The 70,049-nt window shown below is 50.6% G+C and overlaps 2 protein-coding genes and 1 pseudogene across 2 annotated transcripts in view; 2 read left to right on the top strand and 1 right to left on the bottom strand.

Annotated features, from left to right (window-relative positions):
- Positions 1-3,768, bottom strand: part of SLCO2B1 (solute carrier organic anion transporter family member 2B1) — a 34,965-nt gene extending 31,197 nt beyond the window's left edge. The window contains exons 1-3 of the mRNA XM_021704656.2: positions 3,673-3,768; positions 2,447-2,584; positions 907-1,069 (exon numbers count right to left, since the gene is read on the bottom strand). Of these exons, the coding sequence (XP_021560331.1) occupies positions 907-1,069; positions 2,447-2,584; positions 3,673-3,756 (385 nt within the window). The 5' untranslated portion in view covers positions 3,757-3,768. The remainder of the gene's footprint in view (positions 1-906; positions 1,070-2,446; positions 2,585-3,672) is intronic.
- A 27,536-nt stretch (positions 3,769-31,304) lies between these two features.
- Positions 31,305-33,234, top strand: LOC110579214 (annotated as a pseudogene).
- Positions 33,235-46,427: 13,193 nt separating this feature from the next.
- Positions 46,428-47,405, top strand: LOC110593414 (olfactory receptor 2AT4). The gene has a single exon (XM_021704686.2). It carries the CDS (start codon positions 46,428-46,430, stop codon positions 47,403-47,405), a length of 978 nt encoding a protein of 325 aa, XP_021560361.2.
- Positions 47,406-70,049: the final 22,644 nt, after the last annotated feature.

Raw genomic sequence — 70,049 nt, 5'->3', positions numbered from 1 at the left:
TGGATGGATGGATGATGGATAGATGGGTGGGGAGATGGATGGATGGAGGAGTAGAGAGATGGGTGATGGGCGGGTAGCTGGATGCGTGGATGGAATATTGAAGGAATGAAGCTCAGGCTTCTTGGGTTATTCTCCAAGGGACAGGCACCTACCTGAGTAGGCCCTCAACAAAATCTCACGGGGCTTCACTATTACTGTCTAAAATTCTTTCATTTTTGGGGGGCGCCTGGGTGGCTCAGTCGTTAAGCATCTGCCTTCGGCTTGGGTCGGGTCTCAGGGTCCTGGGATCGAACCCCGCATCAGGCTCCCCGCTCAGCGGGAGGCCTGCTTCTCCCTCTCCCTCTCCCCCCTGCTTGTGTTCCCTCTCTCGTTGTGTCTCTGTCAAATAAATAAATAAAATCTTTAGAAAAATAAAAAATAAAATAAAATGCTTTCATTTTTTAAGTTGTTCATGCACTCATTCATTCTTTCATTAATGTCGTGGCTTCTTGAGACGGTTAAACGCACTAATACACACAGAGTACTTAGAAGAGCGTCTGGTATACCAGAAGTGGTACGTGATACTATTATTATCCCACAAACATTTCCTGAGGACCTACTGTATGCCAGGCCCTAAAGTAGGCTGTGTTGTGAATTCGCCCCACCTTAAAAACCCAGTGACACACAAGCAGGCCCTCACCAAGGGGGGCCCAGAGGGTTACACCCCTCTGCCCCAGAACCACCCCACTCCCCCACTCCCCAGGACTGCCAGGAGGACCCGCCCAGGCTGGGACCGAGGGAGCGGGGAGGACCAGCAAGTGCCCTGGGGAGCTGGGCCCATCCTGACCCATGGGCCCGGGAATGGAGCCCGGCGCATGGGAAGGCGGCTCCCGGCGTGCGTCTCCAGCCCAGCCCTCCTTCTCTTACCGGAGCTAATACGGTCGTAGCGGTATGGCTCCGAGATGAAGTGTGGGAGACTCATGAGCAGGCCTGCCAGGGCCACAAGGACAGCCCCGTAGCCGATGAGTCGGGGCCGGTGTACCCGGCTGCCAAAGTAGCTCACAAACACAATCAGGGCTGTGTTCCCCACCTGCCAAGGGATGAGGGGACCCATTCAAGTGCAGCAGAGCCACCAGAGACCAGAACCACCCCTGTTTCTGTCACCAGTCTGCTGCTCCCCTCAGTCTAAAGGACTAGCTGACAGAATGAGAATCATCTGGGCCCCTCTTAATGCAGAATCTGGGTCCTCGTAGGAGGGGCCCCACGGCCCCCATTAGGGGAGAGAAATGAGGGCAGTGTGGACAAGGCTAGCAGTTCAATTTCATTCTGGGAAACAGGTTGGACCCCATGTTAGAACACGGAGGAGTCAAGGGAAGTGTTTTTAAGTTTCTGGGACATCATGATTGAGACAAACAAATAAAATCTAAAGCCAGAGGACTAAGGTTTGGAATTTTAAGCCTTAGAATAAAACACTGAGGATGTGGGCACTGGAGGGGACTAGAGAGTTCGCAGGGAAGGGGCAGGCTGCCCACCCCACTGCTTCTGGGCTGCTGTGCTCACCCCGAGCCCAGGCTCCTTGCTGCTGGAGGGGGGCAGTATTCACAAGAGGGCTGGTAGGGGGACCAACCCCGAGAAGGATAGCCACTCTCCATTTTATAGGTGGGACACTGGGGCCCAGAGGTGGGGAGTGACTTCCCCAAGGTTCCAGAGCTAGGTAATGACGTTTCCTTCCCACCTCTGAGATCTGGAGGTGGGCTCTGAGGACTATCTGGGGGTGCTGTGTCGTTGGCAGGCCAGGGGGAGAGAATTGCCTAGAAATCTGCTGTGGGGAGGGAAGAAAGAGTTCTCCAGACAGTGGCCTTCTCTGAGGTGGAAAACGTCTGGTGGGGGGGGCAGGTGCTGGGGCACAGCTGGACCCTGATCTCTAAATCCCCCCAAAGCAGCTTGTCCACTTCTCCCCACTTGGCTGTGGGCTCCGGACTTGGGGATGTCCGGGCAGCTCTTGAGAAAACATCCATGCCATGCTATCGCTCCCTCCCGCCCCCACCCACTGCGCCCAAAGTTCTGCCTTTGATCTCATTTAAGTCTATCTCACTACTATTGAAGTGACTTCCTCTGACTCCTCCCTGGGACAGGCAATAGGCACGTAAAGGAACCAAAGGGAAAGTGGGTGGGTATGGGAAATCTGACCAGCTCTACAACACCCCACACCCCAACCATTAGAGTGGCCCCAAGGGCAGGACTGCCCGTGCTGTCCTCTGTCCTCACAAGGGGGCAGAGGTCAGTTTCTCTACCAGGACACGAAGAAGGAGCTGGCTAAGGAGATTTGGGGAGGAAGCTGTGGCGGGGTGGCCTCTGGGCACCGGGCCGGGAAGGGTTTAGGTCAGGTTAGTGAGAGAGGGGGGTGAGGAGGTGGGGCTGAGAGGCTCCTCAACTCCCACCCCCGTGGCTGCGCCAGGGCCAGTACCTCGTTGAAGGCAGCCAGGAGCCCTGAGGTCTGACTGGAGAGGCCAAAGCGCTTCTCCACTGTGGAGATGGAGCTCTTGAGGTAGCCGGAGATCATGAGCTGTGCTAGCTGCAGCAGGCTGTGACACAGGACGAAGAACTGCCAGGGGGGCCCAGGCGGGGGTCGGCCGGCCGGGGCGGGGCAAGGAGATAGGTGGGGATTCAGTTAGAGAGGGTGGCGGTTGGGAGACAGAGACGGAGTTGGGGAAAGGGAGGAGCAAGGAATAGAGACGGGGAAACAGTCAGAAGAGACAGACACACAGGAGAGAGAGAGAGAGAGAGAGAGAGAGAGAAAGAGTCAAGAATAAGGGGAGGGGGAGAGAGAGAGAGAGTTACTGAAATAGCCCATGGTTTCTCACACAGGTCTAAAAACTACACAAACTGTCCTGGGTACATTCAGGGGATGTTGGTGCTACCTGAGACCCACATGACTGAGAGTAAGGTCTTTCTGGGGCCAAGAACGACGGGCGTCACTCTGACCCTCAAAGCTCTCCTGGGCTGGACTGCACCTTCCTCCCTGTTCCACCACCCTGCCCCTTTCTCCAGGAAGCTCTCCCAGATCCTTCTCCACCCCAGCCCACCCACTCCTCCCCTAGAGCTCCCTTGGGAGACTACTTGCACACACCGAATCCTCAAGCTGCCCACCCCAAACATCCGGGCCTCCCTCCTGATGAACTGGCAGAATTCCCAGGAGAAGAAAAACTAACTTCAAAGAAGGGTGTTTATGCCAGAGCTTAAAAATATTCACTCTGTTCTTCTGAGTCCTGGTTTCCTCTTGTATATAACAAGGACTGCGTCCCTACCCCTCAGGGCTACCGTGAGGACCAAACAGGCCCTGGCACCCAGGGGATGCCTGGATGTTTAGGGTTGCCCCTGGAGGAGCCAGAGCTCCCCAACATTCCTACAGATTTGGGATCCCTGGAGGCCTTTTCTTTCCCTCTAGGGAAATGGGAGGCAAGGAGCCTGATCCCCCACTGCCCACAGAGCAGCCTTTCTTTACTGGAAGGAGGGAACATGTGCCCCAAACCAAGCTAAATGGTTTAGTAGATTATCCCTTTGATTCTCACAGCCACCCATTCTACAGATGAGGAAACTGAAGCCCGGAGGAAGGCAGCAGCTTGCTTGGAGTTACACCGCCTTCTCGGCCAGGCTCAGATGGCCCCGTTCCCGGCAGGCCCTGAGTGATACCTTGATGCTATAGAACACGCTTCGCCTCAAGTCCTGAGGGTCTGGGCTGGCTTTGCCTCCACGTGTATCTTCTGCGTTCATCATGGCCTTGGTGTCCTTGCCTGGTATCTGGGGCTCCTCACCCACTGGCCCTGTGGGACAGACATCCAGGAGGTAAGAGTGGCAATGGAATCCCAGAGAATGGTCCTGCCCCAGGTCACCCAGGGTGTTCCAGAGGTTGGTGGCAATCTGAGCACCCCCAGCCTTCCTGAGGCCCAGTGATGGGAGGGCCCTTCCTAAGAGGGTACGTGGTCCATGCACCCACGCTAGCCGGATCCCAGCTGGGACCTCCTGTCTCACACCTTCATACCACTCCCAGTATAAACCTTCCTTCTAGGGAGAAGCTGCCGGCCACACTCCATACCCTTCAAGCATGGACTCCGACAGGAAGGACGTGCAGCCTTAGCCCCGCTCGGGCCTGTAGCTGCGAGACATCTGGTGCTCCTGGAGGCTGAGTCTGGCTGTGGGTCTGTCTGGCTCAGGGTAGGATCACAGATTTAGGGTCAGGTGCAGGGTCAAGGCTTGGCCCATAGTCAGGGCAAAAAGGTTTTTCCTGGGGGTAGTTCAGAACAGATACCAATGCCCCCACAGGGCATCACCCCGAGTGTAATCCTAGAGTTACCTAACCCCATCTCCAACTCATGCACCAAACCATGTTGCTGGTCGGTGCAGAGAGGGCCCTCAGAGGTCATCCCACTTAACCACCTCCTTCACCCTGGACAAACTGAATTCCCCAAGTGTGGCGATGACTCAGGAGGCAGAGCTGTGGTTAGAACCTGGATCCTTGGGCGCCTGGGTGGCTCGGTTGGTTGGGCGACTGCCTTCGGCTCGGGTCGTGATCCTGGAGTCCCGGGATCGAGTCCCGCATCGGGCTCCCTGCTCGGCAGGGAGTCTGCTTCTCCCTCTGACCCTCCTCCCTCTCATGCTCTCTGTATCTCATTCTCTCTGTCTCAGATAAATAAATGAAGTCTTTAAAAAGAAAAAAAAAAAAAAAAAAAAGAACCTGGATCCTTGGCCCCATAAGGCATGTCTGGGTTGCTCCATGGTAACCATGGTAACCATGCCTGTATCCCACTCACTGCAGTGAGAGCAAAGCTGAACCCCATTCAGGGGCATCTCCTAGGGTCTCCTGACATTTCATTTCAGTGAGGAGCTCGGAAGTCCGGCTTCGGGAGACTCCACCCTTCCACTCAAATGGAAACCAAACCCCTTGGCCTTCCTCCCCTCCTGGGGCCCCGCTTCCCGTGGAAGCCTCCTCCATTGTTTCATATGTTTCTTAACCTGATAGGAGTTTCCCCTCATTCAACAAGCTCCTTCTGGAGCCTGGAAACGGATGCAAGGACACCCTTGACCCAGGCAGGGACATGGGGACTCTCCACCTCCAGACCCCGAAGGCAAACTCAGGGAGGGCCCACAGAGGCGAAGGGTCTGCGCTCCTCACACAAGGTACCTGGGAGCCTGAGGAATTTTTTTCAACTGAGGTATAATTCATATGCCATAAACCCCACCCTTTTAAAGCACACAATTAAGTAGGTTTGGGTATATGAAAAAGGACACACATCATCGCCACTCATTCCAGAACATTTTCACCATCCCAGTAAGGAACCCCATACAGGTTAGCAGTGCTCCCCCTCCCCAGCTCCTGGCAACCACAAATCTATTTTCTGGCTCTCCGGGTTTGCCTGTTCTGGATATTTCATACAAATTCATATAAACGAAACAGTACAATATGTAATTTTTTGCCTCGCTGCTTTCACAGAGAATAATGTTATCCCGGGCATCAGTACGTCATTCCTTTTCATGGCTGGAGAATATCCCGTTGTATGGACATACATCACATTTTGTTTAGGTTTCAGGTACTGTGAACATTCATATGTTGTACACATTTTCGTGTCGACATATGTTCTCAGTTCTCTTGGGTATGTAGCCAGGAGTGGAATTCCTGGGTCACGTGGCAACTCTGTTCAACTTTTTAAGAAACTGCCAAACTGTTTCCCAAAGTGGCTGCGCCATTTTATCCTCCTGCCACCAGGGTATGATGCTTCTAATCTCTCCACATCCTTGTAATACTTACTATTGTGTCTTTTTGATCATGGCCACCCTGGTGGGTATGGAGTGGTATCGCGTGCGGTTTTGACTAACATTTCCCTAATGAGTAACGATGTCGAGCATCTTTTCGTGTACCTATTGGCCATTTGAGTATTTTCTTTGGAGAGGTGTCTATTCAAATAGCTTAGAAAGAAATGGAAGTGTGTGTGGCTAGGGAGGAGTGCCTTTGGGGGGCATAAGGATTCAGGGGAAACAAGGAGATATTGAAACCAAAGTGACACCTGTCAGGTGTCAGGGAGGAGATAAGGGGTTGGCCTAGCGAAGGGACAGGCTCTGCGGAGGTCACTTAGAAGGAGACATGGAGGTGAGGGGGTTCCCGAGTGGACTCCCGCAGAGGAGACTGATGGGACCGTTTCCATGCACTGGTTTTGCTCACCAGCATAGACTGGTCACTTCCTATAGGACAGAAGCTGGGTTACATGCTCTAATGCAGCTAAGCCTTCACACGCATGCTCTCCATGCTCCCAAAGCCTCCCCATAGCTCTGGGCCTTGGTGCTTTCATTATCTCTATGCATCTGATGAGCACACTGAAGCTCTGAGGTAACTAGCTCTGCTGGTTAACGTTGGTGCAGGGACTCAAGCCCAAGTGTTAACCTCAACATCACTCCAAGCTCCTTGCGCAGGTTTGATGAGGGGAAGAAGCACAGTGCTCTTCTCTGGCACGGCCCTGACTGGCAGTGAACACCCACCAAGGGGACAGGCCAAGCAGGTGATGAGGTTGGAGCTGAGTCTGGGAGGGCAGAAGTCACTGACCAGAAGGCCCGGCTCTGAAAGAAGTCCAGGATATGGAGAAGGGAGGGGGACAGAAGATCAGTGGACCAACTTAGAGAATCTTCTACCTTCCCATGGGCTAGTCCTTAGCCTGAGCCTCTGGATGAAGGAGGGAAGCCATGGCCTCTGGGAGTACTCAGTGCATTGGGTGGTCAGTTGGTCACTGAATGGGGCTGGTCAGGCAGGTAACCAGGCCTCTTCAAACTCTTCCTGTGGGCTAAGGCCTCTGAGTAGGCTGGCAACAAATAGTCTGACTCTCTAGGTAAGGACAAAGCTCCCTTAGGAAGGAGGGTCCTGAGTCCAGGAAAGTACATCCTCTTCATGTGGTATCTCCGAGGGCCTTCCCATCCTGTGAAGATTTTGTCAGGGGTCACCCCTGATAGGAGAGGGGGCCACTGTGGGGGTGAACCTGGGCTGGGCCTGGGTGGCCTGTAGGAATGAGGGGAGAGATAGGGAACTTGGCCCCAGGAAAAAAATCCCAATTTGTTTCTCTCCCAGGTGGGCAACCAGGTTTTGGGGCTCCAGGTAGGCCAGGTGGTTCCCAGGGCTGAAGCCCACATCCCCAGAGCAGGCAGGCAAGGGGTCGGGGTGTGCCTATCAGTTGGTGACATGGCTGGCTCTTCACACAGGCCCACTCATGTCCATCAGCTGGTTAGTCATTGGTCTGGCTGTCTCTCAGGAGACTTGTCTGTTCAGGCAAGCTGAGCTAGCTAGCTAGTCAGTCATCCTGAACGTCTTTCAGCCAGAAACCTTCAGTTCACTCAGAGACTACAGACATCTGTAGGGCAGAGACTCTGCCTGTAGAGACCCCCTCCATGGGCAGATATCAGCATGCTTCACACCAGCTGAATCCACGGTGATGAGGACCAAGGTTTCAGAGAGCAGCCCGCCAGGGAAGCCTAGATTTCTCTGCCTGTTCTTTGCTGGAAAGGCTCAAAGTCCTACCTCCTCCAGCCACCTCCCAGCTGCAAACAGAAAATCCCAGGGGCAGGAGCGGGGCTGAGCGTGTGTTTCGAAGTCCTCAGACCTGGGTCTGAACCCCAGCTCTGTCACCGGTAGCCGAGCGAGCCTGGACATGCCCTTTCACCTTTCTGAGCTGTTGCCTCACCCTCCAGACGAGGAGACAGCATCTACCTCAAGGAGATGAGGCGTCCAGCCCCTGCCCAGGCCTGAGACACAGTAGGCCCCACTGAGGATGTCCCTCCCCTCTCCTGATAACCTTCAAGCGCCTCCCAGGCCACAGGGCCCAACGGAACCCACTCCCTTCCACATGCAGCTGGCCCCTCCAAGTTAGCGCTTCCTTCTGACAGCACCATCCTTCCCTCCCTAGATTATCTCTCCCTCTCATCCAAGCCCCAGCTTAGCACAAGGAGGACCTGGGACCCCTTCCCTCCATGCACACTCACTAGCTTCAGAGGCATTGCCCAGGTTTGGGTCCCCAGCGGCTGCAATCCTGCTGTGTGGCCTGAGACCAGTGGTCCCTTTGCTGCAAAGCAGGGACTGTAATCCCCACATCCCAGGACACAAAGAGCCCACTGAGAACCAGATCCTTCCACCCCACATTCAGCCTTGACACTAAAAGCCTGAAACCACACCTTACGGTCTATATGAACTTGGCCTTAAAATTCCACTGTCTTCATTTGCATTTTTTCTTCTTAAGCTTCCCAGACCGACCAGTTCAAACAAATGGTTTCATTGTTCATTACAGGAACTTTCTGAAAGACCCCTCGACTCTTCAAGGGAAACCAACCAGAGTGTGTGCCTCCGACTCTTTGACTCTCTCCCCCACAAAATCCTCACCTTGTTATTTCCACCAACAAACTGTTGTATCATGATTCTTACCCAATCCCAGTCAGGCCTCCCCCCCCCCCTCCCTCCCCACACCGAAGGACCAACCTTAAAACAAACTTTCAATTCTGAGCAAATATTGACCTTACCTCCCGCTCTGAATCACTGCCAAAGCTCTGAGAAGTTGTCTTATCCCTCCTCACAGTAAACAACAGCATTTGTCTCACCAACAGGTTCTATCGGGACCGTGTGGGGAACCAGAACAAACACGTGTAGCAGGTGTGCAGTAAATGTAGTTTTACCACCCGTCAGGCAGCCAGTCTTTCTGTCAGCTGTCTGTCCTGCCACAAACTCCACGCTGGCTTCCATACTTGCTTTGCCACATTGCCACATCTGGAACTTGAGAATCCAGAGAAAGTTCAACCCCAGAGGGCTGAGAAGGTGGGAGGCTGGGGGACCCAGCTCTCTGGCTCACCCTAATCCTCTACAGGAAGGGTCTTGGAGGAGCTTGTCCTAGGGGCTTGTCTGAGGGGCTACCACAGACCAAGCAACACTGTATGCTGGGCTGGGCTGGGCTGAGCTCACTCACCAATCCTCCTAGCACCCCTTAGAGATAGCTGCTGTGATTCCATGATGCAGAGGAGGAAACTGAGGCACAGAGAGGGGAAGCAACTTACCCAGGGTCCTGAGGCTGGTAAATGGCAAAGCCTGGACCGGAACCCAGATCTGCCTGACTCCTGGGCCCCCAATAGCAACCACAAGAAGGTTGGCTGCAAAGATGGCCTTAGAACAAATGAAACATAATCCCCATGCAGCCATTTCTTATTCCAACCTGGCTTCCCTTCTGTGCTTTGTCTAAGGTAGTTTTATGGGGAGAGTCTGCCATTCTACCAGCTGATTCTTTATAGAGTGTCAGTCATTCACTGGTAATGGCCTCAGAGAGTGCTGTCAGGGCAAGGCTGGAGAGAGAGAAACGAGGGTCAAGAAGGACATGTGGGGCCCTGAGTCCCATACTCCAGGGGACCTGAGTATGGTGGGAATTCAGGACTCATAACTAAGGCCCAGATTTGAACCTTCAGGAGGGACCTGCTGGGAAATGCCAAGAGAGCCTGTGAGGGTTCTCACATCCTGGGGACCAAGGAAGGGCAAGGCAATGGCACATTTTCTCCAGAACATTCCAGCCTGTCTCCAGCAGAGAGCAAAATCAAAGATCACTTAGACCCCGTATGGCCTTGGGCCAGCAACTAGATGTCTCTAAGCCTCTGTGCGATAGGAATACTAAGCCTTGCCTCTCAAGCCTGTGTGAGGGTCCCACAGTATTATGTCCTTTGTCAACAGGAGGCTATCCTGCAAGTAGCAGTTTCGTCAGCCTTTGCTCCAAACTCACCAGGCAATCTATTTCCAGGTCTGGCCACCAGGGCCCAGAAAAAACGGTTTTCCTTCCTGTGGGAGCCTCAGCCCCGGCACCACTCACTCACATCCCCCTTATCCCTGAAGCAACACAGACCCCTCTGGACGCCTCTCTCTGTCATTTCTTGTCCTCTCCCCACCCCCACCCCATCCCACCAGCGGCATTCCAAGGTCCTTTTTTTTCCTAACATCTTCCCTGTACAAGAGAACGGAAGGCTTCTCCCCACACCCTTTGCCAAGACCATCAAAAGAACTAGCAGAGATAGAGGTTGTAACAGAGGCCCCGGCCCAAGGCCCCGTGTGCACTTGAATGGGCTGTGCGCCACACACGGAATGGTGCCCTCTGGAGTTGGGCAGCGCATGGCAGTCCTGCCTGGCGGCACATCTGGCTTCTAGATGTTTTGGGGGGCTTGCACAATGCTTGCTTTCTGAGTGTTTTTAAGTTAGTGGCCAGCATTTAAAAACAGGAAATTTCACATAAAACTCCAGATGTTTTGCGTTTTCCTGGAAGATTAGCAGATCTGGCGATCCTGGGCCCACATTCTGGCAGCTGGCAATACTCAGCTGGCCCAAGATGCAATTTGCCCCGTTGGAGTCTCTTTGTGGGGATAGGGGGGTGCCTGCCTGGTGTGTTTTCAGGGACCCTCTTCATCTGCCTGTGACTCCACAGCAACACTGGGCTGGGGAGTCCCCTGGACAGGAAGCCAGGGCTGGGTTGAGCCTTTGAGGGGCGAATAAACAGGGCCAGAGAGGACCATGACTTGCTCCGCGTCTCCACACGGGAAGAACTGGTCTCTGCTGGTTCTAGAGGTAACAATGAAGATTCATTCCACACACCCTGACAGCTCTCCGAGGCAGGCTGCTGGAGACTCAGAGGCCAGCAGCCCCAGTCCTTGCCCTCAGGGAGCTCCCAGTGTCTGGGGGGGGGGGGGTAGGTGGGGAAGCAGACATCTAATACAGAATCCCAGTGACATGAGCTCACTGAGGTAACAAGGAGTTTCAAGACTACAAAAACACAGCAGAGGCCCTAGCCTAGATTGCAAGGTTCTGGAAGGCTTCTTAAAGGAAGAAACATCAGAGAAAAGGGCAGAAATATCAAAGTACAAAGAATGCTCAGGGAACAAATGGTCTGGCAAGGGGGGAGCCAAGGTGGGGGTACGGTGGGGGGCTGGGCCTGCAGCGGTTGGAGGAGCCGGGCTATGATGAGCCCGAATGCCAGGTTGAAGGGCTGGGCTTTGTTCTGAGCCCAGGGATGAGGTCTGATTTGGCTACCTGGGAAGACCTCCGTGCCTGTGAGGGGAGAGTGGAAGAGTCAGGCGATGGGCAGGGACGAGGGAGAAGGCAGGAGTGGGGTCCAGAGCGGCGAGTGACCATGGGGCCTGGGCTAGGTAGTGGCTAGGAGAGTAATGAGCTGAGGTACCACAGTGGGGAGGTAGGATGGGCAGGACTTGGTGGAAGATCAGCTGTGGGGAGTGCAGGAGGCCGAGGAGTCCTGGGGGCAGGGGTGGAGCAGGGAGGCGCAGCTCTGCATCTGGGCCTGCCATCATTGAGGGCCGGAATTGAAAAGCGGTGGTGAGTTCAGCCTTGGCCATGGTGAGTTTGGGGTGGTGGGGCAGGGGGGTGGTGCACCAAGGGAGAGATGTTTAGGAGGCTGTGGGCTCTAGGAGAGCCCATGAGAGGATACGGGCTGGAGTCAGATCTCTGGCTGTCTGGAGACAAGAGCGGAAAGAAGGTAACAGAAGCCACAAGTGGGCAACCTGCCCCACGAGAGTGAGACGCCTCCGCCATATGCTGCATCTGAAGAACAGAGCAAAAAGAAGAACCTACCCTGGAACTGTGTTCAGATGCCACGTGGGGGGAGGGGACAGTGTTACAAAGGCGCCAAGATGTTTTTGGAAAACCTACCAGCTTCCAGCACTGACACACCCATAGCCCTGAGCCTGAGAAGGGAAATTTTCCCAGCAGCAGATATTGGGCAATCCGTCCCTCATAACAATGACAGATACTTCTCCGGAGGTATTGGAGTAGAAGGAAGCCAGCGAGGCCAACTCCTTCCTTGAGCCCTTCTTACCTCCTAGATTGCTCTGTGTGCCCTCAGTTTGCTAGTCCCTCCTACCTAGCGCCTGCGGCCCATGCCTGCTGTCTCGTCTTCCGTAAAACCCCCTCCTGGGCAGGTTCCCTCAGACCTTCCTCTGGGCTGCAGTGCTGATCAGTCTCCTGCACTATTCAAGTCCCCCTGATGAAGCAGTGAGCTCCCCAGGGCAGCACCTGCCCCATCCTATGTCCTGATGCACCATGTCCCTGCTGAAACCCTCTAGGTCAGAAGACTTTGGATTCAAATATTTGCTTTGCCACATCGGAGCTGTGTGACCTTGGGCAGCTTAGTTGGCCAATGTCAGTTTCAGTTTCCTTCTCTGGAAGCGAGAGAAGAGTGCTGGTTTCATGGAGCGTTTGTAGGATTGCAGGAAAATGCCATGCCGGGTACACTGTTGTCCTCAACAATAGTTGGCCCCTCCTCCCTTCCCACCCCAACTATACCATGTGAGAACAGACATCTCAGCCTCAAAAGGTCAACCGCTTTTTTGGGAACCGCTCCTGTCTCATACCCTAGCGAACAGTATTCTCTGGCCCCTTAGATGCTTGCCATTCCCCAAATTCATCCTATTCTTTTCACCCCTCTGCCTTTGCACATGCTGTACCCTCAGCCTGGAGTGTCCTTTCTCCCCAGCAAACCACTTCTCATCTTTCAAGGCCTGGCCCAGCTTAAAAACATGATTGTTAAACCAAGCTAAGCTTAGGGAGGGAGAAGACAGGGGCTGGAGCATGGGAATGTGGGAGGAGGGGCTCAGGTTGGGGTGGGGGTGGGCTGGGGGCCCTGAGTGCTCCAGTTCCCAGTGTGGCCCTAGTGAGCTTCTGGAGGGGGCTATCGAGCTTCTGGAGGGGGAAGAGTCGGAGGCACGAAGGGCTTGGCTGTCATCATTGGGAAATTCCTCCCTGCAGGGCTTGGGGTGGTCTGCTGGGATGACAATAGCATACTTGAGGTCCAGCTCTTGCCGGCCTCCCAGCTGTTGCTTCTTGAGGAAGATCTTGCAGGGTGGGGGAGGAGGCCAAGCACTTTCTGGTGGTTTCCAAGCTGGGTCAGGCACCCTGTGCTGGGACTTTCTGTTCCCAGTTCCAGCCCCGGCTATCCCATCTAGAAAGATGACCTTAAAAACAATGAGGGCCTGGGGGGAGGGTGAGCCCTGAGCACATAGGGAATTCAGGTCAGTCTCCTTCAGCCTAAAACATGGAGCCTGAGGCTCAGAGAGAGGTGGCCATTTTGGCTTTGGCCACGCTGCCCACCCCCTCCCCCGACCATGAGTCCCAGCTCATCTCTCCGTGTGCTTATATTTACCCCGCAAGGGCCCTATTATACCCAGCCTCACTCCATATCCTGAGTCTCCAGTCCTCAACTAGAGTAGGCTTTCAAAACAGGTTGGAGGGAAGGAAGGAATGTCATGGGGGGGAGACAGGGAGTGGAGGGAGGACAGCTTAGACACTGAGACTTTCCCAGATCCTCGCGTCTGCCAAGCCTGTGCTGAAATCTGGGGCCCCAAGAATGGCTCAAATCTGACCCCACCTCCAGGAAGCTCCCAGTCTGGGGAGGGAGGCACTGTTCTCCATCATTTCAAACATTAGCACTTAGGGCTCTGGGCTGCAGCCCATGAGGGATGGCAGGGACCAAGTTTACTTCTTTCTTTTTCCCGGCATCCAGGGCGCAGCTGAAGTTGGGGCTGGTACCCTGGAGACAGCCAAGTCCCCTTATCACCGATGGGGGGATCTGACCCTTCCCCTGCAGAGAGGCCTTTGCTGCACTTCTCGTTCCAGAGACAGAAGATTGAGCTTCTCAGTACAGGAAGAGACCAAATGACCACCTCAGCCAACCCCCTCCATCTGTCACACAGAGAAAGTGAGTCCCAGAAAGGGACAAAAGCAGAGGGGGCTTTGAATACCTAGCCCCTGACTGTAGGGTTTAGGCAAGCCTGCCGTCTGGTTCACAGCTGCCTGAGATCAGGCCCAGTAGGCAAGGCCTAGCCTGGGAGGAAATAACCACCCCCAACCCCACCCACCCCAGTCACTCACACCCAGAGAATAGTTTGCTTTGTCTGGAACCAGTGGAGAAGCGCCCAAGTGGGTGGAGTCTCACTAGTGTGGGGTCTGTGGAAGAGAGGAGGGAGCCCTGAGGGTAATGGCAGAGAGAGGAAAGAGCTTTGGCATCAGGACAACCTGCCCCCACTCTGCTGGCCCCCACTCTGCTGCTCCCTTGCTGGGTGACCTTGGGTGAGTCACTTGCCCTCTTGGAGCATCTGTTTCCTCAACTATTAAAAAGGGTGAGAGTACATCACTGCATTCTCATAAAGCCAGTGACGCAGAGCTCAAATTTTAACCTGGGACTGCTAGTTCTTTCCTTTGCCCTACCTCTCTGCCCTGAATCGATGCACTTTGAACCCAGGACGGCTGGAGAGCAACAGAAACAATACGAAGAACAAGAAAAGATGAACCTTGAAGAAGAGAAGTCAAGCAGCATACGTGAGATAGGTTACTTCTAGCTGGGGAATCCGTCTGGAAGTCTTCCTGGAGGAGTGATGTTTGGAGGAGTTGGCAAATGGCAAATTTCACCAGAATCGGTGAAGAAAGGTGGGCAGATACCTTCCTGGTAGAGGTAAAAGCTGTGAGCAAAGGGGCAGAGGTCGGAAAGAGGCTTTTGGGAAATCACAAAAGGAATGGCCTTGGGAGATCATTTTCTCCGACTCCTCCCCCACAGACAGGGAAAGCTCTGCCTGTTGCCGAAGGGCACATGGTGAGTTGGTGGTAGGGCTGGGCTGAGAGCCAGATCTGACCCTGATTCCTCTCTCTGGTGTCTGCCCCTGGCTAGGACAGCTGACCCCTCTCCCTCACGCAAGCTGGCCCCTGCTCTTTTCCCAGGCTCCAGTCTCTATACCCTGCCCCACCTGCATTCCCACATCCCTCAGATGTCCTCAGACCAGAAGGAGCTCAGGGTGGGGCCCAGGAAGCAAAGCCAGAGGCGACTCCTGGTGGACCAGTGGGCAGACGGGGGATCAGCCTCCTGCTGTATGTGCGGGAGGTCGGGGCGGCTAGAGAATAGTCTAGAGCTGAGCCCTGCAGGGGTCAGAATAACAGTGGGGTGAGGGGGACAAGCACAATACAGCCAAAGTCTCTAGTTTCTTCCCAAACCTATAGGGTCACAACCCTCCCATCCTGCAGCGAGCCAAAGCTGATCGGGAATTTGGTCTGTCAGTGGCCCATCTCCAAACCAACCCAGGGCCTCATTGTCATCTCTCCAGCAAGGCCCCCAGAGGAAGCATCCACCCCACCCTTCCTGCCATGCCAGGGTCCCCAAGCCGCGTCAGGCTGCCCACGAAGCCCTCGGCGCTGCCTGCACGAGCCAGGGAGAAGGTTCAGTCCTGCCTGAATGGGCGTGAGGCTAACACAGCCAGCAGGGGACAGACAGCTGGAAGGAGGCCAGAGGTGATCACCGCAGGGCACCCTGTCTGAAGACCCTTTGTTTCTTCCACCTCCCTCCCCTGCCCAAGAAATGCTCAGCGGGGTGCTCTGTTCCCAGAACCTCCGCCCTCTCCACGTGGCGCCTGTCACGCTGCAGGCTGGGCTCTGCAAGCCTCTCTCTGAATCCCTTTCTCTTCTGTGCTGAGCTTTCGGATTCTTCGTGGCAGGTCTGCCTGTCTCTCTCCTGTCTGCCTCTGTCTGCTTCTCTTCATTTCTCCCTGTCTCTTCTGCAGCCTTCTCTCCGGGGCGGACCTCCTTCCCTGTCCCTGCACAGTCCTGCAGACACCTGTTGGCCTTTGTCTTCTCCTCTGTCCCGGCCTTTGTCTGACTGCCTATCTCTGGACTTGCTCTGTCTCTGACTCCACTTTTGTCCGTATATTTGTTTGCTTTGTCTGTCTTTATTTCTGCCTGCTTCAGACAGGGAACAGGGCTCGGCAAGGGGCTCGAGTGGCCCGACTTTCCATTGTCCTCTCAGCGTCTCTGTCTCGTCAGGGAAGGTAGGCTGGGTTCCCCGCCTCCAGCTGAGTAAACAGCATCCCTTCTTGCCCCTTCCGTCATTCACTCATTCATTCAAACACTTTCTCTAGGTCTGGCCTTATGGCTGGCTTGCGTGGGGAACTGCGAGTCCCAGCCCAGCCCACCCAGTCTACACCCATTTTGGCTCCACAGCCTCCTCACCCTCCACACTGGGAATGTGGCCCCCAGACTCCATCCCAGTGCCCCCTTCCTTAGTTTCATCCAAGACTTACCTATTCTGGGTCCCATGATTCATCGGGTGCAGTGGATTCCAGCCCCTATTTCAATGTCAAGAGGCAGGCAGGAGAGGGAGTGAGACCTTATCAGGGGCCCCTGGAGGCAGCAGCCACAAGCCACCGAAGGGAGGCACTAATGTGGGGACTCCAGGCACTGGGGCCAATGCCGCTCAGGCCACACTGGATCACAGCCACCTCTTCTGAGATGGGTTAGGAATTCCTGTAAAACTTGACTCCACTCTCCAAGAGCCTGCCTCGTCCAGTTACTTGTTCCTTCTGGCTGTCTCTCTCTCTGAATTCCTCTGATCTTTGGCTGGGACAGCCCAGGGCCAGAGTGGTTCAAGAGGCTGGGTTTCTTTTGATCCGGCCCCGCTGCTGGGAGGAGGCTGCTGTGTCACCTCCCCTCAGCCTGTTCCTTCACATCCTCTTGCCTCAGCATTCCCCTGGATATTTTCTCTTCCTCCATTAGCAGTAGAGAGGTGGTGGGCAGAGGGACTGTTGATGGTCCCCAAGCCCTGGTCTCATTCAGTCTGGATTCTCCAGTCTCCTCTTGCACTCCCATTCTCAATCTGTCCCCCACCAAGCTCTTGTCCCCCATCACATCTTGTCACCCTCCATGAGCCCCATAGAGAGCCCCTGTTTCCCCAGGGTCCCCCTTCCCAGAATCCCTGGCCCCTCAAGATCTCAACCCTTCTCACTAAACCCCCAACTCCTCTCTGAGCTCGGAGGATCCAGAGCAAGGAGTAAGTCCGTTCACCAGGATTCACAATGGCCAGCCTCCTTAAGGGACTCATGGCAACAGCTCATGAAGTGGAGCTCCATCTTGGTGGAGAGGGTCGGGGAGGAGAAGGGCAAATCTGCAATTTCAAGAGTTTTCTGGACTGAAGGCTGAGGATGGAGGCCTTGGAGCCAGACAGACCTGGGTCTCATTTCAGCCAGCTACATGGTCTCAGACAAGTTTCTGCATCTCTGAGTATCATTTCCCTCATCCTTAAAGAAGGGACAGCTGGCCCCTCACTTGAAGGGCTGCTGTGTAAGTTCAGCGAGCAAGAAAAAAGCCAAGCCTGAAGGCCTGGAGCTCAGAGAAGGAAGCCACAGAGGCAGGTCTCAGAACAGGCCAGCAGAGGACACATACCGGTTTGCCTTTTCCAGCTTGCTCAGCACTCGCACGTGAGGCCCTACTGGGTCTATCAACCCTGTAGGCCAGGTGCTTATTCCCCCATTTTACGGATGAGACATTGAGTCTCAGTAACTGCCCAGAGATCACCCAGCTAGTAGGTGGTGGGGCCATGTCTTGAATCTTTGGTGCTAGAACCAGGCTTTTTCCTCCACCCAGGCTGCATTTTCTGAGGAAGACCTCTGGGTTTCCCCAAATCCAAGATACAGAAGTGAACTTGACCCAGTTCCAGGAATAGGGTCTTTGCATGAAATGGGGATGTGGATTTGGAATCCAACTTTCAGGGTGCAGTGATAAGGGAAATATCCATGGACCCCACTTGGCTCCCAGGGGCTATATGAGGGAGCTGGTGGGAAGCGGGGAGTCTTTGAAATAATCAATGTGCAGCCTGGCACATAGTGGCCCTCCATAGATACTTGTTGCCTAACCGTCTTTGAGAAACCAGAAATGTGATGCATGACCACCATACTAGGAAAGGTCAATAGTTGGCTCAGATTGATATAAAGACCAGGCCCTGCTCCTGCTTGAGAAAACCAAATTGGTTCTGTTTCTCTAAATCCTTCAGACTGAAGTCAGTAGTGCGAGTCTTCGCAGAGACTGGCAGAGGTGCCAACTTCAGACTCCAAATTGCAGGTGCATGGTTAAGAGTGAGAAGGTCCCTTTAGGCTTTCTGGAAACTCAGTTGCTTCCATCTTGGCTTCAGAGGCTGAAAAATTCTATACGTGGATTGCTCTGGGTACCTGTCAGGGCCCAGCTTGGCTGGCTAAGTTCAGCTCATCAGTCTTTGAGTGAAACAATGCACAACGCTCCCCAAGGTGTGGAACATACAATAACCTCAGACATGAGTGATCTTCATTTATCTCCTCGGCCTCCCCAGGCTGACGTAGCCTGGTCGGAAAATATTCCTGAACTCAGCTATGTAATTGGAACAAGGGTCAGCTACCCAGCAGCTTCTGGGAATTAGGCTAACAGGCCTTCGGGGGCTCTTGGGCTAATCCCTCAGTGACGTCCCATCATGGGTAGCCTCAGCTTGTTCAACCAACCTGCTTTGCACCCCTGCTTTACCACTTGCCAACACGGTGTTTGCCGAACCCCGTGCATTTTACAGAGCCCCAGGGTGTGTGTAGATTGCAACACCATCTGAGGATTCCCATAGTTTGCAAAACTTGATGCCTTTTTTAGAGTCCCACGCTGTTGGCAAAGCCCAGCATGGCTCGCAGAACTTCTGAGGCCCCATGATGCGTGCGGTCTTGCATCTCATGCCGAGCCTTATGCTGTTCATAAAACCTTGGGCTGTTTGCAGAACCCAGGTCCTTCCCTTCTTTAAGTCAATCCATGTAGGGGGTTGGCAAACCCAGAAAAATAAGACACTCCTCATTTTATAGAACTATCTGAATTTGGGTGTAATGGAATAGTGCTGAACTCCGGACTGGAGACCTCAGTTCTGGTCCCAGCTCTGTCAGTAACTAGCTATGGCATTTGCAGCAAGTCCTCTCTCCTCTCTGGGTCTCAGTCTTCTCATCTGTTAAATGGAGACCGTCACCTCCCACCTCCCACCTTCGGGACTGTCATGAGTGTCACTGTGAGAAGGCCCAGAAGATGGGGAGGCCGGGGTAGCAAGGGGAAGAGTAGCCAGAGGCTCCTTCCTGAAAAAGGCTCCAAAATGCCATCTCAGCACCTCTGCTCCCACTTCCCTTCAGCGTGGCAGCCAGGGAGCGGATGTCTATAAATGAGCCCTCAGCTGGGCAGACAAGTGAGGACCTCAGTCAGAGTTCCAGCTCTCCCCACCCCCAGACGCTGCCTGGGGTCGGAACCCAAGCTACACAGCCATGCTCCCATGCATGGCTCATTTAATCTGCTCGAGGAGGGCTGTGTCATACTTATTTCACCCATGAGGACCCTGACACTCAGAGAGTCCTTGTATCTTGCCCAGAGCTACAAGTCAAACAGACAGCAGGGGCCGGGATCTGAGCCAAGGACAGCAAAGATGGACGCATGGTACCCAGAAGGTCAGAGCAGGAAGGAAACTGGAGCACATTTCATTCAATCCTTCCCTTGTTCCGACTGGGAGACTGAGGCCTGGAGAGACCACAGGTCTCTCTCCTTAGGCTTCAGTTTCTCTCTCTGGTGGATGAGAAACAGACCCCGGCCTGCCAAGGGTTCAGGATTTTATCCCTCTTTGTTGGCACAGCTCTTGGATCAAGACACAGAAAATTTCCGAATCATGGGAGGAGAAGCACAGGTCTGCAGGCAGGTGGGTGCGTGGCCTGGCCACTCAGCCCGGGCCACCTTGGCTCAGCACAGCCATTGGCTCCTCCAGCCCACCCAGCCTCGCACAGCATGCTCTCTCTACAGCTTATACTCCCCCGGAGCTTCCTCCTTGGGAAGCCCTTTTGCCCCAACAGCAGCCTTCCCCTGGGTCCAACGGCATCCACCTCCCACCAGGTTCTCCCTCCAGGCTGGAGAGAATATGTACTATGCTAGAAACTCTGCATCCCTCCCTGAAAGTGGCAGGCCCAGGCCCCAGAAAGAGCATGAGCTTGGGCATCAGACAGGTCAATCCAGATGGAGTAAGATTTTTGAGACTCCATCTCCTCATCTGTAAAATCAAGATAACAGGACCCCTTGAGGCAAAGTCGCAATAAGCCTCAACCATCTCGCCCTATCTTCAATTTGGTATGTGCATAGGAGGTTGAAATCTCTTGGGCGAGATTACAACCTCTCCTTGATTGTAATCTCTCCCAAGGCCTAGCTGGGTGACCTGAGGCTAGTCACTTGCCCTCTCTGATCTTCAGTGCCCTTGTCTGTGAAATACCTTCTCAGGGCTGTCATAAGGCTCAGAGGAGCTAATGGATGGATTAGCGCTTGCTAAGTTCTAAGAGCTGAGCATTAATAATGAGCCATTATTTGGTAATAGGGTGACTCTTGTAATTCTGCAAGCAGAGGATGAGGAGGAAGTAAATCATGGCAGGTCTGACCTGACAGACAACCCCGCGGGAATAAATCACCAAGAAGGCCCCCTGAGGTGGGAGGGAGCTCAAGGGCAAAGTTAGGGCTCTGCAGGCTGGCTGGGGGGCCCTTGTTAGCAGCTGTCATTCTATGGGCACTGCAGGGCTATACGGTCTCACGGGGTCCAGACTGGATGCTGGCTGGCCCGTGGCTCCCAGCCCTGGCTCTGCCACCACCAGATCCTATTTCCTGCCTGGTCCTCAGTTTCCTTAGAAAATGGTGGGGGGAGGGGCGGATAAAAAGAAGGGTCTCATTCTGCCTCACCCCAGTCTTTGGGGAAGAACCATGTGAGCTAATGGATGTACCACTGCTTTGGTAAAGTGTCAGGTGTGGGACATGAGGGATTATGGTTATTAATAATTTGGCTCCTGGGAGAGAGGACGTGGGGGAGGGATGCAGTAAAGGCTGGGAGAGGAGACCGAGGGGAGCCAGCCCCAGTCCCTGACTGCAGGGAGTTTGAAGCAAGGGCTCCAACGCCCAGAAGACTTTGCAACACTGCCCCCTGGGGGCCAGAGAGCAGGTCTGTGCCCCAGGCTTTTCCTCTGAGGCTCCTCCAATCAGGGAAAGGGGACAGAGGCCCACCGTCCCAGGAGGCTGAAGTGGACAGGCCGGGGCGGGGAGCCCAGCGAAAGCAGTCACAGCCTGCCCCTGCCTCTCCCTTCCCTTCCACATCTGCCTATTCGCTCCACAAGTCCTTCAAGCCCGCCCCGTTCTTCTCATCCTGCCGGCCCCACCTTGGTCCAGACCACCAGAGGCTCTTGCCTGGGCCCTGCTCCAGCCTCTCCCCCACCACCAGCGCATCTTCCTTCCAGCCTGAGGGAACTTGCCAACCCTTACATTTGACCATACCCCTCCCTGCTTAAAACTCAGCCCCGTCCTGCTCTCCCCAGCACCCTCGGGAGCAAGTGCCCCCGTCTCTCAGATCAGTATCTCCTCTTTGCAAATGAGACAAAATAGGCGGATGGTCAAGGACAAGGCTTTGGGGCAGGACCACTGGGCATGGCTCCTGGCTTCTCCACTTGGTAGATGGGTAACTCCTCTGCTTGTTTGGAAGTTTTTTTGCATTGTGGTAAAATAGCATAAAATTTACACTTTTAACCATCCAGGGACATTAAGTGCATTCACAGATTTGTGCAGCCAGCCCCACCATCCGTCTCCGCAACTGTTTCGTCTTCCCAAAGGGAAATCCCATATCCGTGTGTTACTTAATTCTTGATGCCTCTGTGTTCTCATCTGCAGGATGGGGCTCATAAGCGGCAGTCTTCGCAGAGTGCCTGGTGGGTGGGTAATCGGTGCTCAATCAGCATTACCAGTATTGTATTCTCTTGAGGCACCTGCTCCAGAGGGCGCATGCGCAGCACGGCACCGGTGATGTACAGAAACCCGAGGGCCCGTTACTCCCTGGGCTTCATTTCTGGGACTTGGACAGAGTTTATGACAGCTGCCGGGGAAGCATGCTGCATGCTTCATCTAGGAAGATGAGTCACTTCCTCCCTGATGGGCTTGCGAGCCTGCAGATGGGGAAGGCAGGAAGCCGAGCGCACAGGCAGCTGATCTCAGCCGGCCGGCCCTCCGCAGATGCTCCGGTGGGGATTGCTGGGGCAAAGAGCATTCTGTCTGGCGTTTGGGCCCAGTCTGGGCCAGGGCAGGACACACAACTGGCCTCTGCTCTAACTCAGTGCCGTTTATGTGGAGCATTGTCAGTTTGCATTTTGTTTGGTTCTCTCCTTCTCCCATTCCAGCCGAACACACCTACTCTCCCCACTCCGCACACACTCTTCCTAGCTTCGCTCGCTCCAACAGTTCTGGCACTCATGCCTAAACCACTCTCACTGTCAAAGTGGCGCTGTCCTTTTTAAAGGCCTGCCCTTTTCTTGTCCTCTGGGTGAAACACGGATGCGTCTTCCTGGGGGAAGGGAGAGACCAGGCCTGAGATATCCCAAAAGGAGCAGACCTGGTCTCTGGCAAGGGCAGGGATGGATCTTTCTAGCAAATCCCAGCCCAGGGCCACAGAATCCCATTTCCTAAGGTCCTTAGGTTGCAGACTCCTGTCTCTTGAGTTGAAAACATCCAACCATCTTCCAGAAATAGCCACAAGGAAAGGCAGTTTAGCGTAAGCAAACCAAACCAGTTTTTGGAGTCACTTAGGCCTGAGCTCTGCCAACAACCAGCTATGTGGCATTGGACAGTCACTTCATTCTTCTTTTATTTTTTAAAGATTTATTTATTTATTTTAGAAAGAGAGAGAGTGAGCAGGGGAGGAGGGGCAGAGGGAGAGGGAGAGAGTGTCCCAAGCAGACTCCGCTCTAAGCACAGAGCCCGACACAGGGCTCAATCTCATGACGCCGAGATCACGACCTGAGCTGAAACCAAGAGTCAGTAGCTTAACTGACTACACCACCCAGGCACCCCACCCACCTCATTCTTCCAAGCCTCAGTTTTGTCAACTATAAAACGGATACAATAAATATGACTGGCATTCATGAATCACATGCCTATCACTGTTCTAAGTACTTTCCTTGCACGGACTCAGTCAATGTTCCCAACTACCCATTAGAGCCCCCAGTTTACAAATGAGGAAGCTGAGGCACAGAGATGTGAAGAGACTTGCCCAAGGTTACACAGCTGTTAAGAGGCAGAACCAGGATTTAACCTAGACAGTCTGGCTCCAGAACTTGTGCTCAAATCATGGCACTTAACTATCTCAGAGGGCTAGTTTGAGGACTCAGTCATCTGTCCACCAGTCCCTAAACCATGGGCTTGAATAGAGTTGAGTACGGAGCTAAGCACTTTTGACAGGGGTCCAGGCCTGTTCTACTGATCACCGTCTGAATGACCTTGGGTGTGTCACTTTCCTCCTCAAATCTCAGGTTTCCCTCCCACAACAGAAAGAGCTGGAGCCCCAGCAGGTGATTCCTAGATTCTGCTCCAGCCCAGGTACCCTCCTGATGTCCACCTGTTCCTGGGGGTCCCCCAGGCACCTCAGGCTCGGCAAGAGCAATTGTTGGCCTGGAGACCTGCCCCTCCTAGTTCCCTCCAAGGCCTCTACTGAACCCCAGTCTCACTGGAGGCAGGTCCATCCCTGACCCCCATCCCTCCCCACAGCCCATGGCAGCTCTCTGTCCTTCACATTCCTGTCTTCTCCTCCCTGTCCCCCTTAGCTCAGAGTCCATTCCTCATTCTTCCAGACTCTTGCAGTCCCCTTTTTCTTCTGTGACTCCAGTTGCCCTGTTCTAATTCATCTCCCCCATTCTCCCAGAGTCATCTTTCCAAACCCCAATCTCATGGCACCCAGCCCTGCTCCTCAGAGCAAAGCTTATTTTTTAGCTAAAAATTGATGTTTGTCATCACATACCTATGACCTACCTTACTGGTCTCCCCACCTACCCTGGTCCTCCGCCCAGAGCATACCACACATACTCATGTCTTGGTACCCATACACACGCAGTGTCCCCCTGGTCAAATGCCCTTCCTCCCTTTGTCACAGAATTAGCACTCACCCTGCAAGGACCACTGCCAATTGCCCCCTCCCCCAAGTGTTTCCTGACTCAGGAAGAAAATGGACGAGGTCTGGATCATATCCTGGTTCTCTATGTGACCCTGGTCAGTGAGCATTGAACAGGCTGGCCATACCCTCAGGGAACTTTTCATCAGCCAGTTCCTCTGCCTCCAGCCTTCCAGGGTGAAAAACCTCAGAGGAGAAGACATCCAGGGGACAGCGATAGAAAACTTCACAGCCTTCACATTTTGCAAAATACTCTCACCTAGAGTATCTCACTAAACCCTCACTGTGCTGCTGCTCTTACCCCCACTCACTCGGGGGAGACAGAAGCAGAGAGAAGGGAAGGCCTTGGCTCAAGTGGAGCTGGTAGGTGGAGGAGCTAGGATTTTAACCCCCGCCCCGCCCCGGGCATTAGGCCCCCAAAGCTGATGCATCACTGCCTCCTGGTGGCGGGAAAGATGGTGACAGTGATGAGAGGGCTGGAGACCCCAACCCTGGGTCCTGATTCTGGACTCTCCTCCTAGGAGCTCCAGCTCCATGGCCTCCTGCCCACAGCTGGCAAGGCAGCCTAGGTTCTCCCTGAATGTATTTATACCTCCTCTTTCCTCCTTGGCACTTTCCTTTTCCAGCCTCTCGAGTCTTCCGGAGCTTCACGCCGTGAGAGTGAGGAGCGGTAGGGGCGAGACAGGGAGACAGAGTGTCACCGACTTTCCAGGGCAGAGAGGCGTGGCCACTGGCCTCTGCGTGGGTGGGAACTTCAGAGGGGCCAGGTTGTTTTCTCTTCTGAGCTCAAAAAAGTTCCTGAGATGCACGGGCTCCACCTGGAGACACATCTATACCTCCCCACTTTCTAAGGAGGGAGAGGCCTGGCCTGTGAATGTTACAGGCATCCCAGTGGCCCCAGGAGAGAGGGACAGGGCTTGGGCAATCTGGGTGGAAAATGCTTATGACACCAGCTTGCACCCTTCACCTCTTCTCAACCTGCACTGCACGAGCAAAGAGCTTGCACTCAAGAGCTCCTCACTCAATGGACAAACCCCCATTGTACAGAAGAGGGAACTCAGTCTCAGGAAGCTAAATGCCAGGCTTGAGTCCAACCGGTCTGGTGCCAAGATCTGAGCCCGCCCCGCTATACAGGCTCCAGGTCCCATTGGGTGGAGAGAATAAACTCCCTACAACCTCCACATCTTCACTGAATTCACCCACCATTCTGGTCTGAAATGAGACTTTACCCTTCCCCCCGCCCCGCATCACTAAATCTGCAAACCTGCTTTTACACCCCTCCTTTTTTTACCCCTTCCCCCACCTGACTCACCACGACGTCTAGACTCTGCGCTCAGAAGCTCCTCTTCTCCTCTGTCGACCATCCTTCCTCTCATCCCTCTCTACTGGCTTATTTCCACCAACAAATGCTGGGAAATCTGCTCAAATTATCTCCAGTTTAAAAATACAACAAAATCCTCCCTGACCCCTCATGGCCCTCCAATCACACATTTCTCTTCACAGCCAAGCATCTTGAAAATGCTGTCTACCCCTCTCTCCACTTACTCAGCCCCCAACCTCCCACACCCACTGTTCCTCAGGACCTGTTCAGCCCAGCGTCACCAGTGGCCTCTTCCTCGCTGGGCCCCCGGACACTCCCTGCTTCTCAACCTCTGGTCCCGTCGGCAGCTTTACTGCGGCTGGCTGCACGTGCCATTTGGAGCTAGCTCCTCTGTGATGTCGTCATGGCTGCATTCTCTCTGGGCGTTTCTCATTTTGTTCTCAGCATCTTTTGCAGACCCTTCTTGTTCTGCCCCCATCTCATGCTGGTTTCCTCCAAGGTTCTGTCCTTCTCGCTCCACACTCTCTCCCTAGCTCCGTAAAAACAAAGGCTCCCCCCTCAACCTCAAGTCTTTGCAACTCAGCTCTCTCTTTCCTGGGCTCCAGACTTAAACCCTCAAATATCTGCTGGACATCCCCACTTGGATGTCCCACTGGCTCCTCAGATGCAATACGTCCTAAACGGAACTCCTCATCTTCCTCCGAAAACTTGTCTTCCCACCTGCACTGCCCACCACCCACCACCATCTGCCTTGTCACCCAAGCCAGGATGCTTGGACTCTTTCATATGCAGTTATCACATTTTGGCCAGTTTGCCCCTTGCAGATTTCTCTGATCCTGGGTAGTAAAAGGCATGGGCCTTCGAGATGGCTAGAATTCTAACAGTGACTCCCTGTGGGCCCAGAGGAGGGGCCAAAGCAGGCTTCTTGACTTAACCTTTCGGAGCTTCATCGTCTATACAGCAAGGGTAATGAAAACCACCACTCAGATGAGCTGAGATGAAGCAGATGACCACCTGGGCACATCATTAGCACAAGTAAGCGCTCAGGAAAGACAGCGGCTTCCGTCATCGGGAATACTGTTACTTCTCCCTATTCCTCTTCTCGCTACCCAGCTCCCCGCTGGTCTCCCTGCCTCTAGCCTCTCCCACGAGAATCTGCTCGCCACGTGGCAGTGGGGGTGATCTTTTTGGAACAGGCAGCTGACTGTTAGTCCCCTGCCTGAAGGCTCGTCCTGGCTCTCCCATGTCTTGTGCTGAGTTCTTATTCTGCGGTCTGGAATTCGAGCTCCTTCTCTCTCTGGCCCCTGCCGACCTCTGTAGCTTCCCTTTTTGAGACTCCCAGTCTCTCCCTCTGTTCTGCATCCCAAATACTCTGCCCCTTGAACACACCTCCTGCTTTTTCAGCCCTTCCTGACTTTGTCCCTGCCTTATTGGCCTGGAGGGCTCTCCTCATCTGCTTATAATTCATAACCAACCCAAACGATGTCTTCCATGATGCAAGCCTGCTTTGTTCCCTCTTCTGAGCCGTTCAACTCTATAGTAGTACACATCACACTGGATAGAATTGCCGGTCAGTGTTGTCATTGGCTATCCCTACTAGACTATGTCGATTCACTGTGATTGGGCAGCCGGCACACAGCCAGCTTCATTCAATAGGGAATGAAGAGTGAGCCTCAGTTCTAATTTTAAAAATAAGCAGCATAGGCAGCCAGGCCTGGTTAATCCAGAGGAGAGCAAGAGTGCTGGGGGCTAGAGGAAGATGAAATCACAGAGGGCTTCCTGGAGGAGGTTGGCCTGAGTTATAATGTGTCTAACATAAAGACCAAGAGTGAGCAAAAGAGGGCAGGCGAGTGTGAGAGAGTGAAGATCTGGGAAACGGAGCGGCTCTCTGCTCTGTCACTCTTTTTCCTCTAGCTTCAAAACACTCAAAGCCCCGCCCCCATCCCCTGGCCAATAGCACAGGGTGGACTTCACATTTACATAGAGAATTTTCACAGACTTTTCCTTCTGTGTGTCCTTGGCTCAGAGGCTAACCTGAGAAAATGTGAGACCTCAGATCCGCCCTGGCCCTTGGCTTGCCATGTGATGCGGCAATTCCTTCCACTTCTGAGCCCGAGTTTCCTCATCTGTCACAAGGGGCTCCTAGTTGTTGCTCAATAGCTGGGAAAACATCTACAGACCACAGAGTTCTGAGCCCCAGTGAGGACTGTTACTCTTGTTGTTCCATATCAGCAAAGCCCAGTGGTAGTTGTTAATCGGCCACTTGGGAGTCCCCGGAAAAACATTACTCAGGGCCTCAGCAGAATGGGATCTCGAGGGAGAGAGCCCCAGATGGCTAGTGACGGGCAGGGCCTGGAGGTTTAATGGGACCAGGCTCAGCCCCAACCTGGTTCTCCCCATTGAGGCAGCGCTGGCCTGGGGAGCAGAGGGAGCAGCTGAAGTGGTCTGGGCTGCAGGTGAGCTGGGCCACCTGCAGAGGTCTTGGGTACAAAGGCAATTCTCAGAGCTGGTCAGAGCCCAAGGAAGGACAAGGTTCTGGGAGGTCAGGCTTTAGGGGGGCAAGAAGGTAGAGACTCTCACCCCGCTTGAGAAGGGCTCTAAGAGAAGGGAGATGGGCTAAAATCTTTCTGCCCCAATTTATAGCATCCTGGGCAGGCTGGTTCTGCTGCTGATTAGCTGTGTGGTTTTTAGCCAGGTCATAGCCCCTCTCTGGGCCTCTCCCTTGCTATCAGCAACAATAAGGGAGCAGGACCAGGAGGTCTCCATAAAGTCGAGTGTTGTCTAGTGTTGTCTGATCCTGCAGAAATGCTGGAGAGGATTCTCTGAGGTTGTGGGGACAGCCACGCTCCAGTGTCTGTGGAATCACCAAGAAGCAAGATGGGTCCCACTGAGACACTGGTTGTCTAAGAGAGGAGTCAAAGCCAATCTCCAGCCCCAAGGAACCCACAGGCCAACGAGGGAAACATGGATGACAACTCCCAGAATGATCTGGGCCTCCAGACGGGGAAGCTTCTGTGCCTCTCCCAAGGTGACCCCTTAGGGGGTCTGGGCAAGGAGCCAGGAATGTGGCTGCTAGCGCAGTTCTGCCACCAACCCCTGTGTGACCTTGAGCAAGTCACCCCCTTCTTTGGGCTTTTTAAATTTGAAAGATGGGGAGAGATGGGGATCAGACTACCCAGCTGGCGTTTCAGGAGGCTTCTGGCTCTGATGTTCTGTGATTGCCCAGCAAATCCCGCACGCGCCATTCCCACGGGCCCAGTCTGGGGAGGGCACAGCCGCTCAGACTTGCAGCGACTCGCAGGGAACATGGTTTGGATTCCTTTCAGTGCTAAAAGAAAAGAGAAAACCCTGCCAACCAGTCCATTAGGGGAAAAAGTTGGGTTTCACTCAGGTGAACCGTTTTGGTCATAAACTCATTTATTAAAAAATGTTTGTTGAGGCTTTCTGAGGAGCTGGTTTTACCAGGCGCAGGGCACATAACATTTCTGCTCAGGACGTGGGGCCTGGCTACCGTGACCTTCTCCTCACAGCTGGGCCCAGTCCATCTCTTCCTTAAGGCATTTCTTGAAATGAGCATTTTTCTAGCCATGTAGAGCCTCCGTTTGGTAACCAGCCCATCTGAAACTGTTGGAAAACACCCTCAGAAGAAAATAGAAATTTATAGCTGTCTCTGACATCAACCTAAGAAAGGGAGAGAGGAAAATAAAACCTTTGGCCTATTTTTCCCTAGGTGGAAAGCAGAGCTTCCCAGTTCTCCAGGTGTCCCGGCTTGGTGGACGGAGGCCAAGGCCAGAGCCCGGAGGCCTGCTTTCCAGGACCAAGCCTGGCAGCAGGCTCCTGTTGCCCTAGGCCTGCTCCCCAGCCCCAGCCCCAGCCCTGCCGATTCTTCATTTGTGAAGAAAGGACCGGGGACTGGCCCATCTGCAGGGCCCTTTCCGCTCTTACACATTCTGTGACATGAGAAGGGTTTTGTTAAGAGAGAGAGAAGTTGGAGGTGGTCTTGGAAAACCAAGCGGTACTGCTCACGCCGTGATTGGGACAGAGAGGCAGTGATCTGAATGTCAGCATACCCTGGCCCCCAATCACCGAGTCAAGGTAAGGGGCGAGCCAACACCTCTCGCAGCTCAGTTCCGGGGGTTGCAGAGACTGCCTTCGGGTCTCGGGGTGGCGTGGGGGGTGGCCACGGTTGAGTGGTGACCTTCTTCAACCACCTCTGGGGAGAGAGTGACTGCCTGTGGAGCGATCCGCCAGCTCTCCTGACACTAGTTCTGAGTCTTCCCAGTTCTCTGCAGTGCCCTCTGAACTGAGGCCAAGAAAGGAAGGCTCCAGGGTGCTGGGCGTAAAATGGCTAATGAGTAACAACTGCCAAGCTGCAGCAGCTAGGAAGGGGGAAGACATATGGAAGGTCCCTGGAGGCTGGGTTGGTTTGTTTTTATTTTTGGTTTTTTCCCAATAGGGAGAATTCATTTTCAACTTGGATTCCATTCAGGCAGTGACTCCTTCCCCCAAAGTCACATACAGTACCTTTACCCTTCTGGGGTAACCAACATTTGGGTTTGCTGAGGACAGAGCGATTTCCTGGGGCATGGAACTTTCAGGACTAAAACCAGGCAGCTCTGGGAAAATCAGTTCTGGTTGCTCCCTGGATATGACAAAGAGCCAGGAGGCAAAGACAGGTCACAGGCACCCAAGTTAGACAGAGACAGACGGAGGGCCCCACTAGTGGCTCCAGAGACAGGGAAGCCATTCTTGGGTTAAGGAGACGGCGGTCGGTAGTGTTCCTTGGAGGCAGATGCTCTCCCTATCAATACCACAATAAGATGGCCCAGAAAGGGAATCCCTCAAGGGAATGGAAATATAAGAGACAAGGGATGCTGATTCAAGAGACACAACATCCCAGCCCAGATGGAGTGAGACAAGAATGAGTGGGATGGAGAAGAGGAATCGAATCCAGAGCTGTACAGAAATGGTTCTCTCGAAGTCTCCAAAGAAGTGTTCCCACCAGTCCTATAGAACTCATGAGCTGGAAGCCTCTATCAGAAGCCACTGACAGCCTTAGGCTCGGAGATAGGAAGGTAGAATCAAGGGAACTTCACTGCAAAGTATGTAGTTTCCACTGCAGGCTTTAGCTTCGTCATCCTCAACCAGTGATCTTGTTATCTTTCCAAGGTCTCAGACGAAAGAACTCCATCCAGGAACTGCCGTGTAGAGATCCCCGGACTGGATGGGCTTATGCCAAATGACTGTACTCAAGATTCTAGTGCTAACAGTGGGCAAAGTCTGGTGAGGGTCCCATCAACATTTCTATACCCAGAATGTTCCTTCATCCATGGTGACAAGAACTAGGCTACCCCATGAGACCCCCTTAAAAGAGCTACTGAACTAACAAAGAAGCGGCTTCATTTTTAATTGACATTTGAATTGAAATGGATGCTTTTCAAGACTTTTCCTCTCAGATGGAATAAGTTTGCCCACTAAATTCCACAATCTGATTGATGTGGTTCATTTATGTTACCTTTTTTTTTTTTAAAGATATTTATTTATTTGACAGAGAGAGAGAGCACAAGCAGGGGGAGTGACAGGCAGAGGGAGAGGGAGAAGCAGACTCCTGAGGAGCAGGGAGCCCGACGCAGGGCTCAATCCCAGGACCACAGGATCATGACATGAGGCAAAAGCAGACGCTTAACCAACTGAGCCACCCGGGTGCCCCTGTTGCTTTTTTTTTTTTTTTTTTTTTTAGAACCAATGGATTTAGGGTTAGAAGACTGCATAAAGATTTTGTAATCTAGCACCTACCCTAATATTAAAACTTCTCTGTAGCATTTCAACCAAAAAGGCCCCAGCCTTGCATACCTCTAGTTATATGGAATTTACTAATTTTCAAGTCAATTTTGTGCCTTATGGGATAGTTCTAATTATAAGACTTATTCCATATGTGGGGTTTGGACAGCCCTTCATGGGTTTGTGTCCTTCTCTCTTCCCCAACAGGCAGGACCATCTCTTCCAAGCATTGCTCATTAGACATCTCACCATCCTGGGTTTCTTAATTGTGCAATGAAATTCTAGACACGAAGAAACTGCTGGGATTGAGATCCACAGTTGAAAAGAAAAAGATGAATATTTTAGTTAATGTTTCCCTGACTGTTCTGGTTTCCAGAACAGTGGACATCCAGCCCTGACCCATGATGGAAGCCATCTGTAATGGATCAGAGGACTACTCACCTGTCTTCTAACTGGGGGGCATTCCATCTCTGCATGAATCCTTCTTCCCTGTCTGCTTGGTTTCCCCCTCCCTTTTTTTTTTTTAAAGATTTTATTTATTTATTCATGAGAGACAGAGAGAGAGAGGCAGAGGGAGAAGCAGGCTCCCCGCAGAGCAGGGAGCCCGATGCGGGACTTGATCCCAGGACCCTGGGATCACGACCTGAGCCGAAGGCAGACGCTTAACCGACTGAGCCACCCAGGCGTCCCTTGGTTTTCCTCTTAATCTACCTGCTCATCCTGCTGGGAAATGCCCTGATCCTGGTGGCTGTGGTGGCAGATCCCAGCCTCCACAAACCCATGTACTTCTTCCTGATCAATCTCTCGGCCCTGGACATCCTCTTCACCTGACCACCGTCCCCAAGATGCTGTCCCTCCTCTTGCTTGGGGACCGCTTCCTCAGCTTCCCCGCCTGCTTCCTGCAGATGCACCTCTTCCACAGCTTCTCCTGCTCAGAAGCCTTCATCCTGGTGGCCATGGCCCATGACCGCTAGGTGGCTATCTGCCGCCCCCTGCGCTACCCTGTCCGCATGACCCCACACACCAGTGCCACCCTGGCAGCCTGTGCCTGGCTCACTGCCCTCCCCCTGCCCATCCCCGCAGTGGTGCAGACTTCCCACTTGGCCTTTGACAACACTGCTCACAGCTCTCACTGCTTCTGTGACCACTTGGCTGTGGTCCAGGCCTCCTGCTCTGACACCACGCCCCAGACCCTCATGGGCTTCTGCATCGCCATGGTGGTATCCTTCCTGCCCCTTCTCCTGGTGCTTCTCTCCTATGCCCACATCCTGGCTTCAGTGCTTCGCATCAGCTCCCGAGAAGGACGCTCGAAAGCCTTCTCCACCTGCGGCTCCCACCTCCTGGTGGTTGGCACCTACTACTCATCCATTGCCATAGCCTATGTGGCCTATAGGGCTGACCTGCCCCTCGACTTTCACATCATGGACAATGTGGTGTATGCTGTCCTCGCCCCTGTCCTCAACCCTCTCATCTACATGCTGAGGTACAAGGATGTCAAAACAGCCATCACCAGTAAGGTATGTCCCTGGGACCCAGGGCATTCTGAGGACCCCTGATCCTTAGATGTTGCTAATTCTGCTTCCAGGATACCAGTGTGCTAAAAACAGAGAATGCCATCAAACAAGTTTCTTGAAGGGAAGAATGACCTAGAGTAGGGCCCAAAATATACCATTGAGTCTTCCATTTCCATTAATGATAGACTTGGTTATAAAATCAACCCTTCTGTGGAAAGGAAAATGTCAGCTAAAATAGAAAGATTATCTGAGTCAAAGTGTCAAAATTATTGCCTTCTTAGCTCAGTGGGCAGTGTGTCAGTCTCATAAAAGTATCAAACAGAATTTTTAACATAAGGCTAAAATAGTAATAAAGATGAGAACACAGAAAGATTAGTTATTAAGACATGAATAGACATATAGATCAATGGAACAGGAGAGCCCAGAATCAGACCCTTAAATATATGAACAGTTGATATATGAAGGAAATGACATTGCAGATCAGTGTAAAGATGGAAATATAATAAATGGTATTAGTACTATCAGGTATCCATATGTCAACAAATGAAATTTGTCTCTTATCTTAAGCAAACACAAAAAGCAATCTCATTAAATACCTAAATATGAAAGGCAAAACTATAAAACTATATAGGAGACTACAGTCCTCATCTTGGGATGGGGAGATATTTCTGAAGCAAGATTTTTTAAAAGCTCTATGCCTAGAAAAAACAAAAGATAAACTTGACTGCTTTAAAATGTAGAATTTCTGTTCATCAAAAGACACCAGGAAGAGAGTGGAATGCTAAGCTACAGAACAGAAAATTATTTGCAAGGCATATAACCAACTAAAGGACTCAGGATTCATCCAGAATATATAGAGAATTACTTTGGATCAATTTTTTATTTTTATTTTTCTAATTTTTTAAAAAAGATTTTATTTATTTATTCAACAGATAGATAGCGAGAGAGGGAACACAAGCAGGGGGAATGGGAGAGGGAGAAGCAGGCTTCCCACTGAGCAGGGAGCCCGATGCAGGGCTCGATCCCAGGACCCTGGGATCATGACCTGAGCCGAAGGCAGATGCTTAACCGACTGAGCCACTCAGGCGCCCCAGGTCAATTTTTTAAAATAGTCAAGTCATTAGAAAAATTAGCAAAATACTTCACAAGCAAATGTTCAATAAATCTAAGAAAACATGCTCAACCTAGTAGTCACAGGAGAGGTGCAAGTTACAACAATGAGTACTTACCACTAGAAACACATCAGACTGGCTAAAATGTCAAAGTCTACCAATACCCAAGTTGGCGAGCATGCAGGTTGATGGAGCACTCTTATACTGACAGTGAGAGTGTTTATTGGCACGACCACTTTGGAAAACACTTTATCACTATCTTATAATGTTGAATATACAGATACTGTATTATCTGGCATAGCTGCATTTCTCTTAACTTGTAAAATGTTCATAAGATGTAGCACTGTATGCCAATAAAATATGAAGGAATTACATAGACACACAACATGAGTAATCTCATATGAATAGATGAAAGAATCTAGTGTTGAGTGGAAGAATCTAGTGGTGAGCAAAAGAATCATGACTCAAAAGGATATATATAATATGATTCCAGTTATATAAAGTTTAAAGACAGGCAGAGCTAAACTACATTTTTGATCACTGCATACAGATGTCATACACTGTGAAGAAAAGAGAAGGCATATTTATTATTAAAATGGAAAATCAGGGTTATTTCTGTAAGAGAGGGAGAGGGTTGTGAGTCAGAGAGGGGCACCAAGGGCTTTATGAGGAGTTGTCAGTTTCATTCTCCCCTGAATGGTGGTGACACGGTATTCACTTTACAATTAAACTGTATATATAGACTTTATACATTTTGGCTCCATGTGAATACTCTATTTTATAATAAACTCTTAGAAGGCATCATTCCATCGGGCAGAGGCTGCAATGGTAGTTCTCAATGTTCGGTCCAAGTCTTTCCATGGGTGGGATGTCTTGTGGTGGTTTTCATCTTCAGAATAAGCATCGAGCTGCTGAATATAATTTTCTCTGTTTTTCCATTCACTTAAGAAGACTTTAATTAGCCTTTGGGAAGTGCTAGACCATGTGGTAGAAGCTAGAGACACAGAAGGAGAGATTGGGACAGTCGCTGCCCTCAATTTGCTTACAGTCTAGTGAGGAAGACGGACTCGGGCAGGAACAACACAGTGTGGTAGGTGCCACATCAGAGGGAAGCACAGGGGATGGGGGGAGCATAGAGGATGGTATTTAATCCAAGACAAAAATGTCTCCCATAAATATTTTTTTTTATTTTTTAAGATTTTATTTATTTATTTGAGAGAGAGAGAATGAGAGACAGAGAGCATGAGAGGGGGGAGGGTCAGAGGGAGAAGCAGACTCCCTGCCAAGCAGGGAGCCTGATGCGGGACTCGATCCCGGGACTCCAGGATCATGACCTGAGCCGAAGGCAGTCACTTAACCAACTGAGCCACCCAAGCACCCCTCCCATAAATATTTTTAACCTATGGTACCTGCTACTGCTTGTTTGGGAGTCCTCATGGAGTTAATGGCATGGCGGATGTGAACTGATTGAACAGAAGCCCCAAGCTGCTCCCATCAGAGAAAGAGAGGTTTCATTCTAGAGCTGACCAGAATGTGGGATGGCATCCCTGTCACTACCTGTCATGGGGTGTGATTTTTAGCTTGGACAAGAAGTGGAGTTCATGCTCAAGCAAACCCAAAAGACTGCCACTCATTCTTCAGGAATCCTGCATGTCAAAAAAGGGTCTGGTGTGGGCAGAACTACAACGCCCCCCAAAAAGGCAGGAAGGAAAACCACTCTCAGAAAAGTGAATGGCGCAGGCCGTGACATTCTCGTGGCATATGTTAAAGGAAAGAAAATCTTTCTTAGCAAATTGTAATAAAGATGCAGCATGCGATGGGACTTTAAGCAAGGGCATTAGCAAAGAGTGAGAATTTCAGCAAATAGCAACGAGCGTCTTTTAAAGTCACAATGATAACAATTTTAAGTCAAAATTATGAAACAAAGCATTTTTAGTGAATTCTCATCTCCATTTCTGCTCCCTCCACCTATTGCATGCCCTTTACAAAAACTGTTTTTGGGGCGCCTGGGTGGCTCAGTCGGTTAAGCGGCTGCCTTCGGCTCAGGTCATGATCCTGGAGTCCTGGGATCGAGCCCCACGTCCGGCTCCCTGCTCAGTGGGGAGCCTGCTTCTCCCTCTCCCTCTGCCTACCGCTCTGCCTACTTGTGCTCTCTCTCTCTCTGTCAAATAAATAAATAAAAATCTTTAAAAAAAAAAAAAACTGTTTTTATTCATTTTTTTGGTTTTTCTTTCCATGTTTAATATAAGCAAGTCCATATACTTACACACATATGTATAACATATAAATATGGCTAACATATGTATAACATATAAATATGGCTATAGTATCTCTTTCTTAGAGAAATGGTAGCATACTATAAGACTGTTCTGCTCCTTGATTTTGAAAATTCAATCAGCAGTTGATAGAGATTAAGTTTTTGTTCGAGCAAAAAAAAAAAAAGTGGTGGCGGGAGAGGGAGGGGGCCATCGCTGGAGTGACCAGCTTTACATAGGAGCACAAAGAGTTCATCCATGGGAATAGGTGGGAAGACAGAATGAATGCAGGCACGGATGCCCACAGGTGGGTGGGTGCGGGATGGGACTCTGTGCACTCCTCTCCTGATTGGCTGGAGTGACAACAGGAAGAGATATTGGTGGATTGAGGAGGGGAAAAGTCATCTGGAAGAGGAGATGAGGCAACAAACCAGGGCCATATATGGGATGACTGCCGGCCAGAATTAAGGTCTGTGGAGCGCTCGTAAGTTAAGCTCAGATAAGGTACACCTACATCAGGAAAATACTTTCTTAAAATCCATCTCACTTCTCCCTAAAGGTGCAGGGCTCATCTTGAGTCAGGGTATGTGGGACTGATGACCCAGTGTTACTGATTCTTCCCAGTGGAGATTTCTTTTTTTAACCAAGCATTAGGATAATTGCATAAGCCAACTGGTTTTCAGGCAGCAATGATCTGATTTTTTTTAAAAAAATCTGATCATTTATCTGTCCTCACAAGTGGCTACCTATGCTTCTTGTCTGCTAAATGACATAAGGTCATTTATATATCAAGAACATATATCATGAGCCTACTATGTGGTATATTTTATATCTCAATGTTATCGGGAGAGGAAGGAAGAAAAAACACTAAAAAAAATGAATTCTAAAATGTCAAAAGCTACTTTAAAACCCTTCTAAACTCAGTTACAATGTTGAGCTCTAAAGCTGGCTCCACTTATCACTTACACATAGTGAAATACTTATGTAGTCATGAGATTATGATTCCATTACAAGAACGATATTTATGGTAATACCATTTCCTCTGCATTAATTTCTTATATTCTTTTTTTTTAAAAAAGATTTTATTGACAGAGAGAGAGAGAATGAGCACAAACAGGGGAGCAGTGGAGGGAGAGGAAGAAGCAGGCTCCCCGCTGAGCAGAGAGCCAGATGCAGGGCTCAATCCCAGGACTCTGAGATCATGCAGACGCTTAACCGACTGGGCCACCCAGGCACCCCAATCTTATATTCTTGATGCTAAGTAAGATGCTTATAGTATGCTAAATTCTTATTTTGTGCTTTCTGTTTATATTTCCAACAGCATGGTTCACTTTAATTTCTTTTATCCTCCTCTTATGTATTCTCCAAATATATTCCCAGAATCATCCACACAACCTTGTCTAGTTCCACTTTTGAAGCCACCATTATTACTAAACTAGATATTTTGGTTCCAAGCCATATGTATTTTAAATAACCTGCCCATTTTTCTATTCTACACATCTTTAAAATAATAAAAACTCTATCACTGAACGCTGCTTCCTCAAATATGTGGAAATTAAATAGCACACCTCTAAAAAATCAATGGGTCAAAAAAGAAAGCACAAGAAAAATCAGAAAAGATCTTGTAGAAACATACCCAAAATCACAGGATGCAGCTAAAACAAGTGCTTCGAGGGAATGTAGAACTGTAAATGCTTATATGAAAAAAAGAAGAAAAATCTCAAATTAATCATCTAATGTTATTAGATTATTTATTAATTTATGTATTAATAATCTCATTTTTACTTTAAGAAATTATACTTTTGTAATTTTTCTTTAAAAGCAAACTTGAGGCGCCTGGGTGGCTCAGCCGTTAAGCGTCTGCCTTTGGCTCAGGTCATGATCCCAGGGTCCTGGGATGGAGCCCCTCATTGGGCTCCCTGCTCTGCGGGAAGCCTGCTTCTCCCTCTCCCACTCCCCCTGCTTGTGTTCCCTCTCTCGCTGTGTCTCTCTCTGTCAAATAAATAAAATCTTTAAAAAAAAATAAAATAAAAGCAAACTCAACTCAAAGCAAGCAGTAGGCATGAAATAACAATAAAGATTAGAATGGAAATAAAAAGAGAATGGGAAAAATAGACAAAATGAAAACTGGGTCTTCGAATACATCAACAAGACTGACGAACATTTAGGTAGATTGACTAAGAAAAAATGAGAAAATACCCCCAATTACTAAAATCAAAAGTGAAAGAGGGAACATTACGACTGAACTGCAGAGACATAAATGCAAAATGTCAAAGGAAGAGACCACCACACCACACCTGAAAACAGAAGGCTGAACTTACCACCAGCTTAAGCATTGGGAATGCTCCAGTGTATGGTTCTGAGCGACCCGGGGAGCTGATCTCACACAGGGCTGCGGACAATGTGGAGGGGAGGGGTTGGTGGACCTTCAGCGGTGCTGCTGTTGAGGGAATGGTTTGCCTTTAGTGGTGGCCGTGTGGTTACTGGGGCGAGGGTGTTGCTGCGTGGCTGACTTTTAGACTGGTCGGCTTTCAGGAACGTATTAGTGAGAAGCTGTCATTGAATAATTAAACAGGTTTAAAACAAGTTCTGAGGATTATTTGTTACTCCCATGGCTATCGAACTGCCAGTCATTTCCTAGAAGCCTGAGAACATTTTTATTCTCAGAGGTAATGAAGTAAATCATACTTTATCCCCTAATGTTATACTAGGAAGTCTTTAAGTGTTGGCTTTTTACAAAGAAATCTCAGCCAACAGTTTAGCTCTCCTATTTTGGCTCACTTTTGGAGGTAAAACAAAATGAAATTAGAAATTTGAAAGGAACCTAAGTCATGGTTTCTGCTTGTTTTCTCCGACCTACTGTAGTTCAAATGACTGTTGCGCTCTATGTGAGCTCTTCCCACCAATAACCCAGTCTTTTCGTTAGTTTCATCGGACACATCCCAAAAAGACTTTAGTCCTTCTCATGCTGCCAAAAGCTGGCTTTGGAGGTTTTGGGGGTTTTTCTTTGTTTTTTTAAAGATGTATTTATTTATTTTTAGAGAGAGAGAGTGCGAGAGCGGGGAGGGGCAGAGGGAGAGGGAGAGACCGAATCCCAAGCAGACTCCCTGCTGCGCAAAAAGCCCAACGTGGGGCTTGATCTCACGACCCTGAGATTACAACCCCATCCAAAAGCAAGAGTCTGACACTTAACTGACTGAGCCACCGAGGCCTTCCTGTTTTTTTGTTTTTATGTACAAACCTGGTTTTTAATTTTTTTTAAAGTATAGTTGATGCACAATGTTACAACATAGTGATTCAGCAAAGTCTAGACGTTATGCTGTGCTCATCACGTGCAGCTACCATCTGTCACCATACAACACTATCATGGCTCCAGGCGTTTATTAAGGGCAGAGCATCAGGCACAGGTCCTGCAAGGTCATCTTAGTCATTGCTGGGCTTTGTGTTCTCAAAGTCTCTGGGTTTGAAGTTGGGATGGTCCCTGTGCATGCACGCCCTATTCCATTTTAAAATGTGCTTGCTGCAATGGATGAATCCCTAAACTCTACCTCTGAAACTAATAATACACTATATGTTAATTAATTGATTTAAAATAAAATAAACAAAACAATATGTACTTACTGCTTGCTTGGCCCAGGAGTTCTACTTCTAAGGATCTATCTGAGAGAAATATCTGGGTACCCATCCCCAAAATGCCTGTTAAAAAGACATTAATTATAATATTGTCCATAATAGCAATAATTGTGTACAACCTAGATGTTCATTGGCACGGAAATTATGAAATAATCTATGTCATATCCATACTATGAAATGCCAGATATCAGATAAAAAGAATAAAGTATGTCAGACAGAAAGTTTCCAAGACTTAGTAAGTTGGAATATAAGTGATGCCATAAGAACAAAATGACTTTATTTATGTTAAAGGAAAAACAAAACATTCCCCCCCATGCACAACACACCCGCATGCTTAGCAAAGGTCTGGAAGGAACACACCAAATCATTACCTTTGGGGAGGGGAGGAGGACTATGAGGAAGGGCTGGTGTGAAGAAAGCATTCACCTTTTACTCCATAAATCTCCATATTGCTTAAGCTATTTTACAGTGAGATCTATTTATTACTTGTGAAATTTTTAAAATTGTTCAAATTTTATACAGATCAATGAAAGAGTGACAGAGTCAGAAATTGAGAGCTATGGAGCCAAAGGAAGGAATCTAACAGACTGAGGTCCGAACCGGTCTATGATCCTGCTTGGGCCCTGCCTGAGGCTGGGGTGCAGACCCCCTCTCCTCACGTTCTTCCCACAGAACCTTTGCAAGTCCCTCATGGAACAGCTGAGGCAGTGTGTCCCAGGGGTGCAACAGGGTTTTCCTATTTTGGTTTATCAAAATAACAGCTCTCACTTCCTGAATGTTCACCGTGTGCTAGACACGAGCTCAGCACCTAACTAAACCTTCCCAGGAGGCTGTGGGATGGGCAGTGTTGTTATACCCTTTTCACAGGCAAGGACCTAAAGGCCCAGTGAGGCTAAGGGATTTGTCCAAGGTGACATCACTGGAAAGAACTGAGGTCTCCGCCGTTGGTCGATGTGCTGCTGAACCGCTGAACTGGAACTGGAATCTTGGGTCCAAGCTCAGCCAGCAGCCACTCATGTGACCCTGGGCAAGCCACTTCCCTTCACTAGATCTTTTCCTTAGTGTCAAATAGTGGGGGACAATCCTGGCTCTGCCTGTCCTCCCTGGCTGTTGTGGGGCCCGATGGGAAAACAAGAATCAAACTCTTCTGTTGGTGATAAAGTTCTGGGACCCAGGAGGGTTGTTAATGATGCTGTTTCCATTACCTGCAAAGCCCAGGGCCAAGTCCCCCACCTCACCCTAGGAAGTTGTTCCCAGCTGGAGGGGGTGGGGCCCCTTAGGGGAACCAACTTAAGGGAGAGGGCCCCAGCCGGCCCTGACTCCAGGGTTTAATGGGCCATGGCCCAGCTCCTTCCTGGCTCTTCCCCCAGGGCCAAGTGTGGTGACTCTACAGAAGACACCAAGGTGGATCAGGCTTGCAGGTGAGCTGGGCCGGGGGTGGAGTTTTCCAGAAGTTGGCAAAGGCTGGGGTGAACAGACATGTTCAGAGAGGCCGGGGATGTGTACAGCCATAGTGAGGGTCCCAGTGTGCACCCCCGGTCTGTGTGGCCCTGGGCCAGACACCCTGACAGGACGAGCAGGGATGGGCAGTCACAGGCAAGAGGCTGATGCTTTTGTGAGAGAGTTTCTCACAGAGAGGCAAGATCAATGACCATGAAAGAAATGGAAATATTTAGTGAGGCATCTGTAACACTGTGAGTCACAGATGAGGGAGTTGCAGTTCAGAGGGAAAGTGGAAAGTGGTGAAGCCAGAATGGAAACCCGGCTCATTCTAGCTCCAGTTAGTGAGCCCAGACGCTATCATGCACACGTATCCTGCTCCGTGGCCATGGGAACGGCACAGGATCATGGAAGTATTGTGGGAGGATGGTGTGGATTTAAGAGTTGTGGTGAAGCGCGATGACACAGTGACCATAAGGACCAAGCGTGCCACAGGGCCCTTGCTCTCCCTCCTTAGGGGCTGGGGCCATGAGACGGCCATCCTGACCCTTCACTGGGCCAAACACAGAGGGCGTGCTCAAAAACCCTAGCTGAGCCAGAGGACACCATCTCTTCCAAAGCCTTCTTTTACAGGTGGGAAAACTGAGGCTCAGGGACCCAAAGTCACAGCCCATGAGAGGCAGAGCTGGCCCAGGAGCCAGCACTCTTGGTTGCCAGGCGGGGCTCAGGCCCTTGTAGCAGCCTGGCTCCAGAACACCCTCTGCTCTCCCCTCACCGGTCGTGGCCTTGGACGGACCCTCAGTTTCTCCTTTGTTCAAGGGGCATAACCACTCCCTGGCAGGCCTGGATGATGAAGGAGAGGATGTATGTAAAGTGCAGCATCCAGCTGAACATTCTAGTGACTGGTTTTTCTGCCCTTTGTCCCCCACCAGCACTGTAACTCGTGGCTCATAGATCATCCTGACCAAGGAAGTTTCCTCTAACAATACCTTTGGTGTCCTTAAGCACTGAAAACACCCCTGTAATACATATTCAAAATAAACTCCCTTCATCTAAACCATAAAATAAATGTAAGGAAGTCCAGAAAGTTTCTGATTATTAGCATGATGCTACATCAGTGCTTTTCAAAAACATCAGATACTAAATTTTTGCAAAAACATTTTCCAGTGCTCCTGTCCAGCTGGTGCCTAAGCACATGCTTTATCTGTTGCATAGATGCATTCTGACAAAACAGAGGTTTAGGGGTGAAAACAGTGCCTTCGGGGTGAGCAAATAAATCTTACCAGTTGGTCTGTCCCGTGGCCTCAGGAGGGAGGGCAGCTAGGGCTTTGCTGAGTGATCCCCGGCTTCAGGGGATAATCCAGCCCCGCTGATAGTCTAGTTCTGGTTCTGTCACCCACTTACCGTGCGACCTTGGGCACACCACAGCCCATCTCTGAGCTGTGTGCCCTATCTATGTAAGAAATGGTCAAACTAAAACTGTCTACTTGCTAATGACCCCTTCATGCTGACAGTATGATTCAGCAGCCACTCAAGGCTTATCGGGAAAGCTGCATTCTGGCTCCTGTCTCTGGAGCACTGAGCTCCTGGTGAGGGTGGTGGCTCATTTTGAAATAGAAATAGTTAGGCTTCATTACAGCCCTGCAGGTGCTCAGGTCTGGTGGAGCCACAGACATAGAAAGAGACAGAGACACCCCAGTATGATCATAGTGATAACAAATGAAAGCACAGGAACCCTGAAAGCCAGAAAAGAGGGCCCTGAGCCAGCCAAGACCAGCGAAGCTTCCTGGGAGAGGGAGCACTCTGTTGAGTTAGGACAAAGAACAAGGCAAAGAGCAAGGAGTTGCTGTGTGACTAGAGTGAGAAGAAATAAGGCTGCTAGAAGATCCATCTTGGACAGCAGGCTAGGGGGTCATCTTCTATCTTGAAAAATCCTAGTGAACACCACATGGGAGCCAGAAAACTGGGCTCAAGACCCACCCTGGCTATGAACTTCTCAAGGCTGACCTTGAGAAGACACTCTGTTTCTGGACTTCAGACTCTGCATTTGCCCTCTCCACCACCGTTGTTGGATAGAAAAGTGGGACAGAGGAGGGAGGGTAGAGGGGTAGAAATGGGCCTGCTGGCTCTGAATTTTTGCACCTCAAACCCCAACTCGGCTTAACTCCGTGACCATCAATCCCAAGTCAGCTCCTCTGAGCTATAACAACATGTAGGCAAATGCAGTTGGCACCAATTTGGGGTCTGAGGAAAACCCGGTGACTGGGGGAGGCAGTTTGAGTCTGGTGGTCTGGTTAGCTGAGAATTAACTCTTTTCAGCTGGGGTGTAGCAGCTTTGCTTTCGTGTCTGGATACTGCGGGCTGACCTTCAGAACGTTTTTTTTCTTCCAAGGAAGCATTCACAATGGAGTGGTCTGTTCCATGTGTCTTTTGGAAATACATTTTACCAGCCTTCACTCCCTAATGAGAAACCAGGCCACCTAACACGCTAAAAAAATTAAAGAACAAATTGAAATTTCTTTTTTTTTTCTTTTTTTTTTTCAAATTGAAATTTCTGATTACAGCTGCCAATATCAGCTTAGAAACGGAGTAGAAAAGAGAAAAAACTGCCCCAATCTCTTCCCACACAAAAACTTCCAGATTGTCCAGGGAACACGATCTAGAGAGTGAGAGCCCTGGTCTAGGAGTCTGAGGCCTGGGTTTTCTGGTCCTCGCTCTGCAGCTGACTGGCCCTATGTGATCTTGGGCAAGCGCTTGGCCTTTTGGTCTACAAAGAAAAAAGCTGGCTGGACATTTTCAAGTTTGGTATTCTTATGATTCAATGACATGAGAGAGGTTTTAGCACAAGTCAGAGAAACAGGACAGTTCTGGAAAAATCAAGGAGGGAGTCGTTTTAGAAATGGTCAGGGTTGAAGAGGCATGATATAAATGTGACCATGGACTTGCTCCTGTGTCATCTATTCAGAGGGAGATCCCAGTGTATGAAAGGAATCAATATGCCCAGTCGGTTGAAGGTCTCCAGTTCTGTGGGTGCTTGGAAGCACACATTTCTCCTTCCTTGACAAGGGGAGTCCCTGGGGTAGGGGCTTGTGCCTTAGGCCCTATCACAAGAATACTGCGTTCGTCTCTGCAACAGTGGACCCCAAGGTCCCTGAGTTTCCACTTTACTGTGGCACCTTCTTAGCTGGGGCTAGGGAAGTCTACAGGCTAGTGTTCATCAGGAACCCCTGCTCTGCGGCAGCAGCAACTGGGAGGGAGAGAACAAATCATACCACACAGAAATGCCTTCCAATCTCTGTCTCTGCCGCTGGGTAGAATACGCCTTTAACTCTGACTAGCATCAGCAAGTGACTTCTCCAACTAAAGGCATCCTCTGCCATTCCTTTCATTGTAGTAGGACCAAAAGCCATACACAGAGGCAAGATTTAATATATTCAGTTGCTTTTTTGTTTGCTTGCTTCCTTATTTAATTAAGGTATAACTCAGGCGTAATAATGCCTACAATATTAGATACAGATAGAGATCTAGCTATAAATATAGCTCTAGCTCTGGATTCAGACATCAAATACACAGATAGAGATATTGATATACATACAAATATAGATCTATAGGGACACCTGGGTGGCTCAGTCAGTTAAGCGGTTGCCTTTGGCTCAGGTCATGATCTCAGGGTCCTGGGATCGAGCCCCGCGTTGGGCTCCCTGCTCAGCGGAGAGTCTGCTTCTCTCTCTGCCCCTCACCCCTGCTCATGTTCTCTTTCTCCCTCTCTCAAATAAACAAATAAAATTTTAAAAAACCCACAAATATAGATATATAGATATGGATAAATCAGCAACCCAGCTGGCTCCCTTGTGTCCAGCCCAGTCAAATCCCCCCACAAAATTCAGCTAATCAAGGCTTGAGTTAAGTTCAGTTTCAGTTTTCCTAAGATTCAGTCTAACTGTGACTTGCTCTTGTTCTTAAGGTATGGCCTTCTGGGCTGTGGGTTGTCAGTGTGCTGATCTCTGTCTCCTTAGCCCTGAAAAATTACAGATTTGCTTCTACCCTTTGGAGGTTTTGAACTTAAGTCTTTAGCAACCTTGCCACCTACCCCCTCAACACACACACATACACACACACACAGAGAGCTTCAGAATTTTTCTTTTCTTTTTTTTTTTACAGCTTCAGAAATTTTGAAAATATTTTTGAGGGTAAGACCATTATGTATTTGAGGGAGGCTCTTTCCCTCTAATCTCTTAAGCATCATGGGATCTATCTTTTAGAAGTCTTTTTATTCCTTGAGAAGCCTTCAGTCCAGCTTCCCAACCTCTTTTGCATAACCCCCAAATTCAGAAGCTGTCCCATGGGGAAAACTTGTTATGGATTTAGAGTGCCTTAAATTTCCAAAATGTTTTGCAAACCCTTTTTGACTGCCAAAAAGCATTGCTGCTTTTTCCTTCCCTCATCTGTGTCCCTCTGCCTGGGCCAAGTCCAAGCCACACAATGGTCCCCAAATCAAATATTCCCAGAAAAGATAAGAGCTGGTGATTGGCAGTTGACTTTGGAGAGTCCCTCCCCTCTGGAGTTCCAGTTCATTTCATCCTCATTGCAGCCATGTTTCTCCAATTTATTAAAAAATGTAATTTGTGTAACTTATCCAGGTTTTCTTAGTTGTTGCAGTGCAAGTGTTGGGCTACCAGGACCTATTACATCCTATACAGGAGTAGAAGTCCAGACATGTAGCTAAAGAGGTATATGGAAGAACTGCTACTCAAGGCATATGAGCAAGAAATAGGTTTAGTAAGTATGTGGGCAGCAGCAGGTTGCAGAAAGCCTTGGAGAAAGCAGCCCTTACAGGATGGTAGCAAGATGGTAGAACTTTGAGTGAGTGCAAAAGTAGAAACCCAAGCTTTAGGACTTGATTTGAGAGAACTGACATCCCAAACTAGAAACATGGGACCTAAGATGAAGACCAGAAGAAATCTTTCCAAGTACTTTTCACAATTACAATTCAAGAATCAACTGTTAAGATCTGACTTTCCCAGTAAGATGTAAACTCTTAAGATAGGAATTTTGCCTGCCTTCTTTCTTTCATCACTGTATCACATGAGCACAGCATAATGACTTCCATTTGGTAAGTTACTATTAACTTATAATTAATATATTTTTTAAAGATTTTATTTATTTATTTGACAGAGAGAGAGAGTGAGAGAGGGAACACAAGCAGGGGGAGTGAAAAGGGAGAAGCAGGCTTCCCGCTGAGCAGGGAGCCCGATGTGGGGCTCGATCCCAAGACCCCGGGATCACGACCTGAGCCGAAGGCAGACGCTTATCGACTGAGCCACCCAGGTGCCCCTGTAATTAATATTTGACCAAAGAAGAAAGGTAGGAATTTTGGATTCACATGGTAGAAATTAATAAATACCATAACCTACAATCAGTCTTCTAGAATTGGCTGTAAATAATTGTGCTTATATTAACTATAAACATTACAAAATCTCATTCCAGAATCCTTTGTTTCTATGGTTTTCAGATATCCTCAGTCACCAGATGTTCCAGCTGCCTATCTCCCCGAAATCCAGCTCTGCCTCACTATGGGGACCACAACCTGTAATGGATCAGTGGATGGATCACCAGTCTTCTACCTGGTGGGAATCCCCTCTCTGCCAGAGAGCTTCTTCCTCCCTGTGTTCTTTATTTTCCTCCTCTTCTATCTTCTCATCCTGCTGGGAAATGCCCTGATCCTGGTGGCTGTGGTGGCAGAGCCCAGCCTCCACAAGCCCATGTACTTCTTCCTGATCAACCTCTCCACTCTGGACATTCTCTTTACCACAACCACTGTCCCCAAGATGCTGTCCCTGTTCCTGCTTGGAGACCACTTCCTCAGCTTCCCTGCCTGCTTATTGCAAATGTACCTCTTCCAAAGCTTCACATGTTCAGAAGCCTTCATCCTGGTGGTCATGGCCTATGACCGCTATGTGGCTATCTGCCGTCCCCTGCACTACCCTGTCCACATGACCCCACAGACCAATGCTGCCCTGGCAGCCTGTGCCTGGTTTATTGCTCTCCTCCTGCCCATCCCTGCGGTGGTCAAGACCTCCCAGATGGCATATAACAACATTGCTCACATCTACCATTGTTTCTGTGACCACCTGGCTTTGGTTCAGGCCTCCTGCTCTGACACCTTACCCCAGACCCTCATGGGCTTCTGCATCGCCATGGTGGTATCCTTCCTGCCCCTTCTCCTGGTGCTTCTCTCCTATGCCCACATCCTGGCTTCGGTGCTTCGCATCAGCTCCCGAGAAGGACGCTCGAAAGCCTTCTCCACCTGCGGCTCCCACCTCCTGGTGGTTGGCACCTACTATTCATCCATTGCCATAGCCTATGTGGCCTACAGGGCTGACCTGCCCTTCGACTTTCACATCATAGGCAATGTGGTGTGTGCTATCCTCACCCCTGTCCTCAACCCTCTCATCTACACGCTGAGGAACAAGGATATCAAAGCAGCTATCACCAGAATGGCATGTCTTCAGGACCCGAAGAATGCTGGGAACCCTGATTCACAGGTATAACTTGATCTACTCACAAATGCCAGTAACAATAGAAGGAAAAGTAGACAATTCAGATAGCCAGATAGAACAATAAATCTCAAAATACAGTCCTAGATGTTTCTCCTCCATTGTAATAAAATAATGATGTTCTTTCCTTAATTCGCAGTTAAAACATAAAGGATTTTTCTATTCAATTTTTAAGTTGTAAATCCGAAATCTCGCAAGACTGTGAAGATAACTGTGATCACAGTTCCATTAGTTGAAAGAATTTTGAATCTCAGAGACGTCAAGTATTTGACAAGCAAGAAATTCAGTCTTTCCCCTTGTGTCTCTTCTTCCCATATTTCTAGATGTCCCCAGGATTGCTGACAGATGGCGTGAATCAGCCTTGCCCTTTTCTGCTGTGGTAGCAACTCAGAAATCCCCTTCAAGGAAAAAGTCTGACACTGCTACCCCATCAATTCTTGTTGCCTAAAAACTCACTGCCACGACGAATATTGTAACACCAATCACATGGGAAATTTACCTCTGGTATCTAGACACTCCTGTCGTAAAAGTCGAGCATGCCCTTCTTCTAGCTTCTGCTTAGCAAGGGGTGTTCCTTCCCAAACCTGTGTGGGCATCGAAGCCTTACAGTTCTTTTATTTCTCAGCCACTCCACAACAATGGGGAGCCAAGTAGAGAAGTTTCCCCTTATGGTTAATATGCTGTGTCCACAACCTCTACTCTTTCTTGAAAAAGAGTCCCATGTATTCCTCTTTCTGGCCTTAGCAGCCTGGCCAGGCTCCTTATTTCCTTCCCCTCAACCTGCTTGGCTTGTCCAGCTGGGGACATACAGACCATACAGTGAAAGTGTCTGGGGGACCCAGGAGACAGATATCCTCATCTCTGTCTCATCACAGATATTCTCATCCCAATTTCCAGGGTTCAAGTTTTTGCCACTTGTGACGCTAATTTTAACCGTTTTCCTGTTGCATAAAACCCAAGGTAGCTGAGAATTCAACTGCTGATGCAGTTCAGCCAAGGGTATGATTTGTTCTCGGACTCCGTGTTCCGAAGTCTCGCACATCGTATTATGGTCAGAAAGGGTTTCCTGAAGCAGAATGATAGCAAGGCTCTCGGTCTCCTTGTTGACTGGCACTAAGCAACTGGAATCGTGACTCATGTTCTTCTATTTAAATGGTATGCAATCTGCAGCACTTGCCTTCATCCTTGAAATCGGCGTCTAGACCTCTATGGGACCACAATCCTCAAGGTCTAAAAAAGACAACTTAAGTTGCCTTGCCTCTGAGTTCCATAAGCTATTAGAATTTAACCTGGGAACATGGAAGGGAATTTATTCATTTATTTATTTATTTATTTGCTCTTTACTCTACTACCACCTGATAAACAACTCCACGAGTATCACCATGTTACTATTGAAGTTCTGTCTTGTGCAACTTCTCTTCTGGTACCAGTTTCAGTTTCAGTTCAGGACTGTGGTTTCCTGTGTGCCTGGCAGAGCCTCATGACATCTTTTCATCTTCAGCTCCTCTTCTAGAAGGAACATTGACTGAATCACAGCGGATTGTGGTGCTGCGGAATCCCAGGCTGGTTCCACCCCACTCACTATGTCCCTGTGGCCCCTCCTAAACATTTTTCAGGAGCAGACATGAAATAATAGCAGCAACAACAATAACAATAATAATGTTTGCTGCCTGCAGCTCACTTGCCATGACACACAGTCTCTGTGTATCTCCCAATTAAAACAATAGTTTCAGCTTTTGTGCGTCACAGGACACTATCAAGAAAGGGAAAAGCCAAACCCCAGAATGGGAGAAAATATTTGCAAAACATACACCTGACAAGGGATTAATATCCAGAATATATAAAGAACTCCTACAACTTAACAACAAAAAAATTAACAACACAATTCAAAGGTGGGCAAAGGAATTAAATAGACATTTCTTCAAGAAGATATACAAATAGCAAATAAGCACATGGAAAGACACTCAACATCACCAGTTATCAGGGAAATGCAAATCAAAACCAAAATGAGAAACCACTTCGCACAAATTAGGATGGGTGTGGTTAAGAAACATGCACACACGGAAAATAGCAAGTGTCAGTGGGGATGTGGAAAAATTGGAACACTTTTGCATTGCTGTTGGCTCCTGAATGCAAAGGCCTCGCCTAGAGTCTGGTCCCTAGCGAGGGCTCAGTGTAGGACAATGCTACCCAGGGGACGGTGATTTCTGTGATGATGATAATGTACTTCACACAGTGCAACACTGAAGTCCTGTTCTTGAGGATGAAAACTGTTCTGTGGTTATCTTTTTTTTTTTTAAGATTTTATTTATTTATTTGAGAGAGAGAATGAGAGACAGAGAGCATGAGAGGGAAGAGGGTCAGAGGGAGAAGCAGACCCCTCACTGAGCAGGGAGCCCGATGTGGGACTCGATCCTGGGACTCTAGGATCATGACCTGAGCTGAAGGCAGTCGCTTAACCAACTGAGCCACCCAGGCGCCCCATGTTCTGTGGTTATCTTTGCCCTTGGACTTTTCCTGTAAGTGGATAGGGTGCCCCTGAGACCTGCTCTCCCCGAGAGGGACCCAGTCCAGCACAGGACGGATGGGCCTGTCTTGAGCACATACACACATACCTACCTTTCTTCTTCCAAGCTTCCAGATGCCCTAATTGGCCTCCAGAGGGGAAACAGATCTCATTGAAGGGCCCTAATTAATCCCTAGGAATTCGGTTCCCCACATTTTCCTCTTGCTCCACTCCAACTCCCCAGTTACTTGTTCCAGACAGGAAAGGAACTTTGCAGACTCCCTGAGGAAGGAGAGGCCTTGGGAGGGGATCCCATGTGTGGTCTGTGCCGACTATCGTAATGAGGCCCCAGGAGACCCTGGCTCATCAAAGCAGACCCTGAATTTGGAAGGTGAATGTTCAGGCGCCTTCCCAGGCCCTGTTCTGGCTGCATGTCCACACCCACTGTGCCCCATGTCATGGGCATTAGCGTTCTCACCTGGCTCCCCATGGGCATGTCTGTTCATACAGCTCTTTCTGTCCCATGGTTCTGGAGGCAGGGTCTGTGTCTTTGCCCTGACAGGTTGTCGCTGCTGGAGGTCCTGCCCTCACGAGATCTATTTCCATCACATACTCCTACTCATCCTTCAAGGCCCAGAGCAAATGCTCTTCAGTGAAGTCTTAGCCCAGGGCCAGATAGGCCACTTCACCCTCCGTGGGGCACCCATGGTTTGTGGCTCCTGGCAGAGCGCTTAGTGCTGAGGGCCTGGAGCAGAGCTGGTTGTGTGCATATCTGCTGGCCACGACCCCAGATCCATAAGTGAGTAGCAGCTGCATCCGAGGCAGAGGCCACACTCTTAGTTCTGCTCTATTATCATCTTTACTCCAAAGTGGATGATGCTCTCTGCCTTGTGTTTATAGCTGTAACTTAAAAATGGCTTCTGCAGTCAAAGAAAATTAGGAAACAAGACCTAAAGATTTCCTCACGTGCAGGACTCCTCAGAGCCTTTACTAGGTTTGTATCCACTGGCAATCTCTGAGAAGGTTATGAGGATGCAGCAGTTCCTACACTTTCTCACTACAGATCTTTTTGACTCCTGAGCATCTTACAGGATCAGTATACTGTTGAATCACTCTGGAAAATTCTGACATAGATCACAATTCACAGGTACTCAGTCCCGTTGAAGGAAAATCATTTTAAAGCTTCACCTTATATCATATTCCAAAATAAACCCTAGGTATGTTAAAGAATGATTACAAGAATGAAACTATAAAAATGAGAGGAAACGTAGGCAGGGGACTGCGCATTCCCAGAGCCTGTGCTGAGCCTCGCCCCCAGTGCTCTGTGATGATCTGTGGAATGAACACGGGGTCTGTGGTGTCACTGACAGACGTGCTATGGAGGTAACATGTGACCGGGGGTCTTAAATAGGCTGCTCAGCTGCTAGATTGATGAGGGTCCATTTTGGCCATATTCCTCCTATGAAATTACATCTAGGAAACTAATAACCTCACACTTGGCAAAGCTCCCTTATGGCACCACTTAATGTGACCATCACATTGAGCCCGCCTGCATAAAACAGCCTTTCATCCAAAGCAGAGATTTCAGCCCTGAGACAATGTTCCCTGAAATATGGAGAGGGAGCTGGGGAGACTCTCCCCGCCCTTCCCCTGGTAGGGGCCAGCTTTCTGATCAGGACTCATTCCTCTGAAGGGCCCTCTGGGTCTGAGCCACATACTTGTGCAGCCTACTTAAGGCCTGGCCACCGTCACCCCTGGGCACCCAGGATCCTGAACACCACAGGCCCTCTTGCCAACTCTACCTCTCGGGCATCCTCCTGTCCATCTCCCCCCCCCCCCATGCTGCAATGATTTAACCTCATCTTCTCTCCCCTCAAGGGTCCCTGTCTCCCATCTCCAGGCCTGTGAGCTGTAAGGGCAAGGACCTAGTGTCCCTGACACCCAGCCGAGGAGCTCGTTACACTGAATGGGTGGCTCTCGCTGGTAGGGAAAAGTCTTGCCCAGAGATGGAAATGATGTTGGGACAGCCAGGGAGGAAACTGGGACCCTTCCAGTGTCCAGGTGCTTACCACCCCATGCCCCAGAGTGGGAATGTGGTATGCTGGGTGGGCTCCTGGGGTCTTGGATTCTGGTGTCAGGCCTGGTCCTAACATTCTGGGGCAAATGGGAAAATCCTACCTTACCCTGTGCCTTGGTCAGCTAAAGCACTGAGACCTGCAACCCCTGATGTGACAGAACCAGCAGGGGGCCCAGTGAGGATGGGAACTCGGTCGGTGAAGTCTCCCCCGATCCCTGAGTCTCTCCTGCTGAGCTCACCCTGACCACTAGAGGAGAGGTAGGTGGCCAGGATGTCCCTTTTGCCCAATCCCCTTTCTCTGTCTCTCCTGCAGTTCTGCTCGAGCCCTGTGTCCCCACCCTACACAGCAGGCACTGGAGGAGCCCCAGCCCTGGCTATACACTGACTTGCTATGTGGCCACTGCCCCTCCCTGGGCCTCTGTTTCTCCATCCGTACAATGGGAGATTAGAGGAGGTCACTTCTGGGACCCCTGTGGCTCAGACACTTCTGGTCGTCAGCAGCAGGAGGGAGAAGAGGCAGCATTATTCATACCTGAGGCTGTGGGGATTCCGTGGAACACGTCCCCTGTGGGGCTCGGAACTCCAGAAGCTTCTCGAGAGGCTGGAGCAGGGACCAGTTTGGGAAGACCCCATGTCAGAGCTGAAGAGAGGGCAGGGGGGAGGTCTGGGAAAAGAGTTTGAGCAAAGGCACCGAAGAGGCAAGGGAAGAGGCCAGCCTGAAGGGTGCAGATAGGTGGGGCACAGGAGGGAAGACCAGGCCAGGTCATGCAGGACCTTAAATGTCAAGGAAGCTGAAGTAGGGTTTGGCACAGGGTCCGATACGTGCTTTAGGAGGGTCACGTGACCGGAGTGTGGAGAAGGGTGGGCAGAGGCTGGGACATCAGCCAGGAGGCTTCTGCGTTGGTCCAGGAGAAAAAGGTAAGTACTGAGGTGAGGTAGTAGCCATTATTGGAGGGGGGGAGGGGAGGATTGGGGACACTTAGAGGGAGAGATGACAGGACTTAGTCACTGACTGGCCCTGGACTCGGAGACCTTAATTACCTCATAGATCACGTACAGAAATCTTACAGACTAGGAAAATGAGACCGGAAGCGGGTCAGAGCCCTGCTGAAGGTCACCTAACAAGATAGTGGTGAGACTGGTCCCAGACCTCCTGGCCCCCAGCCCCAAACCCTTTCCCCACAATGGCACAAAAAACAGAGGTAGAGCCTTGAATGCCAAGCCTGAGAATTTGGATCATTCCCTTGAGCAAATGGGAGCCAAAGCAGATTCTTACTATTTGGCAACATTTCCTGTTTCATTGCCCTCCCCAACAGGGAGCCTTCCAGTGCTGTTGCTAAAATGCACGACTCGGCTGCTTGTAGGCCACCCCAACCCCCTGAGTCTTCACATGGAAGATAGAAGCATCCTCTCGTCTTTACTAGGAGAAGGCACAAAGCTCAGGAGGTCAAGAGATTCACCTAAAAGCCACAAAGCAAGTTAGTAGCCTGGATTTTCCCCAAATCCCAGGGCAGCTCTCCTAACCCCTGGTAATGAAACGCAGAAGGCTGAAATGATGGGCCTGGAGAAGGAAGAATCTGACCCCAGGTCATCACAAGTAGGTGGCAGAAGCAGGACCTTGAGCCCAGGTGAGACCCCCAGGGCCGGGGCAGCAGCTAGCTGCCTCCCCTTCTCTGTCCTCCCCTCTACTGCGGCAGTCCTGTGAGGATGTGCATCCCGACGCCCTCCCTCAGCCAGCACTGTGCCCCCATCTGTCTTGCCGGGGGCCAGGGCTGGGACATCTCCAGGCTGCCTTCAATTATGAGCCAATAAATAGGAGATGTGCTGCGCGAGGAGCTGCCGCTTGGGCCACCAGGCCCCCCCGCCGCGCCCCCACACCTCTGCGCCAAGGAAGATTGGATTTTGTGCCGTTCATTTTTTATCTCTCCTCCGTGTCAGATGGGGAGATACAGGACGTGGGCAGTAGATAATTTTATCCTTCCCCCACTTATCGAGTGCAGCACTGAGATGGGGTGTGTGGTGTCCTCAGGTCTACTGCTGCCGTCACAGGGGGAGGTCCCCCACCCAGGCCACCAGCTCTGGGCTCCTGCTCTCTGCTGGGGCAGAGTGACCGGTCTGGTGGAAAGAGTCCCTGGCAGGAAGACAAGGGACCAGGGTTCAAGCCTGGGCAAGCCTCTGAAGACATTCTGTGAGGCCCTTCTTTATGCCAAGCCCTGTGCAGGCAAGCAGGGACCGCAGAGCAGAATCAGACCTGACCCCTGCCCTCCAGTCAACTCCAAGTACACAGACACCCACGTGGAGGGGGAGCAGGCGTGGCTCCGGACATGGGACATGAGCGGGGAGGCTGTATCAGGCGGGGAATGAGGGAAGGGAGGGGAAGGAGACATTCAGACAGAGGCAGAGGGAACTGATAGTGAGCACTGTGTGCTCGGAGACCTGTGAGTGTGGCTGGGACACAGTTCAGACAGAATGGGGGAGAGAAGAGTTTTAAGCAGGTTAACTGTCATGCTCAGATCTGCATTTTATTTTACTTTCTTTATTTTAAAAGATTTTATTTATTTGACAGGGAGAGAGAGAGCACAAGCAGGGGGAGGAGGAGCGGGAGAGGGACCCTGGGACCATGACCTGAGCCGAAGCAGACGCTTAACTGACTGAGCCACCGGGGCACCCGCAGATCTGCATTTTAGAAAGATCTCTCCACCTGTTGCTGGAAAAGCAGATTTGGGGGTGGTGATGGAAAACAAAGGCAGAGAGTTCTGTGAGGAGGCTGATGCCATCAGTGGTCCACAAAGGAGAAGGTGAGGCCCTAGATTAGAGCAATAACGTGAATCCAGAAACAATAATGATTTTTACCATCATTAGGACGAATATTACCGGCAAGTGTCGTGATGGGACGGGCACGGGGTAAGTATTTACCTCAGTGTTTCTAATCCTCAAAACAAGTCTTCAAAGTAGGTTATTATCCGCATTTTGTACATTAGGAAATTAAGCCTTGGGTAAGTTAAGAGAGTTGTCCCAAGTCACATGGTCAGTAAGTACCAGAGGCAGGATTTCAACCCAGGTCTTTCCAACCCTAAAGCCCACACTCTTCCAACCATGTTCTACAGTTTCCAGAGAGTCTATGAGGGCACAGGATCCATCTGATCTCTGCGGTGACTTGGATATGGAAAGCAAAGGACAGGGGACTCACGGAGACTGTGCGTGCTTCTGGCCAGGCGGGTGGGGTGGGGAGAGAGAGCAGAGAAGGAGGGGTAGGTTTGGGAGAAGCCGATGGGCTTGGTCTTGGCCAGGGGATTAGAGTGCAGTTCAGTATGTGGGCATGGAGCCCAGACCTAGACTGGAGACAGAGATTCGGGAACGGCTGACCAAAGGGTAGCCACAGTTGTGAGAGTGGATTAGGTCATTAGAGGGAATGTATACAGCAAATGGAAGATCAGGCTGGAGCTTAGAATTCCAGTCCTTAGAGATTGAGCAGTAGGAGGAGAAATAAGGCATCAGAGTGGTACAATGTGATGTTGGCCCATGAGGAATGGAATTGCTTCCTGAACGTCAAGGAGCAAGTGGGCCCTGAGGCTGCCACGTGACCTGGGCTGAGGGTCCCGCAGGGAGCAGGGTGGCAGGGGAGCTCCTTGGAGCAGTCGTTGGGAACCTTGGCAATGGAGTCTTCCTGGGCCCACTGTTACCGAACGGTCGGAGGGGTCTTTACACACCCTACCCATGACCCTGAATTCTCTCTCTGAGTTAGGCCCCGGGTCATCTTTCAGGGCTGGCACACCAGTGACGCCTATCCAACCTCTCCCAGAAACCCTGAGCCCAGTGCGGCAAGTAGAGCATTAGGAAGGGAGACAGAGGCCAGATGCGAAGGAAAGAACAAAGATTGTAGGAGGAAGAGAGAAAGGCTGAGAAATGCCTAAAGGCCATTAGGGAAGTATGGTGACTGCAAAACCACCAAGAAGAACAGGAGACTGATTTTGATGCTCTCTTCCAGTAACTGTAGTTGCCAAGAAAGAAGCCACAGTCCGCATGGCCGAATGTTAACTGGGCGAGGAAGCGGAAGAAGGCTGTGTCCCCAGTGAAACGGGACAGTGCGAGGATGGGTCGCCGCCTCCGCACTCGGAAGCCGGGTTGTCTGAGATGTTAGCACGTGGGAGCAGAGAGGTGTTCAGAGCTCCGGTGGGATGGAAAAGACTCGGCTCAAGCCTCACCGCCAGTTGGGTTTTACCAAAGGACTCAGCGCTCTTGCCTTTGATCCTCTTTTTAATCTTGATTGCGTTTGCCGCGGAACTGCTAGATCTGTAACATGTTTTACAACTTACGTAGCTGATCTCATGTTTGGTTGACGGGTTCTTTTCAGCTGTGGATGGGCACGCAGTTTTTCCTCTGGAAAGGGGAGGGCGCCGTCTCCATCTGCTTAGGGCAGAGTGGGAGGAGTGGAAGTCAGTTTGGAAGAGGGGTGAGGAAGCGTGGATAACACGTGGAGAAACTCTCTCCAGAACCTGGGCTGTGAGGGGAGGAAAGGAAGAGAAGTAGCTGCAGGGCCGCCTGGGTGGCTCAGGCATTGAGCGTCTGCCTTCGGCTCAGGTCATGGTCCATCAGACTGGGACAGCCTGATGGACCCATGCCCTGGGTCCTGGGATCGAGCCCCGCGTCGGGCTCCCTGCTCCGCGGGAAGCCTGCTTCTCCCTCTCCCACTCCCTCTGCTTGTGTTCCCTCTCTTGCTCTCTCTCTGTCAAATAAATAAATAAAATCTTTAAAAAAGAGAGAGAGAGAGAGAGAGAGAAGTAGCTGCAGAGTAACCTGGGATGGAGGACGTTGTCGGCATGGGAAAGTCACAAGGATCCAGCGGGAAGAGAAAACTTAAAGGTGTGGGGGTTGGGTAGGGAATGACTGATGGAACCTTCCTGGAGGAAGTGGGCAGAAAATGGGCTCCGGGGCCTTGAACTGAAATGGGGGCAGCTCTGTGGCCTCCATGCTGTAGCACAGTGGTCAAGAGCTGGGGGCCTGCAGGGAGACGGCCTGGCTGTGAGCTGGGGGCCTGCAGGGAGACGGCCTGGCTCCATTAGGATGACGTGACTGTGGCCAACTTACTGAACCTGAGTTCCTTGTTTCCAAAACGGGGATACTGACAGAGCCTATCCTCTAGAGTTATGAAGAAGACACAGTGAATTGGTACATACACGTCAAGTGCTTACAACAGTGCCTGGCGAGCATAAAGGGCTCGATAAAAGTTAGCTGTTAGCTAACTCACCTTGTAAAGCTAGAGAGAAGGCGGGAAATGCCAGTGTGCCCTGTGGAAGCTTCATGATGCTAGTGCTCCCACCAGAGGCTTGCCTCGTGAGCCAGGGATCTGTAGTTAGAGCTGGCTTCACGTCCTCTCACCGGGCCAGACCTCCTTGTTCTCATCTGGGCAAAGCCTCGTCTCAAGGAGGACTGTAAAGCGTTCATAACGTTAATGGGGAAAGCACTGAGCAGCGGGCCAGGTGCTTAGAGGTGCTCAGTGAATCCTCACAGTCGTCACCTACTCCCTTCCCAGTGACAGAGACCTTGGCAGGAGGTCTGTGAACGACAGCAGAGCTGGGGTCTGCAACTTTAAGTGGGGGGAGGTTTGCTGGGGTGGGGGGGTGCAGGGTACTGCAAGGGGTCTGGATGGGACAGTGCCACCCCCCCCACCCCAAGGTCCAGGCTGGCGGGGAGAGGGAGAGAGGCCAAGAAAAACTTCAGCGGTCGTTGAATTCAAGGCTGGAGGCCTCCACGAGGGTGAAGGCAAAAGGAAGGGGCCAGGAGAAAGGTCTGTGGTGTGAGAGGAGGATTTCTGAGTTTCATTCAAAGTCTTCCAAGTACTTACATGTGCCAGGCCCCCCCTTACATGTGTGAGCTCGTCCAACCTCAACCCTCGTCTGCTAAGAGGCATGGCAGTCCAGGGGCCTGTCCCTCCCACAGATCTATGAGGGCCTTGTGACCCCTTGATCATGGCCAGATTCCTTCTGTCATGCATATGAATTGGGAAGGATGGGAGCCTCTGGCAGGAAGAAGTGAAGACTCCAAGGTGGCGTGGAGGGAGGAGCCATGGAGGTGATTGTGGCCACGAAAGGTCATGTGTAAGCAAAAGCTGGACACAGCTAGCTGGCTAAATGGCAGAGCTGGAATTAGAGCTTCTTCCTCCTGAGCCCACTCCTCCTGCCCCAGGTGAACTAGGGCCGCTTCTCTTCATCCCCAGCCCTTACCCTCAGACCCTGAGGCCTCTGAGAGAGGTGCATGACAAATCCCTCAAAGCCAAGCCAGAGTCCTGCCGAGTGTGAGCAGAATCGGATGCCAGCAAGAGGCTCTCCTAGAGAGCCTGGAGATGGCTGGACTCAGGACTGACTCGTTCTCTAACCGTGCCTTCCCCTCAGGGCCTCCTCTTGGGATCCTCCAACCCTTTGGCTTCCCCATCCTGCTGGGGACCTTGACATTGATGCAGAAAGTACCCACAGTGGCTGGGCACCAAGTTTTAGAGCCCTGGGGAGGATAAGGAAGGACACGCAGGCCCCAGGTGGGGGGACAAGGGCCAGACCTGAGCAGTGGGGGTGAAGATAAAAGCTTCCCCAGAGTGGGTGCCGGGTCTAGAGGGCCCAATAATCTCCTTGGATCCTCACAACTTCCTAGTGAAGTCAGCACCGTCCTCCCCATTTTACAGCTGGGGAACCTGAGGCTCAAAGATATTGCCACCTTTCCAAGGCTACAAAGCCAGTAAGCGACAAAGCTGGGATTTCCCCTCTGGCCTCCTGACTCCAAGCCCAGGCTCCTCCTGCCGCCGTAGCTGCTGCTCCTTCCCAGGAATGGCCTTCCTCCTGGGGACCTCCCAAACCCCGCACCCCCGCTCTGCCATGAAACATGGCATGGCTTGGCTCTGGACCAGCGGCCTCCCTCTCTGGGTAGCAGCTGCATGCGGAGGGGTCCGCCGGATTGCTGAGGTCTGGCTGCCTGCTCTTGCAGGGGGGGTCACAGACGCCACCGCCCGGCGTCATCCCGGCCACTCCCCTCCTCCCTAATAATTAATCTCCAGCGAGCGGTCCCAGCGGCAGAGCTTTCATCATCCAATTACTGGGCCCGCTAGCACAATCAATCCTCGTCACATACATGCAGGCCAATCTGGGCTATCTGCACGGCCATTACTGAGCATAGGTCGTCGGGCACTCAGGCCCTTTGCCTTTCTGACGTGGAGTCCTGCCCCCACCGCCTGTCTTCTCCGCCACCGGCATTTCTCTTTGGTAGCTGCCCGCATCCCCTTCCACCCCGCATTCCCCTCAACACACAGCCTCCCTTCCCCTCTCCTATCTGGAGGCGGTAAGGTCAAGATCAAAAGACTCTATGTGACCTTGGCCAAGGCAGTTCACCTCTCTGAGCTTCTGTAACACAGAAATAACATCACTGACCTCATAGGGTTTTGTGAAAAATAAATACCCCAAGTGCGGTACACGCCTCACTGGGAGCACACAGGATGTTTGTCAGTGGTCTCTGCTAATATTTTTTAAAGATTTTATTTATTTATTTGAGAGAGAGAATGAGAGAGAGAGAGCACATGAGAGGGGGGAGCGTCAGAGGGAGAAGCAGACCCCCTGCTGAGCAAGGAGCCCGATATGGGACTCGATCCCGGGACTCTAGGATCATGACCTGAGCCGAAGGCAGTCGCTTAACCAACTGAGCCACCCAGGCGCCCTCTGCTAATATTTTTTAATAGTTACATATTTATATCAGTGTGTATTAGGAAAAAAATAAAACTAACATATCAAGCCTATGATTTCATGAATATTATTACTTAGGAGATAGTGAGATTAGGCATATACATAAAATATGCTAAAGAAAAATATTAAGAATACATAGATTTAGCAAAAATCATGGAGAAGGCATGAGAACAAGAGAAGCACGGGAACCCGGCAGCCATAAATATTTGTTCTGTTCTCCATCCTCCCACTTCCTGCAGAGGGGAATGTGGGGGCTCCAGAGGGAGGGGAGCCATCCTGCTCTGAGAGGTGACCCAACCTAATCCAGCATCGGGGAGAGGTCACCTCAGGGACTCTCACTCATGTGAGAGATCTGCCCAGGCCTACTCCATGCAGGTCCTGTGATGGGTGCTGGCAACGTGGAACTCAAATGGCAGGTCCCTGCCTTTGTGGAGCTCCTAGTCTCCCTCACTTCAAAACTAAACCCTTTGTGTCCGTAAATGACCTTTGCTTGACAGGATGTAGAGTAGGACTTCCCCTGAGGTCTCAGGCTTGTGGAACTGCTGTGAAGGCCCCCAGCTGAGGACAGGAGGCTCTAAGACCACACTCTATGGAGACACTCTATAAACAGACACACGGAAGTGTTAGGAGGGAAAACCGGGGGACATCAGCACAGCCCTGTGAGGAGCGCTCTGTTCCTGTGGAGAAGTGACTGCCGTGATGGAGAATGGGAACTATTCCAGAGCTCCTTAGAGAAACCGGGCATGCCTGCCAGAAGCGGAACCTCGCTCTCTTACCCAGGCAGAAAACTTGCTGAGCTGGGAACCCACAGGCCCACCCTGAGCAGCACAGAGACTGGGACGAAGTTTCTATACTTTTTTTTTTTTTATTCATTTGAGAGAGAATGAGATAGAGAGAGCATGAGAGGGGGGAGGGTCAGAGGGAGAAGCAGACTCCCTGCCGAGCAGGGAGCCCGATGCGGGACTCGATCCCGGGACTCCAGGATCATGACCTGAGCCGAAGGCAGTCGCTTAACCAACTGAGCCACCCAGGCGCCCGGGACGCAATTTCTAGTAGAGCAATCCAGTGGCAGGAATCCTCTGAGAAGGGGGGCTGTTCCAGCCAGCAGTGATGAAAGGAAGTGGTAAGGTGTTCCAGGAAGGATGCAGAGGACCCCCTCCTAATTCTTCCTGGCTGTAGGCAGGCGTGGAAGAAGATCACAGGTTAGAACAGGGCATGGGTCCATCAGGCTGTCCAGACAGCCTCAAACCAGGTAAGGGTGACCCCACCTACAGAAGAGGCTGGGCCTTGGACCTCTGCCAGAGTCAAGGGACAGCTCAGCTGCCACCACGGAGCGAGGCCTGACAAGAGAGGGGGCGGAGGGATGCCAAGGGAATGAGGCCCAGCATATCTCAGCTAAGGACGAGGCAGCAGGTGCACCAGTCGCAAATGGAACTGGACTGAAGCGAGTGCCGTGTTCAGGCACACACACAGAGCCTCCTTCCCTGGGAAGCCACAGCCCCTCTTAGGGCATCCATTTCCCGCTGGGAACAATGGTTACTAAGTGATGCTTCGGGGTGGCTTTGAAACACCAGGCCGAAAGGACTGGGATCAGCGACCACAGGCACTGCCATCTGATTTCAGGTCGCCAGCCGCCCGCAGCAAGTTGGGGGAGATTGCCACCTGGTGGACGATGTTGGCAGTGCCGCGAGACTACAGGTGAAGCCCTGGTCTGGGAGCGCTCAGGCTCCTGACTTTGTGTGAGCTTGGGCAAATCACTGCCACTCTCTGAGCCTCACTTTTGTCATCTAAAATGTGGGCTAGCGAGGCCAGCCTCACAGGGCCATGGTGAGCATTAAACTAACCAATCGCACTGATGTACCTGTCTTGGGCCGGCCCTCAGTAAAGGTTTGACCCACCGGATCTTGTTCCAGCAGGACTCTGAGCAAGGGTCAGCCCCAGGAGATTGGGCGGCGGGGGGAGGAGGGTGGTGAGGCAAACTCACAGAGATCCCTGCTCCTCAGGTTTCTCTCACAGCCTCCACCCAGGACTGTCATTCCGTGTGTCAGGAACTGTCCTCAGCCCAAACCTAGACAGTTTCTGGGGTTACAGAAGTGCAGAAAGGTGGAGTGCTGACTCCACAGAGCCTCCGGACCAGGAAACTTGGTTCCAGCATCAGTTCCATCACTTGCTGTATGTGACCTTCGGTACTTGGGCAAGTCTACGCTTCTATTTCTTCTTTTACACAAAGCAGGTACTCACTCCCGCCCCAGAGGAGCAGTGAGGACTGGCTGGGTAGCCTGACAGGACATGGTGGGGCTCGCTGCCTTCGCTAGCACCAGCCCCTCCAGCTGCCAGGAGCCAGGCGTCCTCCGGGGGTCCCTGTGGTCCCCTCGATACGAGAGAGAGCCCTTATGGCTCTAGTCTCACTGACAAACTGCCTCTGGCCCCCTGGCACTGCCCAGAGACGCAAACGAGATGGGAACAAGGCAGGGAGGGTGAGGACGAGCTTGCCCATCCCTGCCCCATTGCATCACATAGACACACTCTGAATCCTCTCAACAACCTGGGGTTCACGTTGTTGTGCCCACTTTACAGAGAAGAAATGCAGGCTCAACGAGTTTAAGAAACTGCCCAAGGTCTCACTCAGCTGTTTTTGTTTTGTTTTGTTTTGTTTTTTAAAAGGGAAGAAAGAAAGGAAGGAGGAAGGAGTGAGAGCTAAAAAAAGAAAGTAGACTAAGAGCCTTTACTGCTGTTCCAAGCTTCCTCTTGGTTCCCGGCATAACCCTAATTTCCTATCATCTTGCTCTTTTCTGTAAGATTCTATTCAATGAAGTACATTCTCCTAAATGTCATTTAAGTGAGATGTCCTTCCACAGTCTGTTACTAATTCCTACCCACAGACCAGAGGTCCCACTGTCAAGTACACAGGCCTCTTTTGAGAATGGTTTGGATACAGGGCAGCCCTATCCCAGGCCCGGGTCAACCTCTCTCAGACACGGCAAGGAGGAGAGGCAGCCCTTGGTCCCAGCACCTCCCAAAGAAGCTACGCATGGGCTCCCCAGTCCAGAGCTCTCAGGAAGTCATGCTTAGCTTCACCTCAGACACCCAAACCCGGGGTTTTCCATGGTCTACCCAGTACCAGTCGGAAAACAGGCATTTGCCGCCCTACAGGTACACATGTTGGGGAGCTCCGCGTTGGCTGGCTTTCGGCCAGGCACTTCTGTATGACGCAACAAAAGCAGCAGCCCTGCCCAACACATCACCTACCCGAGCTCCTGAATCTGGAACCCGACTGCCCCTAGCTGATGGGATCAGCCTCAGCTCCTGGGCAAGCATAAGTGTGTTTGCAGCTGTGGATCCTTGTCAGGCTCCACTGGGTTCAGGGAGATCTGATGAGGGAGGATCTGCCCACCTCCTGACTCTGGGCTTAATAGGACGCCTGTGCCCTCCATTTGCAATTTTGGAAGCACTGGGATACTCATTGGCCTGGAAAACAAACCTGGAACCCTACACCCCAGCCCCACCGTGACCCTCCTGAGTGTCCTAAGGAAACTGTTACTTTCCAGCAAGGTGGACTCTTCACATGAGAGGCGGAAGGCAGCTGACACACCAGACCCTGGCCTCCTGATTCAGCTTCTCCTTTAGGTCTTCTCTCACTGATTCCTGCTAACACCACCACGCTGACCTTGGGAGCCTCGCTCTCAACTTTCAAGGTTCCGGGTCAAGGCGCTCACCCAAGCATCCCTCAGTGTTTGACAACACAGCAGATGCCGAACTACAGTGTTCAGATCATGCATTAGGAAAGGTTTTCCAGTAACAACATAGACCGTGGTACAAACCTGGATTACTGGAATGACAAAGAAGGTGTTCCTCAGCTCTGGCCTGGGAGCCTCTTAATAGTACCTCCCTGAATCCAGGGTTCACTTTAACTCAGGCTACCAGGGATCATCTTCTGGGTCATTTAGATGCCATCAAGTCCTCAAACCAAAGGAGTGAGGTCAGGAAAGGCAAGTGTGTCCTATCCTGCCTAATATCCACTTTTGAGTTCCCAATTTTGGAGGATTGAATGTGGAATGGCCATTCATTCACTCAGTCAACAAATTTTTTTGAGTACCTACTATGCCAGGGGATGGAATAATGTGGTGAACAAATGGACATGGTACCTTCCCCTCAAAGCTCCTATCTGCCCATAGGACTTGACCTTAACCCAAACTCCATGGCCTAAAACCATCTTTCTATTTCAATACAGAAACCTCAGCTTTCAAATCAGGAACATAGAGTAGCAAAAAGGGCACTATACAGATTGCTGATCATTTCCAACATCTCGATCCAAAGAGATTTGGGCCTGGGGACCCTGAGGGGAAGGAACTAAGGAGAGGGTTATCAGGAGACAGTAAGGAGGACCTTTGCCTATGGCACACACTGTGTGGTCACCAAGAGCAGAAAATAACAGTCTAGACCAGAGATAGCGTCAGATTATTCACCTTCGACCCTCATACTAATAGAGTTCAGCAATCTCTAGCTTGGCAACTCTCCAGTCTTAGCTCATGCTCTGTGCTGACCCTCACTCTTCCCTCTGCAGGTATGAAAAGCCCTTCTTCACAGAGCTGAGTCCTCAGCAGCCCAGCTAACCCAGGGCCTCTTTTTCCACTGCTTCCTCAGTACTTGGCTAAGTACAGGAGTCTCACAAATCTGCTTTACAGATGGAAATCGTCCTGTGCCCACAGGCCCAGGTCTGTGCCCAAGCTGTGGTGTCAACCTTTAAACTCCATGAGATTTGGCAAGAAATCAGTAGGAATCCCAGGCAATTACCACGCCATGGGAAAGCTAAATTTCTGACCCAGGCAAGATGCAGCTCACTGGCAGCCTAGAGACCGAAGTTAGACACCTATTTGGGAAATAAAATGGGCTCCACATGGACATTAGTAATAGCAGGCTATGTTCTTCCTGCACCTGGAGCTGGCAAGGGTGTGAGTAAGAGGCAGGTGGGGCAATGGATGGAGAGGGGGAGTATTGAAATATTAGCGCTATTCAAAGAGTAGTCCATGGACCTGTAGCATCAGGCATGACTTGGGGGCCTGTTAGAAATGCAAATTTTCAAGCCCCACCCAGATCTACCGGAGTAGATTCTTGGGGGTGGGGGTGGGGGCAGGAACCTATCTTTTTTAACTTCTCCAGGTGATTCATATGCACACGTAAGCTGAAAAGTAATGTGACCACACTCTGCCCACTTGATGGGCTAATATGATTACTACAGGGAAGAATCATAATCAGCAGCAGATCCCATTCTTTGACGATCTACTATGTGCCAGGCACTTTTTAATTTTTATCTAAGTTTAAATACACATAGAGTATTTATACTTAACCCTCACAACAACCCTATGAGATACTTTTATTATCCTAGTTTTTACAGATGAAATTATAGTTAAGATACTTGCCCAATCATTTAACTTTTCTGAGGCTCAGTTTCCTTGTCTGTAGGCTGGGGACAATAATGCCTTGTTCCCCTGGTTGTTGTGAGGATTAGAGACGATATAGGGAGGACCATCTCCAGTGCATTATAGCCTCAGACCTGGCCACTGGGTACAGCTCCAGGGACCCTCCCACAGTGGGGAAAGGCAGAGAAGGGTTGCTATCTCCAACCTGTGGCTCAGTCCGAGGCCTGCCCAGCGCCTGCTGGCCCTGACCTCACTCAGCACTAAGTCAGCTTCACCTGCCATCCAAGTTCTATGTTTACCCCTCAAGAGAATCCATGCTCTCACCCTGATTCTATTCCTGGTTGATGACAATACAATCTATGTTTAGGATGACTCTGGGTTGTGGGAGGCAGCTCTTCTGAAGTTTGGAGCTACTGGAAAATAATCTCCAGCTAGATCTGGGCTTCCAAGGAAAGAAATTAATGCATTTCTCTTTTTTTAAAAGATTTTTTTTAATTAAAAAAAAATTTTTTTTGAGAGAGAGAGAGTGCATGGGCGGGGGGGAGGGGCAGAGGGAGAGAGAGAGAAGCAGGCTTCCCGCTGAGCAGGGAGCCCGATGTGGGGCTCCATCCCAGAACCCTGGGATCATGACCTGAGCCGAACGCAGACGCTTAATGACTAAGCCACCCAGGCGCCCCTAATGCATTTCTCTTGAGTGAAATAAAAGGGGAAGACCTTTGGTCTGAGAGGCCACTTTAGTACAACTGTGAGACCTGTTATTACTACAGGGGTCATCATCACTAGCCTCTTACCGGTGGCCTCTTACCTTAATTCCAAGGAATTAAGAGGCCCTGTCTCTGCCTCACGTCAACCTGCAGGGTAAGCATCCCTCACAGTTCTGCCTCTTATTTGCCATATGACAAAAATATAGGTTTGGAATCGGATCAGACTTCATCACTTACAGGTGTGTGACATTGGATCATATCTTGTACCTTTGTTGGGCCTCAACTTTTCCATCTATAAAATGGATTGTTGAATGAGATGATGTATGTATAACTCAACCCACAGTAGGCAACTTACAAATGCTATTCCTCTTGCATCCTTCTTTCCTGTATGTGCTATGCCTGGCCTTATGGTGGGCACTGAAAACACAGATGACTCAGACCAAGTCCCTTCCTACTTGGGGCTGAGATTTCCCTCTTTTATACCCAGGCTGGGTCATTCCTCATAGGAAGGGAGTGAAAGGTCTGGGGCAAAATCAGAATGGTTGGACAAAACCATGAAGCCTGCAGTTTGCTTAAGGACAGGACAGAGGTGAGGCAAGATCGCTGTCCAGCCTTGAAGTGCCTTCCTCAGTGGGCCCTGCCTTCTCCTCCTTCCCTCCATCCATCACCTTCATTTTCAGCATTTGACTGTCAAATGTCGCCAATGCTGATGGATGATGGAGATCAAGGAGTGAATGGTAATTTGTCCTCTATTTGCATGACATTGCATCAGTTCCTAAACCCTCTTGAGGATTCACTAGCTCCTCAGACCCACATAACTCCTGGTGATGGCAGGGCAAGGATTATCCCCCTGCTATAGCTGAATAAGTGGGTTCCCAGAGAGGGCCAACGGCTGGCACAAAGTTGCCCATCAGGTCAGTGGCAAGCTCTAGGACAAAGACCCTGGACTCTCGACCCCTCTTAGTTCAGTCCTCCCTCCATTCTATCCCAAGGACTCTCCTGGTAATGTACCTTTTAGGTAATGCTGTTAACTTTAGTAGACTGCATTGAAAGTTAATGGGGTTCTGCTTCAGGTAGTGACTCACAGGCTCGGGTACCAAGTAATCAAATTTCCTGTGAGGATGGGTATTCATATTCTTTTGCTGGCAAGCGGTATACACCCAACTCAAACTAGCTTAAGAGATAAATAAAAGTCAAAAAAACATTGGGGGGGCGGTTATAAGGTCCCATAACAGGGAGAAGCCTAGTAGAGATCATTAGGACTGTTTCTGCCTGGCTCCATTCCTTCAGGCTTCTCCTGCATTCAGGTATTCTCCACCCACGGAGAAGACAGCTGTCTGTGGTTCCAGGCCTCCAACCTCCCATGTTAATGTTCCCAGTGGAAATGGTGCTTGTCTGAAATGGTACTCTTTTCCCTTTGGACCTGCTATTACTAAAGAGCTAGGAATGTGTGGTGGGGGGGGGAAGCCTGATGAAGCCACTCAAACTCTGGAGAGGTTTAAAAGTTAGAACCCCCCAAAAGGTGTAATAACAATAACTAACAAAGTCAAATCTATGGCATTAGCTCTTCTGTACTCCATTTTGGTATAAGGATATCTTTTAGAGTCATTGGACTTATGTTTTATCTATTATTTATGGTATTTGAAATTTCAAAAGGATCAGCTATACTAAATTTGTAACTGGTATTTCTGTTGAAGGCAGTTTAATCAAATTTGTTATTGTTTAAATATTTAAGAGGTTTTCAATGTTTTATTGAATAGGAGTTTAAGAAATTGGGCACCAGGGGCTCCTGGGTGGCTCAGTCAATTGAGCATCTGCCTTCGGCTCAGGTCATGATCTCAGGGTCCTGGGATCGAGCCCCACGTGTTGGGCTCCCTGCTCAGCGGGGAGTCTGTTTCTCCCTCTCCCTCTGCCACTTCCCCTGCTTGTGCTCTCTTGCACTCTCTGTCTCTCAAATAAATAAAATCTTTAAAAAAGAAATTGAGCACTGAAGTTTATGGAGTAGTGCATATTCCTCTCAAGCCCAAAGGTCTCCAGGCAATCCAACTAAACACACAAAAATAAAATAGATCATTGGATTTTTTTAAATGATCATATCAATAATTATTATAAAACTGTTTTTAGGAGGTAAATTAGCAGTTCTGTACATTGATTCTTTCATCCTTATACAACTCTTAGTGTTATGATGAAAGAGATGCCCATTTAAAACTTTTCAACAATTTAAGAAAGCGGAGTGAGTTAAAGCTATCACCCCACGTCACTGAGGTAAGCATTTGTGGCCCTGCCAGCTACAATTTGGGAACAATCTCAGGGTGTTTTGCAAAAAGAAGTAAGATGGGCAGTGACAAGCCCCGGGGCTGATACCAGACGGGGTGATTCTGTGTATCCCAGCTCCCCCACTTAATCACTTAATAGCTCATGTGTAATATGCAATCAAACCAGTAATACCCAATCTTATCAGTCATGGTAATCTCTGCCCGGCTTCCCTCAATAGGCAACTGTATTCCAATGACAGTGTGCTAAAGTACAAAGGATTATTATTAATAAAGCTTTCCGAAAGTAAAAGTTCTTATGGAAAGCAAGAAAAGGCCTCAAATCCATTTTTCGAAAGAAGCTGGGTACAAACTAGATATAAGTATTAGGATGATAATCACCTCACAGTTTGGGGCGCCTGGGTGGCTCAGTTGGTTAAGTGACTGCCTTCGGCTCAGGTCATGATCCTGGAGTCCCGGGTTCGAGTCCCGCATCGGGCTCCCTGCTCGGCAGGGAGTCTGCTTCTCCCTCTGACCCTCCCCCCTCTCATGTGCTCTCTCTCATTCTCTCTCTCTCAAATAAATAAATAAAATCTTTAAAAAAAAAATCACCTCACAGTTTGACAACAACAACAAAACACACAAACAGCAGTCACCAAAATTAAGCTCTTTATTCATCTCCCTTGTTTCCAAGAGTCCTGGTAGTTTCTACAGTACAGAGGGCACTTCTGGAACTTGGTATCACAGAACCAAGACATGCTCAGAACACACTGAACCACGGTGTCGCCCCTGGAGTCCTGGAAGAGGGGCAGTTACAGAAACGCCAATCAGGGACAGAGGGGCGATACCACTGAAATGAAAACCCAAACCGAGGCTTGGCTTTGGGCTTGGGCTGTGATCCTGAGACACCCAGGCAGGACTCAGCTGAAGCCAGAGAAAAGCTCTTTACCAGGAAGTCCTGTGACTGTCCTGGAAGCAGGCCAGCAGAGAGAAGACTCATTTCGGATGGGTGTTCAGTGGGTTTAGAACGCTATCCAATTCACAGAGGGAGGCAACATGCCCCTTCCTTTTGGGGGGGGGGCTCGCTCTGGCCTTCTCACTTAGCTCCAGAAGGCCAAGGATCTTTGACTCCTTGATTCATTGGGCAGAACCTTACTGCTGTCCAGTCTGTACTGGGGGCAGAGGACAGGGAGAGGAATCAGGCACAGTCCTTACCTTCAGGGAATTCAGAACACAACAGAAAAAGCCTATATTTATAAAGAAATCGTTGTAATTCAAGGTAAAAAGGATAGAGAGAGGATTCATACAGACTTGGCCCTCAATTCACAGCCTAGCAGAGGCCACAAAGGCACAAGACAGACAACAGTAACACACCACACCCTGTGGTAATGGCTAAAGGGAGGCCCTAACTGGGCACTGTGGGAGCACAGAAAGGGATGACACGACCCACAGACTAATGCAGTGGGGAAAATGCACAGCCCACCAAGAAGACTGAGCAGCCTAAGCCGGCTGAAGCAGAAGCATTGAAGCCTACTGCCCTGGAGAGGAGGCGGGGCAGCCTTAGGTTGATCTCTGTGGGTCCCTTGGGCTACCCAACAGACAGGGTGCCATGTCTCTTATCTATGGCTACAGTTGCATGATATCCCAAGGATAGGAGGGGAGACTGGTGACTGGGAGAAACAGATCCAAGTAAAGCACCCAAATAACCAGGGCCTGAAGTAAACAGTAGGGGTCTAGGGGTGAGGGCATCAGGAGGTTGGGAGCCTGAGCAGGCTCAGCAGGTTGAAGGGATGGGAGGTGGATCTGGATACCTACCAGCAGCAGGAGGCCCCTACCTATGCTTTCTTGCTCTCCCAGTGGTGCACCGTGTGTGCTGGATGGATCCATTCTAAGGGTCCAAAGATGGGCGGGGGGGGGGGGGGGCTTGCATGTGGGGGCAAAGGGACCAGAGCCTC

This window comes from Neomonachus schauinslandi, chromosome 11 (assembly GCF_002201575.2).
Source record: "Neomonachus schauinslandi chromosome 11, ASM220157v2, whole genome shotgun sequence".
NCBI classification, from domain to species: domain Eukaryota; kingdom Metazoa; phylum Chordata; class Mammalia; order Carnivora; family Phocidae; genus Neomonachus; species Neomonachus schauinslandi.
This window is presented reverse-complemented; position numbering and strand designations above follow the sequence as displayed.

Coding starts and splice junctions, on each gene's coding strand:
- LOC110593414 (XM_021704686.2), top strand. CDS start 46,428: ATGGGGACCACAACCTGTAATGGATCAGTGGATGGATCACCAGTCTTC.